Genomic DNA, 71,838 nt, shown 5'->3' on the forward strand with positions numbered 1-71,838 from the left:
TAACCCTGGCGCTCGCGTTTTTGACTCTCGTGTTTTTTGTCTCTCTCCTCGTCTTGCTGGCAGCTCGTCAGCCGGGCTGGCCGTGGGCCACCCCTCCCCCCTTTTCCCCTTTCTCTATTCGGCCACACGGCTCAGTAAGAGCGACACACGGACTTTAGTCCAATACACGATGTTATAGTTCCCTTTTCATGCGCCTATTTTCCTTCTTTTTAATCATTATTAGTGTTATTTTCTTTCGTTAGTTAGACCCCCTTTGTGTGTTTCCCTCGAGGTCCCTTGTAGATGTCATTAAATAGACTATAAAATTCCACTCGGTTGTATTTTGTGTGTTCTGAGTTGAAGTAAGCCTCTGTCATCGAGAACTCAGAATTTCATAAAGCGTAGCAACCTTCAGTTTACGAGATTGATAAAAGGTAATATCAAGATATTTAATGTTCAAACTGATAAACTGCATTGTTTTTAGCCAATAATCATGAACTTAGAATTTTATGGCTGCAACGCGTTCCAAAAAAGCTGGCACAGGGTCATGTTTACCACTGTGTTACATCACCTTTTCTTATAACAACATTCAATTCAATTCGATTTCCATTTGTTTGATGATCTTAAACATTGAAGTGGGGTAACAGGAGGGAGGCGAACATTTTTAAAAAATAGTTACGAGAAAGGGGTAATTACTTTTTCACAGCACTGTGTCCTTGGGTGATTTTTTTTTTTTTTTTTTTATTCATTCAAATTTGGCAGGCATGTTACCAACACTTTTGGGTTGTTACAAATCTAGAAGACATTTTCATTTTCAGTTTAGAGGGCCTTTAAAGACACACGTTGTAAGCAATGTAAACACAGGTTTTGGCACCAGCACGCCAGAGTAAAAGTCACAAGCCCTGTATTACTCAAGAGGAACACATGGGGGGGGGGGGGAAGCAAATCCCCACTTATAAACAGACACATGCATTTTTTTTTCACAACTTAAAAGCATTTTATTTTTTTGACAGGTGGGGAGGAACTCCAGAAACCCAATGATTTGTAAACAAGCAATTAATAAATATATAAAAAAATTTTCCCGATGTCTCCTTTAAAATCTCTCACCCAGATGTGAGTGGAAACCTAAACTGGACCCCCAGGCACCCTCTTGGTTGTATGTAATTAATTCTTACATATGGCAGAGATGATTACCCATCATATTGTGTGAAAAAAGGCAATAGAGTTCTTGTAACTCTTGGCTTAATGGCTTCAGTGCTCTATGTGTTATGAATTTTGTTGGGACTGAATGTGAAAGGCTTCCCGTCATTTACATAAATCACAATAGATAATGTCACAAAGCATGAGCAGATGATGACTTCTAAAATGGCTTTATTTTGAAAGCGATATGCAAAAATAAAACCCCCGTTGCTGAGTTGGAATGTCAATTAACATTACCATCTGGCTTTGCTCAGTGAGGAAAAACATGGCGCTGCGAGTGATCTCAGTTTTCTTTGCTACTCCTTCCAAATGTCTCCAAATGCTCACGGGCACAAAATTCAGCAGAGCCTCACGCAATCCTGGGCGGCAGCCTCCGTTTGTAGATTCCAGCCAATGCTTTGGCGGCATTATAGATCATCTGCCGTTGTGTCATCCCCGTCATAGCCTGAAGCCATTCTGTTCTATTGATGTTTGGCAGGCTGCGCTCCAGGACTTCCCCGACTGTAACCATAAGACCGGACCATCGGAGGCTGTAGTCCGGAGGGGTCAGGGACTGAGCCTGTATACAAATGACAAACCCATTTGACAGAAGTTTAAACATTGTGGGCCAAACTGCAGAATCATGTGATGTTGGTTATTGTTGAATTGGAAAAACTGCCTTGCTCAGAAAAATACCAGTAATCACACATTGACTTCGAGGAATTATATTAGACATGTATATTAGTTCACCACACACAAAGTGAAATATTTCAAGCCTTTATTTGTTTCAATTTGGATGATTATGGCAGAAAGAAGAAAAACAAAACAAATCCAGTGTATCACAAAATAAGAACATCATGACAAAGTGCAACATTGTGGGCTCCCTGTGTCCCAATGTTGTCAGCTAAATATCACAAAACCCCTGCAGAGGTTTTCCTCGGCCTTTAAATGATCTCAGCCTGGCTTAGTCAGCTTCAGAATCATGGCGAAGACTACGGACTCGTCCGTTGTGCAGAAAACCATGATTGACACCCTCACAAGGAAAAATTGACACCCTCAAAAGGAAAAATTGCAAAAGAAGAATTCCATGTGTCAAGGCACTCCTGAACCAAAAACAATGTCAGAAGCATCTGTGCTTGGGCTAAGGAGAAAAAGTACTGGTCTGTTGTCCAGTGGTCCCAAGAACTCTTTTCAGATGAAAGCACATTTTGCATTTCATTTGGAAATCAAGGTCACAACGAGTCTGGAGGAAAACTGGAGAAGCACAAAAGTCAAGCTGCTTAAAGTCCAGTGTGAAGTTTCCACAGTTAGTAATTATTTGGGGAGCCATGTCATTTGCAGGCGTGGGTCCATTGCCTTTTATCAAGTCCGCAGTCAACACAGCTGTCGACCATTTTAGAGCACTTCATGCTTCCCGCTGCTGGTGAGCTTTTTGGAGACTGATTTTATTTTCCAGCAGGATTTGGCAGCGGCCCGCAAAGCCAAAACTACCAATACCTGGTTTAATAGCCATGGAATAACAGTACTTGATTGGCCAGCGAACTCGCCTGACTTGAACCCCATTGAAAATGTACGGGGGATTGTCAAGAGAAAGATAAGGGAAGAGAAACCCCAAAATGCAGACGATCTGAAGGCCAATATCAAAGAAACTTGGGCTACAATAACACCTGAACTGTGCCAATGGCTGATCACCTCCATGCCACGTCGCCTTGATGCTGTCATGCAACAATCCAACAATGGACTGAGGGTATATTACTTTAATACACTTTTCAGAAGGACAGTATTTCTGTGTTGAAGATCCTTTTTTGTTGGTCACATTAAATATTCAAATTTTCTGAAATACTGGATTTGTTTATTTTTTGGTCTTTTCCCATAATCATTCAAACTTGAAACAAATAAATGCTTGAAATATTGCACTGTGTGTGTGGTGCAAAGAAAACAAGTTTTACTTTTAACCAAGTTATTGAAATAAATGGACTTTCCTTCAATATTCAAAATGTTTGCCACATACCATAGTCTGGGCGTCCCTGCTAACTACTGCCCCCGCAACCTGACCTCGGATAAGCGATAGAAAATGGATGGATGGATTTTATTTCTCTCTTTATGTTTTGGCCTGTTCGGCTGTTAGGCCAAGCAGAATGGAAAATCTGTATCCCTTTTATGCCAAAACAGTGTAACTGTGTCACAGTGGAGTTTTTAAGCTTCCGCTGTGGTATTATAATTGAGGTTCATAGAGAATCAGACTTGATCAGTCGAACAGAATAAGGTTTCTAGAAGGGAGAAAGAAACAAAGACAAAAGACAAAGCTACTAATTGTAAACAGGATGAGAGAAGTAAATCATGACATCATCTACAACAATGAAATGTAAATATGAGTGCTGTGCTATAGTGCTACACCCTGTGAGGGAAGGACAGGACAAGATAGAACAGGACAAGGACAGGAGAAGAAGCATGCAGGACCAGGGTCGTGAACCCGGCTGTACAACGCAAGTGTGGTGGCATTAATTATGTAAATTATAAAAGTGTACAGGAAGAGAGTATAAGTGAGGGGATACACAAGCGATTTGAATATTCATGAGTTATTTGTTGCAGTAAGTGCGTGACCCCAGACCCAGTGAAAGAGTCCTAGGGGTGTGTGCCTGCGGATACATGCAAGTGAATTGATGTGAATTTTACATGCACAAAGACTGACAGAAGTGTCCTGCAACTGCTTCGGCCGCACCGCAGCGGCTGAGGACCCCACCCAATCAATCGAGGGGCAGGATCAGGCCCAGGGGTCCACCCAAGAGCAGCCCGGCGGACGGGACACGTCCCACACCGAGGTACCCAGGGAGGTCCGCCAGCCCCACCGAGGCGCCCCGACAACCGGCCACCCAGCGGGGGCCGCAGGGACCCAACGCCACCCCCCCAGCTAACCAACCGCCCCACACAGAGTGTTCCTTGTTTGTTGGAAAGGAGGCGGATAGGGTAACCCGACAAGGGAACGATAAGAGGGGGGGGGGGGGGGGGGGCAAGGAGCAGCTCCGGGCCATGAGAGGTCAGTCCCAACACCAAGCAGAGATCCAGCCCGGGGGGCCCAGCCTCTGGAGCACCGCCATGCAAATAAGTGAGACCCGCCTCCCCCCCTGTTACTATGACTGCCCGACAAGCAGTCATTGGCCATACCCCGTGTATCAGTGCCCCCCCCCCCACCACCATTAATGCTGAAAGCCAATGACCGGGGTTCAATCCCCGGCTCCACCTGTGTGGAGTTTGCATGTTCTCCCCGTGCCTGCGTGGGTTTTCTCCGGGCACTCCGGTTTCCTCCCACATCCCAAAAAACATGCATTAATTGACAACTCTAAATTGCCCGTAGGTTTGAATGTGAGTGCGAATGGTTGTTTGTTTGTATGTGCCCTGCGATTGACTGGCAACCAGTTGAGGGTGTACCCCGCCTCCTGCCCGATGATAGCTGGGATAGGCTCCAGCACGCCCGCGACCCTAGTAGGGGAAGCGGCTCAGAAAATGGATGGATGAAGTTACTTGTTCAAATATGAAGACTGTCTCCCTATTGTTCTGCTGTGGTTTTAACCACTAGTCCCTCTGTCCCTCTGTTTGTCCCCTCCTAAAATCCTTTTCTGTCCGGCTGCATTTTCAGTAAACATCAGAATAATAAAACATTTAAAAATAAACAGAGGGAGTGTTTCAAACTCCCCTGTTGCACAGCAAAACTGTTCCAGCACAAAGACATACAGATACACCATTCTGTAAGGCCATGCAGCTGAACAGGACAAGTTGATTAAAAAAATAAACAAAGTCCACTAGCTTAATGCCAACAAACAACGACCAAATTAACGGAAAATGTCATTAACATGCTAACAGATTGCATCGACAGTTGCGGCTTCAGAACCCTTTAAGAAACACATATTTGAACACATAAGGTGGAAAAACACATTTTAGACAGATAATATAACATTGGTCACAAGCATATATTCTTCATCCTTGACAAAAAGTGACAAGTGGTAGAACAGCAGAAGAAGAAGTCTATTCTTTGTTTGTCTGCTTGACTGCACTGTACAATAGTGCCTCCCGGTGGCAAAGGCAGGCACAACAAAAGGCGCAGCACACAGATGAATGAAACATTAGATCATGAGGCATAAATTGTTTAATGCTTCACATTCTATTTATTTTATTATTCTGTTTTTATAAAGTACAAAGACAAAATTTCAAAACACTGTTTGTGGAAAACCTACATCCAAACACCAGCCACCAGCTAGGCGTGGCAGCGTGCCCGCGTGCCCACGTACACTGTCCAGTGAACTTGCCGCAAAAGGTTTAGCTAAACAAAAACACCCTCCTTCCAAAGCACAAGACTGGGGCGTCTTTTTCACAAACGAACCACCGCAGACGGAATTAGAGGGAGCTACGTGCGACTGACAGACAAAGTTCTAAAGAACCTAAGAAGTCGTTTAATCCAAACAACCAATCTCGGCCCATGTATATTAATGGTCCTCGTAACCAACCACGCCAATCCGATGATAAATCAAAATCCTGGAATAACCGTAAGTAATTTGCGCCAAAACACCGTGTCGAAACAGGGTACACGCAATGACCAGCCTGAATTTGAGCTGTCTAACAGAGACCCGAAAACAACTAGTGATGACCGGCAAAAGGGCTCCCAAACTAACAGCTCCCTAGAATTACTTGAGGTGCTCTGCAGCCAGTCCAAAGACAAATGGGACCCATCATTATGACTAGGCCTGACTGGGTCGGACTGAGCACAGAGGACGCAGCAGTCAATCGGGGAACCTCCTTTGTTCTCTTAACGAACTGTCCAATCCCTCTGTGACCCTGGAGGACCCCAAAATGATGTCACTTCGCCATAACCTTAGTGGACCACTTTGTGACGACCAATCCCTAGACCCCTCTCGTGCCGTCCTAATTGTCCGACTACACCCAGGCGAGGCCCCTGACTCGCATGACGTTACGCAACTGAATAACGTTCTGTCATTCAGTCAGCTTTTGGGCAAACTAACCGCTAGAGGTACTTCTCGGAAATTCTATTTAAACGTTACACTCAAGTATGAACTTGCCCGCGAAGCTCTGACTGACTCCGCGGCAGACATCTCTGTTATGTCCCGCGCTGTATTCAATCAGCTTCTGACATTGCTACAAGCCAGTGGCCGTGACCTCCAACGGCAACGCTGCACACTAACTATCCGCGCATTTTCAGTGATTTACACCGAAGTAAACATCTTAAATATGCTCCACTGGACAATTGGCCCCATGATGATAGACTAACTATCTGGGCTACGTGTCTCCAATTGAATCTCCAAATATACTCTTGGACCCTGCACATCCTGGTCACCAGCTCTTCCAGCTCCTTCCCTCAATGCAAACGACAAACCCAATTCCAATGTAGTTGGGACGTTGTGTTAAACATAAATAAAAACAGAATACAATGATTTGCAAATCATGTTCAACCTATATTTAATTGAATAAACTACAAAGACAAGATATTTCATGTTCAAACTGATAAACTTTATTATTTTTAGCAAATAATCATTAAATAAAAATTTATGGCAGCAAGGCGTTGCAAAAAAGCTGGGACAGGTGGCAAAAAAAGACTAAGAAAGTTGAGGAATGCTCATCAAACACCTGTTTGGAACATCCCACAGGTGAACAGGCTAATTGGGAACAGGTGGGGGCCATGATTGGGTAGAAAAGGAGCTTCCCTGATTTGCTCAGTCATTCACAAGCAAAGATGGGGCGAGGTTCACCTCTTTGTGAACAAGTGCGTGAGAAATAGTCAAACGGTTTAAGGACAATGTTCCTCAACATACAAATGCAAGGAATTTAGGGATTTCATCATCGATTGTCCATAATATCATCAAAAGGTTCAGAGAATCTGGGGAAATCACTGAATGTAAGCGGCAAGGCTGAAAACCAACATTGAATGCCCGTGACCTTCCATCCCCACGAGGTGGGATCACACGAGATTGTAAACAAACTCTCGGCCGTCGCTTACCAAATTAAAATCAAACAAGGCCGCAAAGGCGCGCTTTGGAAGTGTGTTTATCGAAATCAAATAAAAAGACCCTCACCGGAGCCCCGACCGGAGGTCGGTCCCAACGATAAGGGACCAGCGGAATCCCACAGGAATTATAGTTTGACGCAACCTATGTTTACAACACCAAACCTAATCAAGGGCTGGACTCTGGGTCGGACTCAGTGCTGGTGCTCCTCGGACGTTTTCAACCCCAAGGGCATGAAAATTCTGAGCCACGCCATTAAATTGACCCCAAGCTCGTAAAGTCACCTGCCTGTTCTCATTTCAGTACCAGGAAAATGATCCGGCTGCTTAGCCTCGCGCTGTACCTCCTTACCGTTACTGCACGACCTGAAATTATTTGTCCTGGCCCCGTCTCAACTAGGGCTGCTTATCACCAACTGTCAAACCCACACCCAAAAAGTGTTTGTCTGCCTCGAACCGCGAGAAGTGTACTTGAAACATCGGGATGTCCACCGAAACCAGCTTCACCGGAGCCACTTGGTCCAACAACGCTGTCAGCCATGCCCCCTCCGATACTACACATGCTCCAACAATTAGAGAACGTTGTCGTCACTGAGGCCCACCTCAGCGGGATCCACAGATGATCAAAACGTTTCGTAGGGGGCCTGCTCATGGCTGCTGCATCCCTCGGCACCTTGTTCAGCACAGGAACCTCCACGGTCAAAGCAATTATCTTAAACACTGTTAAGAAACAGATTGGGAAACTTCAAGCCGAAATTCCCAACACCCAACGCAGCATGAATAAACAAGCTGATAACCTCCAGTCCTTAGCGGAAACACTCAAAGGCACGATTTTAGTCCTCACAGTGTCATCCTGAACCAAACTAGACAGAGCATAAGTAAACTGATGTCAGTGGTCCAAACGGCTTACGCTCACACACTGATTGTTACCACATTGATGAATGACATGCTCCGTGAAATCTTTTCATCCATAGACAATTTAGCAATGGGTAGAATCCCTCCATACGTGGTACCCCTTACCCTAGTCGAAAGTATCCTCGCTAAAGCTCTAGCTCTATCAGTCCTGTCCAAAACCACTTGACTTTTTCTCTCGGGAGTTCCACTATCTTGTATGTCAACCAGGAGTTCAGAGAAATAGCCTTTCTCGTTACTCTCCCAGTAACCCGCGAAACATATATCGCTTAAAAGACGTAATTATTGTTAGCACCTGGCAGGGCGACACTCACGTCCGAGTCAATACTCCCACGGTGGTCGCTTATTATGATCGTAATCCTTATTTGTATCTGGCGCCAAATTTGGAGGTGCATCCTCACAAAAGACATCCATTACTTGTGTCTCAGTAAGCCGTTCATCCGAGATGAAGTGAATGGGATTTGTGGCCTGAAGCCCTTGAAGGATGGGTCATGGTGTAGAGCAGAAGCTATACCTCGCTACCAGGTTACTACTACTCACGCAGAAATTGTTGGTACCAAATGGCTAGTGAAGACACCAGCCCTAAGTGAGCACTATGTCACGACCACCACGAAACCATAACAAGACTCGCCCTGCCAAGTCAAACCATGTGGCTCAACGTCCCAAAAGATGCCATTTTCCATATTGAGGACGTCCATCTTTACCATCTGCCAGCTGACAATTATGACCGTAAAATCGACATTTCCAACTTTTTCGGACAATACAAACTTGAAGTTGATCCTGAAACGCTCAACTAAATTCAATTTGAAGGCACTCAAACGATTGACATCATCCACATAGACAACACTCTACACGCCATTAGCACAGACTCTAAAATACCCGAGCTCCCACTCATGCACTACTGGTCTGCAGCAGATAACATCTTGATCGCCTTGGTCGGTCTCGGTTACTGGATGACTTTCGTTATCACCTACCTGCTCTATTGAAAGACTCAGAACTTGCAGGGTCTTCTGCGTCAGAGCTCAAGTGTGTGGCCCAAAATCTTCTGTCGGAAAAGAACAACTGAACCCGAACCGGACGTCTCTACTCTCTTTTTAAATCTAGACTAGGATTCCATTCTGTCATCAAGATTAGAACCTCTAATTAGCACCGTCCCTCTCCTAGATTGATGAATTTGGTTTTACACCTGACTGTTATGTCCCCTGTGTGCTAAGTTGAAGCGAACTTCCTCTTCTTTCTCTTCTGTAGAGCCATGTTGAGTTTCTCCTTTTGTTTTTTTATTTTTACTGAGAACTCTACACCTAGTTAATGTTTACCCTGAGTGGTAGCTTCTCCCCTGCCCCGAATTACTGTTCTCACTGCCATCCCAATACGCACACAGACACACGCACGCACACACACACACACACACACACACACACACACACACACAAATGTTGTACTTTGGTAACTGCATTGTTGTGTATTCCTGCCAACCTGTGCCATCTTCCTAAGAGATGTCACCGAAGTGGGGTTATGTAGCGAGTATGCCTTGCCAGAACAAATGGTACCCAGGATCCCCCAATCTCTGACTGCCCTGCATACCTGCCTCAGCCGCCACGCCATGACAGACAGCCACAAGGATGCCTAATTTATCTCACCCGGACGCTAAATTAATTACCAGCCAGTCTGAAGAATTCTATCAAATGAGAGACACAGGATACCTGGTTTATCACTCGGACGCAAACTTAATTAACACTCACCCCCCAGCGAGTCTGAAGGGTTTCACCAACAAAGACCTTTTTCTGCACACTGACTGAGGACCAAGACGATGAGCAACCTGCTGTGCAAAGTGGTTCCAGATGATGAACCAAAGACGATTTGGCTTTTCTGGTCTGGGATTATTGATGGAGCCCAGCGACACACGCAGGCAGTGTAGAGTTACTGCACTATATGACTGAGCGATACTGCAACATGTTCTCACAGAATGTTTCTGCTTTAATATTTTAAGAACCTTGCATGACTGCTCCCAGTGTCTACCACCACATCAATGTCATTAGTGATTGTATTTCTTCAAATTTGAATGCCTGATGTCAAATCTGTTTGTCCACTGAACCGGATGAGACGTTTCACCCCACACAACACAAATGCCACATTGCAAATACTAAATGCTCTCAGCACCCACATGAAATTGAAACACTCATTACATGGTTTAAACAGGGTGTGGGTGACAATGCAAAGCTGGAAACCGGTTTCCTTATCTTAGATCCAATAATTAATCTTTTATTCCCATGGGATTAAAACCACAAATAGTACTACTTCTTTCATAACTATGATTAAGAGGCACGGTCTATCTCCCTTTTGGTCGTGGGGGTGGAGGAGGTTTGTGGGCACTCCCTTTCTCTCCTTTGTGCATAAAAGGCTGAAGCTTCTTCGTCCTTTGCTCCTTTCCATCAAACCACCTGTCCTCGACCGGACCGGCCAAGCATCCGGGAGATCGACGAGCCTGCCTAAATTGCGTTCCACGCAATGGAAGTCCAACGTGCGGTCTACTAAAGTCCAGATTGGTGCATATTTGGGTTTAAATTAACAGTAACAGGAATTCCCAGCTCTATGCCTTGTCATCACGAATGCTCATTCCACCCTCACATCACAAATTCAGCCTCCTTTGCCAATGTTTGTCTGTCCTTTGTTCTGTAGTTAGACCCATCTGTATTGTTTCCCCTGTTAGATTTCATAAACTTTTCTATAAAAATCCACTACCTGTATCATTTGTGTGTTTGGATTCGACAAAAACCTCGGTGATCGAGAACTAGTATTTCATTACTGTAGCAACCTTCAGATTATGAGACTGATAAAAGGTTTTTTGTCACTTTTCCCCAAATTCTACACGCACAAAAAAAGAGACGTGGTGCCCTTTACAAGACAGATAGTTTGATTGTGACGTTAAAAACTTAAATCGGACCAATCCGGAAGTGAACACAGGCGTTCACCTTCGACGAATGTATTTCTTAAATAAATTACATTTTATCCAAACGCCAATACACTCTACAACTGTATTAAACCACTCCGTGTAAGGTTTATGCCACAGCTGGCTGAAAGTAACAGCTTTAGTAATTACCTAAAATATATATTTTTTGTTTCTCTCATGGTTAATTATTTTCATACATGCATTTTCAAATGCACTGTTTTACAAAAAAAAATGAAGGATAATATATTAAAGGACATTTCTTAAAACAACAACAACAGCATTGCTTGCATTCTTGAACAAAAAAAGGTTTCATGTTGAATATAATGCTTGATTAATTCCTAAATGAGGAGATGGTTCAAATTGTGGCTAACAAAAGTTGAAATTCCTCATTCCTGTTCAGAATGGTAAAGCAAGAGCTCAATGAATTTGAAAGCGTCTACAGTAAAAACGCGTACACATTCAAAGATCTACATGTAGATGCCACAATCTGAAATACAAGGGAGTTCAATCTTGAACAGTCAATCCTAACTAACTATCCACTCATTCACTTTCTGTAGCACTTATCCTCTTTTCCTAAATAATGACATTCGTCATTCACTTTGGATCGTTGCGGTTCGGCCTTGAGATAATTACTCGTGTACCTGCTGGACATGTTCGAGAGCCAGTGGGGTTGCCTGGGTGAAGACCTCCACTCGGGCATTAAGACCAGGGTCCTCCAAGATCAAACAGCCTATGTCAAACCACCTGAAGACAAAACCAATATTTTCAGGTTATGAAATTTGTGTACATCAAAATAAACTGTAGTGTTCTTCGTATTTAGAGGACTGCTAAAATAAATTATCAATAAATCATTTTATTAGGAGACATTCTCTAAAAAACATTACTCATATCAGAGATATGAGCGACATGATATTGATATAAATTTGGTCACAATCCAGCTCGTTTTACTTGTGCTCAATTTTTTTTCCATTCACCTCTCCACCGCGCACCTCATTAGCCACTGCACTCACAGCGGCGCTAAGGTGCTTCAGATCAGAATTCAGCCACTATTTTAGTCTCTCTTGCTTACTTTGTGTGACTTCTATGGTTTCTCTCTCTCTTTCTTGGGGTACATTGTGGCACAGTGAAGCATGCAGATGGCCGCCGGCAAAGTATCAGCAGTCACCTCCTGGCTGTTCCGGACTCCCACAAGCAGCTGCAACAGTTCCTAGGGTTTGGCCAACTTCTACCGCCGCTTCATTCACGGCGACAGCTTCATCGCCGGCCCTGTCAACTCCTCCAAGGTGCCTTTCAGTTGGACTCAGGTGGCCAAAGAGGCCTTGGACTACGATGGGCGTGAGGAGGAGCCAACCTGGGACAATGTTGATTCCACCCCCTGTCACTGAAGATGAGGAGGCCACTATGGTTTGGAAACTTTGACATGACACTGGTCTTTGGAACCATCGTTTGTGGTATAGCTACAGTTTAAATTATTGATAAAAGCAATTTATAAACACTTTTAGGGGGCGTAAATTATTTGCTGTGGATTACTGCACCAATAAAAAGATAAAGTAAATCCAATGAGGTTCCACCAGGATATCAGTTCCTCATATGTATTTCATCAGGGAGCATCATTAATGAGTGGCTTGACTGAAAGTCAACATTCAACAAAGCTATTAGAAGCAGGCCTGACAAAGTGTATCCTGCTTAGAAATGTTCCACTTGGAAAAAAAACCAGATGGAAATTTAATAATAATAACAGTAACAAGGAGGTGGCCTTGAACTCTTTCTGGCCGAGGTTTATGGTGTTAAAATGCTAACTGAACCCCTTTCGTGAAAATGTCGAGTGTCAACACAATTGGGCAGAGAGTGTGACTGGTTGTCAACAAATATCTTCAGAGAAGAGAGACTTACTTGTCTGGGAAAAGCTCAGCGATAAATTTTTCCATTGAGACCACTGGCTGCTTCTCGTGAATCACACCCGCTCTTCTCAAACTATCAATGCGCTCCTGAGCCCCCTGCACAACACGAGAAACACAGGAAGATCATTGACATGGTCCCAGATTTGGAACCTTCTTGCTATTAGGCAACAGTGCTAACCATGTCTGGATTTCCACTCCTCTCAAAGTATTGGGACAGTGTGGTCAATTCCTTTACAGTGCCATGAGAAAGTATTGGCCCCCTTGTCAAATTCTTACATTTTTGCAGTTTGCCCACTTTGTTTATCAAACAAATGCAAATCGACAAACATAACCCAAATGACCTAAAAATGCTGTTTTAAAATGACTTCATTAAGAAAAAAAAAAAATTCAGTTACCTGACCCTGTGTCAAAAAGTAATTACCCCCTTGTTAAATTATGAATTAATTGTGACTAACCACAATTTTCATCATTTTCACTGATCACACCCAAGCCTGATTACCTCCAGACCTGTTCAATCAAGAAATCACTAAAACAGAATCTGTGCCGACAAAATCAAGTCAGAAAAAAGATCTAAAAAAGATGCAACAAAATGACACAATCCAAAGAAATTCCAGAACATTTGAGAAATAAAGTAATTCACATCTATCAGTCTGGAAAGGGTTACAAAAGCCATTTCTAAAGCTTGAGGAGTCCAGCGAACCATAGGGAGAGCCGTTTTCCTCACAAGAACACAGAACAGTGGTGAACCTTCCCTGGAGTGGCCGGCCTACAGAGATTACCCCAAGAGAACAGCAACGACTCATCCAGGAGCTCACAAAGGAACTCAGGACAATTTCTCAAGAACTGCAAGCCTCCATTTCCTCACTTAATGGTCAGTGCTCGACACAACAATAAGGAAGACACTAGGCAAAAATGGCATCCAAGGCAGAGTTCCAAGGCGAAAACCACTGTTGATCAAAAAGAACAAAGGCTGGTCTCACTTTTGCAAAAAAACATCTGAATGATTCCCAAGACTTTTGGGAGAATATGATATGGACTGACGAGATAAAAGTTCAGCTTTTTGGAAGGTGTGTGTCTCGTTACATCTGGTGTAAATGTAACACAGCATTTAAGTAAAAGAACATCATACCAACAGTCAAACATGGTGGTGGTAGTGTGATGGTCTTGGGTTGGGTTGATGGTCTTTAGGACTTGGATAACTTGCTGTGACTGGAGGGAACCATGAATTCTGCTCTTTAACAGAAAATCCTGAAGGAGAATGTTCAGCCATCACTTTGTGACCTCAAGCCGAAGCAAACTTGGGTTCTGCAGCAAGATAACGATCCAAAACACACCAGCAAGTCAACTTCTAAATGGCTTTAAAAAAAAATAAAAATGAAAGTTTTGGAGTGGCCTTGTCAAACTCCAAGTTGAAGCCAATTGAAATGCAGTGGCATGACTTGATAAAGGTCGTTCATGTTCGAAAACCCTCAATTTTTGCTGAATTCAAACATTCTGCAAGGAAGAGTGCGCCAACATTTCTCCACAGTGATGTAAACGACTCATTTTGCAGTGAGAGAAAAATGCTTGATTTCAGTTGTTGCTGCAGAGGATGGCCCAGCCAGTTATGAGGGTTAGGCGGCCATTCCAATTTCACACAGGGTCAGGTAACTTTGAATAGTTTTTTCCCCCCTTAATAAATTAAATCCATGAAAACAGCATTTTAATTTCACTTGGGTTATATTTGTCTGATCGTTACATTTACTTGATGATCCTAAAAATTAAATCGGGGAAACTATAAAAATTGTTTTATGATGATTCTGATTCTAATTGTGTGTATCACAGTGCCCCTCAGAGGTCAAGACGTGCACAGCAGTTACTTTATTTCACCCATTGGTTAATAATAAATGTGTCAGTTTTTCCTCATACCTACTGTTGCTGATTATTGTTCTCTGTTTGAACGTCGAGACCTTCTAGTTTCTGGAAATTAGTCTCTCAGGACCTGAAGTGGGAGACCAACATCAATTCCATCCTCAAAAAGGCCCAGCAGAGGATATACTTCTTTCGGCTCCTGAGGAAGCGTCACGGCCTGACACAGGAGCCGTTGAGGCATTTCTACACAGCAGCCATCGAATCAGTCCTGTGTTCATAATCACAGTCTGCTTTGGTGCTGCCACAAAAAACGACAAACTCCCACTGCAACGGACAATCAAAACTGCAGAAAAGATTGTCGGTAGCCCCCTCTCTACCGTTGAGGACTTGCACGCTGTCAGAACTAAGACAAGTGCATGCAAAATCCTCTTGGACCCTCCACATCCTGGTCTCTACCTCTTCCAGCTCCTTCCCTCCCAGGTAGGCGCTATTGAACAATGCAACTAGAACGAGCAGACATTCCAACAGCTTCTTCCCTCTTGCCATTAATAGTTAACTTACAATTCCATTGTAACATGCTACCAATTTTGTCTTGAGATTGTGGTCACGGCAGCACGGTGGCCGACTGGTTAGAGCGTCTGCCTCACAGTTCTGAGGAGCGGGGTTCAATCTCCGGACCCGCCTGTGTGGAGTTTGCATGTTCTTCCCGTGCCTGCGTGGGTTTTCTCCGGGCACTCCGGTTTCCTCCCACATCCCAAAAACATGCTTGGTAGGTTAATTGACAACTCTCAATTGCCCGTAGGTGTGACTGTGAGTGCGAATGGTTGTTTGTTTGTATGTGACCTGCGATTGGCTGGCAACCAGTTCAGGGTGTACCCCGCCTCCTGCCCGATGATAGCTGGGATAGGCTCCAGCACGCCCGCGACCCTAGTGGGGAGAAGCGGCTCAGAAAATGGATGGATGGATTGTGGTCGCATGTCTGTCGGGCCGATTGCACATTATTTGTGCACTCACTGTAGTGATCTCGCCACTTTGCACTACTTGCATATCTGTTGGTATACTGGCCACTCGTGCATGAGAAGAATCTGCACCATTTGCACAATTGACGTTGTTCCAGATTATTGCACGAGTTACTTTGAACTGCATAAATTTCTTGTAGTCTCTGTGCCACTTGCACAATGGTCACTGCACCAGACTATTGTTCTATTATTCATTTCCAACTGCTCTAAATTGGTAGAGCACAATTTGCACAATTGTCAAAAAATATATATATATATATCGACATTGCCACATTACTGGTAACCTTTTATTGCTCAGTAAGATGATTCTGATTCTGGTTTGAGTAATATCACTTGATGAAGCCTTTTCTCATATTCCATATTCGAAAATAAGTCAATGATGTATGATTATTGCTGTAATCAGATTGGACCACAGTGCATCAATATATGACTTTTGTCATGAACGGAATAGAGGACAGGACCCAAAAATGCACGACTCCAAAACGAATATATAACAATCATATTAATATACGGGCAGAGGTCACTACACAGGCAGCCAATCCAAAAAAGGCAACAGTCTCCAAAAACGCGAGGCAAAAAGGCGAGGTCGATCATCGGAACAGGGTCTATTATTACTGTGAGTCTGTGACGTGGAAACAATGAATGCCGGAACGCGACGGCAAGGTACAACGAACTGGCCGACGAGAAAGAATGAGACACGAGGGTAAATGCAAGGGGGTAATTAGGGTGAACCATTTTGCCCAAGTCATGTCAACAAAACATGACTTGGGCAAAATGGTTTTAGGGTCGGACAAAGAATTCTCTGTGCAGAAAATGCTCGATAAAGCATTTGGCTTACCATTTTTAGAACTAGGTCGGTAGGATAACGTGAAATTGAATTGAGTGAAAAATAGAGCACATCTGACCTGCCTCGCATTTAATCTCTTAGCAGATTTAAGATATTCCAAGTTCTTGTGATCTGTCCATACTAAAAACTGAGTATGTGCCCCATCTAGCCAGTGCGTCCACTCCACCAAACATTTCTGGGAGAGCACTGCTATAGCGGCATCAGACGCATCAACTTCTACCACAAACTACTGTTTGAGATCTGGCAAAGTGAGGATGGGAGCGGAGGTAAAGCTCGATTTAAGTTTCTGAAAAGCTGCCTGACAAAGCGGGTTCCATACGAAAGGTCTGTGTGGCAAGGTAAGAACTGAAATTTCTAATGAACTCTCTGTAGAAATTAGCGAACCTCAAGAACCTTTGTACGTCTTTGCGTGACGTGGGAGTGGGCCAATTAGTCACGGCATCAACTTTGCAAGGGTCCATTTTGATTTCACCTGGAGCCAGCACGAACCCCGGAAAAGAAACGGACGCCTTGTGGAACTCACATTTCTCAGCCTTGACATAAAGTTCATTCTGCAGTAACTGCTGCAACACAGAGTGGACATGAATGATGTGAGTCTCCTCATCTGGGGAGAATATCAAAATATCATCCAAATATACAAAAACGTTCACATTCAACATGTAATGCAGCCCTATGGGGGGCACAAGTCAGTGAAAACTGTAGGCCGGTCCCAAGCCTGGATAAATGCAGAGGGTTGCGTCAGGAAGGGCATCCGGCTTAAAACCTTGCCAAACAAATATGAGCGTTCATCCAAAGAATTCCATACCGGATCGGTCGTGGCCTGGATTAACAACGTCCGCCACCGGCGCCGTCAACCTGCGGGGTGCCAGTTGGAAATTCAGCTACTGTGGGTCAAAGTCAAAGAAGAAGAAGAGGTGGAAAGCGGGTTCTTCGGCAGAAAGAGAAGAGGAAAACACAGAGCCTAGAGCTGAATGTGGGGACTTTGAAGGTTGGGACGATGACAGGAAAATCTCGGGAGTTGGTTGACATGATGATTAGGAGAAAGGTTGATATACTCTGTGTCCAGGAGACCAGGTGGAAAGGCAGTAAGGCTAGAAGTTTAGGGGCAGGGTTTAAATTATTTTACCATGGTGTAGATGGGAAGAGAAATGGAGTCGGGGTTATTTTAAAAGAAGAATTGGCTAAGAATGTCTTGGAGGTGAAAAGAGTATCAGATCGAGTGATGAGGCTGAAATTTGAAATTAATGGTGTTATGTATAATGTGATTAGTGGCTGTGCCCCACAGGTCGGATGTGACCTAGAGGTGAAAGAGAAATTCTGGAAGGAGCTAGATGTTCTGGAGGGAGCTAGAAATTCTGGAAGGAGCTAGATGATGTAGTTCTGAGCATCCCAGACAGAGAGAGAGTCGTAATTGGTGCAGATTGTAATGGACATGTCAACGGCAACAGGGGATCTGCCTAGGTTTGGTTGGTCACCGAGGCTCGTCCTCCTAGTGCGGGGTGACGCAGCCCTCCGCCGAACTCCGTCCAGCTCGTGATGCAAAAGCCTCATGTCGATTTTTACGGCGAAAGCGATGAGTGTCCAAGTCGGTCCGCAGGTCTAGCGGGACCAAATGATCCTTGACGGCGGGGGATAGCACTTGAAAAAAATGCATCGAGCAGTGCCCTATTAGTCCACTGACTCTCAGCTGCTAGAATGCGAAACTCAATTGCGTAATCTGACACCCTGCGCTTGCCTTGTTGTAAGGTGACAACGGAGCGAGCTGCCTCACGATCTGGTGCGGAAAACTGAAAAATTTGTTCCATAGTCTTTACGAAAAAAGCCCACGAATGACACACGGCGGAAATTGCGGCTCCATTCGGCAGTTGCCCACGCGTCCGCACGACCAGTCAGGTGGGAAATGACAAAAGCGATTTTGCCTGCTCGGTGGGGAAGGCAGCTGCCTGCAGCTCAAAGTGGAGTTTGCACTGAGTGATGAACGGCTTAATATTCACAGAATCTCGAGAGAGCCTCTCCGGTCGAGAGAGCTGTGGGCAGACAGCAGCGCAGGTGGCAGGTGGCTGCATGGTGACTGCTTCACCTGGAAACGGTGGTACAGTGGCGGCATCGGGTGCTGTGCCAGCTGGTTCCTTCTTCTGAAGCATATTCATTAGCAAATCAAACTGTGAAGGCCACCAGTGTCATCCTACTGCCCTGATGCTCTGACAGTCCCTCTAGATGAACGTGGAGGGCAGCAAGCGGCTCATCCTGCTTCGAGAGGCGTTGACCCTGCGCTTGAAGGGCTTTGCGCACTGGGTCTGAGTCTGCTGGGTCCATGTTATGGCCAGTTCGTTCTGTCATGAACGGAACAGAGGATAGGACCCAAAAATGGACGACTCCAAAACAAATGGACAGTTTCAAAAAGAGAGGTTTAATATACGGGCAGAGGTCGGTAACACAGGCAGACAATCCAAAAAAGGCAACAGTCTCCAAAAACGTGTGGCAAATAGGCGAGGAAACAAGAACGCGATGACAAGGTACAACGAACTGGCGGCTAGAAAGAATGAGACACATGGTTAAATGCAAGGGGTAATTAGGGTGAACGAGGCACATGTGGTGAAGATGTTCTCAGGAGCAGGTGTGTACGAGACAGGGGGAAAACAACAACCGGAACACACACCCATGACAACTTTATGCGGAACCCGTCTGTGGGTTCCACATCTGATGAAGGCACCATTAATGCTGAAAGGTACATACAGGTTTTGGAGAAACATATGCTGCCATCCAAACAACGTCTTTTTCATGGACGCCCCTGCGTATTTCAGCAAGACCATGCCAAACCACATTCTGCACGTGTTACAACAGCGTGGCTTCGTCGTAAAAGAGTGCGGGTGCTAGACTGGCCTGCCTGCAGTCCAGTCCTACAAAGCTTCAACAATTAGTGTCCTCAGTTCCCAAACGTTTATTGAATGTTGTTAAAAGAAAAGGTGATGTCACACAGTGGTAAACATGACCCTGTTCCAGCTTTTTGGGAACGTGTTGCAGCCATAAAATTCTAAGTTAATGATTATTTGCTAAAAACAATAAAGTTTATCAGTTTGAACATTAAATATCTTGTCTTTGTAGTGTATTCAATTAAATATAGGTTGAACATGATTTGCAAATCATTGTATTCTCTTTTTATTTATGTTTAACACAACGTCCCAACTTCATTGGAATTGGGGTTGTCCATGTTGTTTAATTTAAATGTAAGATTCAAATTAAATTTGCCTCATTTCTTTGCTTTTATGTTCTGGCCTCCAACTTGAGCCACGCCCATCTCCACCTGCACCTGATGTCTGCTTCAAGCTGTGCCACATGAATAGCTTCCCCCTCTCTCAGCACTCTCATTCTGGAAAAGAATTGACTAAAATCATTGTCTGTTTCACTTCATTTTTCACGATTACCAACTTCAAAGGCTAATCCCAAATGCATTCTCCAGGAAAATATTAAGTACAGTATGTAACTCAATGCAAAAATACAAAAGACCACTGCAATAAATACGACACTGGCTGATCTGATGAGCAAAAATGTTGCTTACACGTAAGAGTAGCAATAGAGGATGTCCGCTCCAGAGGTGGGTAGAGTAGCCAAATATTGTACTCAAGTAAAAGTACTGTTACTTGACAATAATGTGACTCAACTAAAAATAAAAATTAGTCCTCCAAAAAAATTCTCGAGTAAAAAGTACACAGTGAAATAATGACTCAACCACTGAGTAATTAGCACAAAAAACTAAAAACAATAAAAATAAACAAAAACATTTGCAATTTACGGCACGGTGTTTTCTCAAGCTATGAGTGAGCTGAAATATCCATGTTTGGGCAGACAGCGCCAGACAAATACTACAATACATGAAAGTTGTAGTTTTTGTTCGTCTAATGTCAACGTTGCCTTCAAGGTAACGCCGACCTTCCCGAATTGGTGGCCACTTAGGCACGACGATCAGCCGGGCTGGCTTATCTAGTGTGAATACCTATGCCCGGGAAGACGTTGTGTGAGGTCATGTGACTTTCTTGTGTCGTCTGATAGGTGACTTAAACGTCACTCGCACTTAAATTAGAAACAGCACCCAATATGGAACTCGAAATCTCGCGCATGAAATGAAATGTGAAAGTGTTTTGCATTTTCCACTATACCTATGTATAATGCGCACGATTGACGTTTGACAATTTTTTGGGGAAAAGAAAGGTGCATTATACACGAGAAATTATGGTAATTTTGTTTGGCTAATCACTCTTGGAAAGCTTCACTCCTGTTCGCAGTTTTGTCCTTTGGTGGATAATGGCTTTGACTGTGGTTTCCTGAATTTGGAAAGACTTGGAAATGGCTTTATAACTTTTTTTCGATTAAAATCGGCATGATGAGCCGAAACATTTAAGTGTGATAAATCCCCCCACCTAAAATTAATAAATAAAATACAAAAAAAATCTGAAATCATTAAAGGGGCAAATACTTTTTCATGCCACTGTACGTATGTATACAAATACACATGCTGTACACAAAATAATGTTTTTGAAAAACTGAGTGACCAGACCTTGAGCCCAGCTGCATAGCCCACAGGCTGCGGGGCAATGTTGGATGGACCGATTTCCCCTGTAACCATGGCCATCCCAAACACCTCCTGAAAAGCATCTCGGACCGCGTCAACGTTCATCTCTTTATCTGATGTCACCACAATGTCAATGTCCCCTCCGGACTCTACAGAAAAAGAACACATCCTTTCATGTAATTGTTTTCATTATCATATTATCTCAAATCCATCTTTATCCGCACATAATCAAGGCTGAGATTCTTAAACGTCGTATCAGTTTTACGTAATGATGACGATAGATGCTTACTGATATATGGAGCCATGCCAGGATCTAGAGTGGTAATCATAGACTCTACGGAGTGTTTGGTCTTATCCAGGACTGTTTTAACAACAGGGTTCCCAGCAACGCCCTAAAGGGAAAACGAAGAACACTATTGTCACATTTGCAGGGCAAAGAATGTGCAACATTCAGCATCATTTAAAATACAATGGATTTTTATGAGGGTGTGAACCTGGGATGATTTATTACCATTATTTCCCACAGGGACATTTTTTTTTATTTCCAAAATATATATCACAAGTTGACACGGCACGGTGAACGACTGGTTAGCACATCTGCCTCACAGTTCTGAGGACCGGGGTTCGAATCCCGGCCCCGCCTGTGTGGAGTTTGCGTGTTCTCGCCGTGCCTGCGTGGGTTTTCTCTTTCCTCCCACATCCCAAAAACATGTATGGTAGGTTAACTGAAAACTCTAAATTGCCCATTGGTGTGAATGTGAGTGCAAATGGTTGTTTGTTGATATGTGCCCTGTGATTGGCTGGCGACCAGTTCAGGGTGTACCCCGCCTCTCGCCCGAAGATAGCTGGGATAGGCTCCAGCAGGCCCGCCACCCTAGTGCGGAGAAGCGGAACGGAAGAGGAATGAAACACGGCCGTGTTTTGAACTTTATACATTTTCTGAAAAGGCATTAAAAATGCTTTACACTTATGCATATATTGGGGTAATTGGTTATGTTTCGGTGAACCTATCTCTGTTTAAATATCGAAAGTGGAGTCTCAGCATTAGCCTAGCAACAAGGATGTTTTGTTTACACCACGGGGGACCGTATTACGGCCTCTGGTTGGTTGAATCGTGTAATGACGTACGTACAATCCGTGGCTGCAGATAACACGAAGCGTCCTGATGATACCTGACATGATGTGGTTTCCTTGGTTTTTGTGCGTGGCAGCACAAATGTTCGTAAACAGAGTCGTTTGTAACCCGGGTTTCCACTGTACAGTATATGATTGCGTTACAAAGTAGTGTACATGTACGTATGTGTCATAACAACATCTTATTTCAGTTGTTTTATTTTGGCGGCAAAACCAAAACGGCAAATTTGGACCATTATCAGCCGAAACATTTTGGTGGCCGAAATTTCAGTTTGTCACTAATTTCCAGGGTACTAAGGGGCTGAATAAATAAGCCAAAACAATTTACCTTGAAAAAGCCCCATAATCCTCCACCAGCATTGTTGTCTGCAAGTACTCTGGGATCTTCCTGCTCCTCAGGGAACGTGATCGGGGATCTGGCATCGAAACCCCCAGCCATGGCAGGCTGCTGTACCATAGGGTTAGACACTACACCTGGAGATGAAGGGAAAGACATGACACCATCCATTGTTTCAACAGAATACAATATTGAATCCGCACTGGGCGACTGGTTTTGTTTCTTTTGATTCTTAATACATATTAACTCATATTTGATTTAAGTGTTTCATTTGGGGGTTTTCAGCAGTGGATTTTAAGAGAACCAACAAATCACCAATGGGCAAGCACTCCCTGAAGCACTTGATTAATGTGTTCTGCTAACGTAAGTTGGATTCAAGCATTAAACTTACAATTAAAAAAGAAGAAGTAAGCTGTTGCACCAATGTTACCTGGAACAGAGGGTGGGCTCGAAAAAGTTGGCATCAGCGGTGTCTGTGGAGTTCGACCAGCATGACCCCGTGTTATGTCATATCCTGCACTCATTGAAAAATTGGAAATAGGAGGCCCAACAGGAGGTGCACCAGAAGAAAAGGGAGGTGGTCCAGTAGAAGAGGCAAGGGGAGAGCCGGAGACGGAGGTATTGGTGCTGAAAGGGGCGCCAAGTGAAGACGGAGGAGGAAAGATGGAATGTGGCGTCATGGGACTGCTAAAAGCAGGATGGGGAGGAGCACTGACTGAGGGGGAACAAATAGACACTGAGCTGTTGCCTTCAGCGTGGCTTGATGGACCTGAAACACACATTTTAATCCAGAAATATACTTTTTCAAAAGCTGGACATGCATTTTAGACACAATATTTATATTGGGCATGCAAATTTCACAAATAATTATTATGGGCCTCAAGGTCTCACAGCCAGTCGGAACTTGTACAACTCTTGCAACAATCCACCCATCGCAACTGTAGGCTTGCTCTAATACATTATTGTGCCGCATGCGATCCTGTGCTGTTTTGTTTCGCTTTGTAATAATTGTATTGGTATTATATACTAAACTGAATCAAAATAATAAACGGAGTTTGCTTAAACTAGCACCACCAAAGCAATACTGTTGAAATAACGTAAACATTCACAGGACAGGGAGGAAAAAGTAAGTTAATACCTGGTTGACCCTCCTTTTGCAGATCAAATGTGCACAACCGTTAAGATGAATTTTGGACTCGTCTTCTTTACAAAACTGTAAAAATTCCAGATGATTAAATCTGGTGTAATTTTTTTTTTTTAATGAAGATTTGTAACTTCACCTCAACTTAGTTAGATATGTCCTGTGCCATGTACTCAACACTAGCTGAATTGAAATATCTTCAAAATATCCGCGGGAATTTTTTTACCGCATGCGGCCAGTGGCTAACGTCCTTCAAAACGGTGCGGTGCCTGTTGCATTGTTGTAAAATAACATAAACCAATTGCACCATTTTTTAATGTATAATAACGTTTTTATGCTGTATGCACTATAGGGAAATCCTAATAATACCACTTATTTAAAATGTGAATTTCACATAGAGGTTCCATGATGTTATTTATGTAAACGTGTTGTTGTTTACACGACAGTTCATACACAAATGTTGAAATGAGACATATTTTGCAATTGGCATGAAGGTTTGGTGGGTGATTAGCATTCCAGACAAGTTTCATCATGTATGACTAGTGTTGATCAGGCAGGCATTTTCTTAACAATTCTGTCATATACTCACTAATACTCACTTATACTCTCGTCCTGTAGACTTTTATAATGTACATAATTAATGCCACCACACTTCAGTTGTACTGCTGGGGTCACGACCTTGTCCTGCATGCTTCTTCTCCTGTCCTTGTCCTGTGCTAGCTTGTCCTGTCCTTCCCTCACAGGGTGTAGCACTACAGCCCCATGCAACACTCATATTTAATGTTTCATTGCTGTCGATAAAGTAATGATTTACTTCTCTCATCCTGTTCACAATTAGTGCTTTGTCTTTTTTTTTTTTTGTCCTTTGTTTCTCTCCCCCCTCTAGAAACCTTGTTCTGTTCGACTGATCAAGTCTGATTCTCAATAAGCCGAGAGGTTCTCTTATTTTTTTCCTCCCTGTCCTGTGAACGTTTACGTTATTTTCAATAAAAATACAAACTCATAACTGTGAGTGGTACCAGTTTCAGCAGACTACTTGTTTATTCTTGTGATTTAGATGAAGATCAGACTCACATTTAATGACCCATTTCTGCAGAAATTCGAAAGGGTTCACAAACTTTGTCCTCCCACTATATGTCCAATGTGACACGATTTCTGTCAATAACTGTATGTAATACAGTCAATTCTAAGAAGAGCTATTTTATTTGTGAAAAATGGTAAAAATCCTCAGGAATAGAATCCGTGCAGATGTCCTACCTTTGCTCATCGGTACAGGGCTGACTGCAGTAGCTGCACTCGGTGGTGGTGTAGGGCTGGTTGGAGGTGTAGTCTCAATCCCACTCTCTTCCATCATCTCCTCGGCCTTCAAAGTCCACGTAAAGAGAGCAGAATCTAACTGTAATAAATATATATGCATGTTGTTTCACATATTGTCATGTATGACCATTCTTTAGAATTAGCTTTATTGCAGTGTAGCGTATTTGAGTCAAATAAAAACACAATTCGTTGAGGAGAAAAGAATAAGCCCGAAGCGACGCCTGCGTTACTTCCGGTTTAGCGTAATAAATCAAGCTATTTTATCTCGTAAAGGGGCTCCACGGCACTTTTTAGATGTATAAAACTTCAGGACAAAGTGACGACAAAAACTGTCAAGAGCGGCACGGTGTGCGACTGCCTCACAGTTCAGAGGACCTGGGTTCAATCCCCGGCCCCGCCTGTGTGGAGTTTGCATGTTCTCCCCGTGCCTGCGTGGGTTTTCTCCGGGCCCTCCGGTTTCCTCCCACATCTCAAAAACATGCATGGTAGGTTAATTGACAACTCTAAATTGCCCGGAGGTGTGAATGTGAGTGTGAATGGTTGTTTGTTTGTATGTGCCCTGCTATTGGCTGGCAACCAGTTTAGGGTGAACCCCGCCTCTTGCCCGATGATTGCTGGGATAGGCTCCAAGCACGCCCGCGACCCTAGTGAGGGTAAGCTGTAAAGAAAATGGATGGATGGATGGACTCCTGCAATAAAATATTGTACTCCGATACCGGATACACTCGTTACCGTGGCAACGACAACAAGAGTGGATCGCGCCGACTGTATTATAAAAACAAAATGGGGAAAAACGTGTGTTGGTGGTCACCGGTGCTTACGTTTTTTTAAGGCTTGCTTGCGGTATGGTCATGTACTGTTAATTCGATACGGCTCACAAGCAGGTAATAAAATGTTATGGAGCCTAGCAAGCTAGCGGTAGCACAAACGGTTGGACGTAAACATGCCGCCGTTCTGTCGAATCACGAGTGTGTTTATGGGAACTTTGACCATACTTCCAGAAGCGTGAGGTCACACACTGATGTTGGACGAGAAGGCCTGGCTCTCAGTCTCTGCTCTAATTTGTCTCTACGGTGTTCTATCGGGTTGAGGTCAGGACTCTGTGCAGGCCGGTCAAGTTCAGAATCATCTTTATTTGCCAAGGATGTCAAAAACACACAAGGAATTTGTCCCCGGTAATTTGAGCCACTCTAGTACGACAACAGACAGTCAATTGACAGACTACTTTTGAGACATAAAGACATAAAAAACACAGTAACGAGTAATGAAGTAACGAGTAATGTATAATTGGCCCGACAGAGATGTGACAACAAACTCAAGACAAAATTGGCAGCGTGTTGCAATGGACATTGTGTAAGTTAACCGTTTAAGAAGTTAATGGCAAGAGGGAAGAAGCTGTTGGAATGTCTGCTTGTTTTAGTTTTCATTGTTTGGTAGCGCCTACCTAAAGGAAGGAGCTGGAAGAGGTGGTGACCAGGATGTGGAGGTTCCAAGAGGATTTTGCATGCTCTTGTCTTAGTTCTGGTAGCGTGCAAGTCTTCAAGGGTGGGTAGGGGGGGTACCGACAATCTTTTCAGCAGTTTTTATTGTCCGTTGCAGTCTGAGTTTGTCCTTTTTTGTTGCAGCAGCAAACCAGACTGTGATGGAAGAACACATGACTGATTCGATGACTGCTGTGTAGAACTGCCTCAACCGCTCATGTGGCAGGCCGTGCTTCCTCAGAAGCCGCAGGAAGTACATCCTCTGCTGGGCCTTTTTGAGGATAGAGTTGATCTCCCACTTCAGGTCCTGAGAGACTATAATTCCCAGGAACCTGAAGGTCTTGACGGTTGACACAGGGCAGTTGGACAGCGTGAGGGGCAGCTGTGACGAAGGACGCCTCCTGAAGTCCACGATCATCTGTACAGTCTTGAGCGTGTTCAGCTCCAGGTTGTGTCGGCTGCACCACAGCTCCAACCGCTCCACTTCCTGTCGATACGCAGACTCCTCACAGTCTTCAATGAGGCCGATGACTGTTGTGTCGTCTGCAAACTTTAGGAGTTTCACAGCCGGGTGTGTTGAGGTGCTGTCGTTTGTGTAGAGAGAGAAGAGCAGCAGAGAGAGAACACCACCTTGGGGCGCCCCGGTGCTTGTGGTGCGCCTCACCTGCTGTGTCCTGCCTGTCAGGAAACTGTAAATCCACTGGAAGATGGCAGGTGAGACGCTGAGCTGGAGAAGCTTGGAGGAGAGGAGTTTGGAGATGATTGTGTTGAACACAGAGCTGAATTCCACGAAGAAGGATCCTTGCGTAGGTCCCTGCGTCGTTGAGTTGTTCTAGGATGAAGAAGAGTCCCCTGTTGACTGAGTCATCCGCAGGCCTGTTTGCTCGGTGGGCAAATAGCAGGGGGTCCAGCAGATGACCTGTGACGCTCTTGAGGTGGTCCAGCACGAGGCGTTCAAAGGACTTCATGACCACAGATGTCAGAGCGACAGACCTGTAGTCATTCAGACCTGAGATTGGAGGTTTTTTGGGGACTGGGATGATGGTGGAGCGTTTGAAACAGGATGGTACTTCACACAGTTCCAGAGATCTATTGAAGGTCTGTGTGAAGACTGGAGCAAGCTGGTCCGCGTAGACTTTGAAGCAGGATGGGGAGACAAGGGCTGGGCCTGCCCCTTTTTTGATGTTTTGTTGTTTGAAGATGCGTTTCACATCCTGTTCGTGGATGGTCAATGCAGAAGTCAGAGGTGTGATGGTGGTCGGTGGTGCGGCTGCGTGGGTGTGGGGTGGGGTGTGAAAGTGTCCTTTTCAAATCTGCAGTAGAAGGTGTTCAAGTCGTCGGCTAGTCTTTTATTGTTCTCAGCTTGGGGAGTTGGTCGCTTGTAATTCGTTAGCGATTGTAATGCATGCCAGACTGAATTAGAGTCGTTAGCGGTAAACGGTTTTTATAACTTTACTGCATAATTTCTCTTTGCAACGTTAATTTCTTTAGCGCGTTCATACAGGGCCCTATCCCCGCTTCGACATGCGTCCTCTTTAGCCTGGTGAAATTTCTCAAGTTTGGCAGTGAACCACGCCTTGTTGTTATTGAAGGTGCAAAATGAGTTTGTTGGTCCACACACCTCTTCACAGAAACTGATATAAGTTGTGACAGTGTCCGTATATTCATCCTGGCTGCCAGACCCTCCAGTCTGTGCAGTCTAAACCGTTTTAAAATTCTCTCTTTGCTTCATTGGTCCACTTTTTCACCATTTTCAGCGTAGGCTTCGCACATTTAAGTTCTTGCGTGTATGTTGGTCTTAAGTGAATTAAGCAGTGATCAGACGAGCCCAGGGGTGCACGAGGTATGGCACGGTATGCATTATTTAGCGTAGTCTAGCAGTGGTCTAAAATTTTATTTTTCCTGGTAGGACAGTCGATGTTCTGCTTGTATTTAGGGAGTTTGTGGTTGAGTTTAGCTTTGTTAAAGTCCCCGAGAATAATGAGGGGTGAGTCTGGGTGTTTTTTCCCCCCATTTTGTTGACTTGTTCAGCGAGCGTTAGCGTGCGGCGTTCGTGTTAGCTTGAGGAGGAATGTAAACACCGGCAAGAATGAAAGATGCGACCTCACAAGGAGAGTAGAATGGCTTACAGTTCAAAAACAGCGACTCCAAATCCGGGCTGCAGTGTGTGCGGAGCTCCGTGATGTCAGTACACCATATTTTGTTGATATGGAAGCATATCCCGCCACCTTTTGTTTTCCCCGATAACTCCGTGATGTGGTCAGTTGGAAGCCCGGAAGCATTACGGCGCCATCAGGGAGGCGTTCACAAAGCCATGCCTCCGTAAAGCACAGCACAGTGCCGGCCGGACCGATGTCATATTAAACAATATTGATTAAGAAGGGGATGTCACTACAGATTATTAGTGAGTCAAAAGCAGATGAAATACTTTGGCAATATAGTGTACGTCTGTAAAGAGACATCATACAGTACACGCAATGTCTGATTTTTTTTTTTCCCCCCAAAGATTTGTTAGTGTAACACAACACTGCGGTCAAGCCAGCCTCCACTCGTAAAGATGCCTTAATTTTGTTCATACTAGGTATTACGGTAATAAGTCCCCAACTAGCAGCGAAAGCCACCTTCAAAATAAAAGCCTCCCACTAATAGGCCTGCATGGAGGTCAATGCTTCGGATTGAAAATAATTGTATTAAATAAGATCTCTGTTATAATGCAACCAGGAATGCAACCAGCAAGATTAATCAGAATCTTGAAATGCATTAAAAAAAAATAAAGTCTATTTGATATCTGCATACATCACTGCAAGTACGGTTTGGCACAAAAAAAAGTCAGCCACCAATTGTGGAAGTTCTCCCACTTAAAAATATGAGAGAGGCCTGTAGTTTTCATCATCGGTATACCTCACCTGTGAGAGACAAAATGAGAGGGGGGGGGGGAAATCCAGAAAATCACATTGTCTGATTTTTAAAGAATTTATTAGAAAATTATGGTGGAAAATAAGTATTTGGCCACCGACAAAGAAGTGGCGCTCACAGACCTGTAACTTCTTCTTTAAGAGGCTCCTCTGTCCTCCACTCGTTACCTGTATTAATGGCACCTGTTTGAACTCGTAATCAGTATAAAAGACACCGGTCCACAACCTCAAACAGTCTCACTCCAAACTCTACTACGGCCGAGACCAAAGAGCTGTCAAAGGACACCGGAAACAAAATTGTAGACCTGCACCAGGCATGAAGACTGAATTGCGATACTGAATAGATTTGATTGTTTTGTTTTTTTACAGATGTTTTTAAATCAGGGTTAATGACAGCAAAATATACAGATTTCAGTGGGCTTTTATTTTGAAATACAATAGCAGATCTTTAGCAAACCTCTTTTAGTGGAGTCCTCGTTGGTCTAATGTCCCACAGATCTGGATTGGTCTGGTCTGGGATTCTTTTTTTTTTTTTTTATAATTTTTGGAAAAAAAGATATACTTGCAGTCATGTATGCAGATATCAAATAAACAGTTTTTTAAAATGCATCTCAAGATTCAAATTAACATTGATGGTTGCAATTCTGGCACAGTTTACTTTCTCTCAGAAATGGACTGGTTGCGTTGTAACAGAGATCTTATTTAACATAATTATTTGAAATCCGAAGCATTGACGTCCCCGTCGGCCTATTATTGGCAGGCTTTTATTTTGAAGGCGGTTTATTACCGTAATGCCTAGTATGAAGACAATCAGGGCGGCTGGTTTGACCGCACTTAACACAACGGTTTTGAATTACTTTACACTTAAAGCTTGTATATGAACATACTTTACTAGCCATTCCAATAGAATCACTACTGTTCGGCTCAGCTGTATAGTACAAGTGGACAATTGGGCTATTCATGACAAAGCCGAAGGAACATCCACTTCGTAATATGTTCGTACGGTTAAGGGGAACCGCAATCGTCAGATATTAAGTGCACACAAACCGATAACACGACCTAAACTCCCTTAGTTGTCAGGACTCACCTGCTAGCAGGGTCAGCTCGCTAGCCCACGAAGCGCAGATGCACATTGATGACGTCAGGCGTTGCCACGTCTGCTCACTCGCTGCGGATGCGACGTGACAAAATCTTGGCGCCTCCATCCAATGAGAAAACAACAACTTGCAAATGTTTGGCAACTTATTATAAGACCTCAAGAGTTTCATTATTCTGCTACATTTTCAGGACGACTCAGTGATTGTGATGAAGGCACCTTAAAACCTAACCTTGGGTTCCTCGGGGGGGGGGGTGTTAGTTTTCTCATTTTTTTCCCCCTGTTGTTATAAAATACTGTATATATTTCCAAAAAGTCAGAGAGTGTCAGCAGATGCAGAAGAAGTAGTGAACTGTTTCTGGGTGGTTTCCACAAAAACAGCAATTTATATTAAGGTCCCTGTTTAAATTTAGTCATGTGATGGTTGGTCGGATAGTGTTTATGTAATACTGGTGTGAGAAACAAAAGAAGACCGTTATTTTTAAAGAGCATTATTACTTATATGGTGGCACGGCGGGCCAAGTGGTTAGCACATCTGGCTCACAGTTCTGAGGACCGGGGTTCAAATCCCGGGCCCCGCCTGTGTGGGTTTTCTCCCACATCCTCAAAATATGCACGGTAGGTTAATTGAAGACTCTAAATTGCCCGCAGGTGTGAATGTGAGTGTGTTTGTTTATATGTGCCCTGCGATTGGCTGGCGACCAGTTCTGGGTGTACCCGGGCTTCTCGCCCGAAGATGGCTGGGCTAAGCTCCAGCATTTTCATCATATCGTGTGAAGTTGGATGCCGTCAAGCTCATCATGGACATTCTGCCATCGTGAAACGTCAGTTGGTATTAACTCACTCACTGCCAGTCCTCCATGTTAACGTGCATATCCGTCAATGGCAGTGATTTAAAAAAAAAAAAAAAAACTTTCATAAATTCATTTATTTTTCTGTTTTTATTGGCCATTTCTGAATTTGAAGTTAGTTTATTCTGCGTCGTGACGTCATCCCCAACATCGCTCCATCGCTTAATACATTTAACATTAACTTCCGTAAACTAATTAAAGCGGATCAGCTCTTGTCGCCGATGTTACGTGTGCTTGGGGGTTCCGCTGGGACCGCAACCAGGGCCACGACACGCAGCACCTCAACTCGAAAATAAAATACAATTAAAAAAAAACAAAAAACTGTGCAACAAACAAATACGACACTGGCTGATCTGATGAGCAAAAATGTTGCTTAAACAAAAGAGTAGCAATACAGGAGGTAGGTAGAGTAGCCAAATATTGTACTCAAGTAAGACGACTGTTACGTGACAATAATGTGACTCGAGTAAAAGTAAAAAGTAGTCCTCCAAAAAAATTACTTGAGTAAGAGTAAAAAGTACACAGTGAAATTATTACTCAAGTACTGAGTAAATAGCACAAACAATAAAACAACTAAATAAACAACAAAACATTTGCAATTTACTGCAAGGTGTTTTCTAAAGTTATAAGTGGGCTGAAATATCCACGTTTGGGCAGACAGCGCCAGACAAATACTGCAATGCATGAAAGCTGTTGTGTTTATTCGTCTAATGTAAACACGAGTAGCGCGCCGTTGTCTTTACGGTAACGACGACCTTCCCAAAATGGCCGCCACGGCATTTTGAGCATTGTAACAAGAATAAAAGCACCGTGACTTCTTAGCAGCAGAAGCGGCAGGAATTGTTTTTTTTTTCTGGTCTCTTCAACTCCTGTGACTTATCTACTCATTGGATCGATACGTTTCGCGTACATGGCCTATTTTCAGTTCAGAATCGTGTTGATGCCATGTGCTCATTAAACGCAAACATTTGCCAATTTAAGCCTGTCACCTATTTTCCCATTTGCATGTACACTGTCTGCTTGCAGACAATTTATGAGTGTGGGAGTGCCACAATATGAATTAAGATCTACTGTACTAAATACAATGATTACACTGGGGAACACAGTTTTTGTTGGTCTGACAGCTGTTTTTAACTAATTTTTGGGTGCGGAATCCAAAACTGATCGAAATCTTTCTCTGTCACTCCAGGTATTGAACTACAGGATCACCGTTTTCTTTAGAAATACGGAAAATGTATCTCTGTAAATAAAACACTAAGATGGAGTAGTTACAAGCTATGAAAACTAAAAAAAAAAAAAAAAAAAAAAACAGCATAAAACTAAATAGAACTTACAACGGTATGCCCATGGTTACACGGTTAAGAGAAAAGCCAGCACAAATCCTCTTAATTCCTACTATGCTAGCTTTCTGTATGCAGATATTTAGTACTGACCTATTGGGAGCTGTACACACCTCTCACCGCACCGTCTCAATTGTGCGTGCACAAACAAGTTGCCACGGAGCTGTAGATGTGTCCAATCGTAATCAACTGGCAAGTCTTACTACAGCTAATCAGTGGAATTTGCTTTAATTTGCTTATCTGGAGGGTAAGCTTGAAAAAAAAAAAAAAAAAGCTGACTGCAATTTTGGAATCAGCATGCCAATTTTAGTTTTAATCAGCATAAAAATCGAACTCAACAGAATCTTTTTTTTCAAATTGTTCGCCAGCGTTATGAAGGTCAGTAGTGAAATGGGGAAGTCTCAAAAGGCCCATTATTCACCCGTCAATTTTCCCGGCTGCTTATCCTCACTATAGGGTCACGGGTGAGCTGGAGCCGACATCAATATGTAAAGGATATCACCACATGGGCTCAGGAACACTTCAGAAAACCAATGTCAGTAAATACAGTTTGGCGCTACATCCGTAAGTGCAACTTGAAAATCTACTATGCAAAGCAAAAGCCATTTATCAACAACACCCAGAAACGCCGCCGGCTTCTCGGGGCCCGAGCTCATCTAAGATGGACTGATGCAAAGTGGAAAAGTGTTCTGTGGTCCGACGAGTCCACATTTCAAATTGTTTTTGGAAATTGTGGACGTCGTGTCCTCTGGGCCAAAGAGGAAAAAAACATTCGGAATGTTACGGACGCAAAGGTCAAAAGCAAGCATTTGTGATGGTATGGGGCTCTGTTAGTGCCAATGGCATGGGTAACTTACATATGTGTGAAGGCACCATTAATGCTGAAAGGTACTTACAGGTTTTGGAGAAACATATGCTGCCATCCAAGCAACGTCTTTTTCATGGACGCCCGTGCTTATTTCAGAAAGACAACGCAAACCACATTCTGCATGTGTTACAACAGCGTGGCTTCGTAGTAAAAGAGGGCGGGTACTAGACTGGCCTGCCTGCAGTCCCGACCTGTCTCCCATTGAAAATATGTGGCGCATTATGAAGCGTTAAATACGACAACGGAGACCCCGGACTGTTGAACGGCTGCAGCTGTACATGAAGCAAGAATGGGAAAGAATTCCACCTACGAAGCTTCAACAATTGGTGTCCTCAGTTCCCAAACGTTTATTGAATGTTGTTAAAAGAAAAGGTGATGTAAACCGAGCGACACGACTGAACTGGACAATAATAATGATGCATTACACATACGGCACTTTTCTCGGCGCTCAAAGACACTTTACAATTTCCCACATTACTCATTCACTCCTCAGTGACAGCTGGTGGTGGTAAGCTACTCGTGTAACCACAGCTGCCCCGGGGGAGTCTGACTGAAGTGTGGCTGTTTTTTTTTTTTTTTGTATTTCTGCACCTAAGGCCCCACCAGACATCCAACCACATTTATTCATCGGCAATGAAGGTTAAGCGTCACCGTCCGCATAAAAAAAACAGAAAAACTTCACACCTGGGGAACCTGATAGGGAACTGAGGCATAACATACTGTACTCTATATGTGTGTTTTTTTTTTTTGTTTTTTTTGTTTTTTTTTTTTTTAAATTGAACCACAAACAACATGGTGTGATTGTCACGGAAGAAGCGGATTGCCCTGTGCATGCAGGCACGTGGAGGCAACACGCACTTGCTGAGCCTCATTTGAAATCATCTTGAGGAATTTGCAAAAGTTGGAGCTGCTTTCAGATTTGTCCACTCTTATTTTTAGTATGATAACCAGACCTGCGTGGGTTAACGCTTTGGATGTCCATTGATCACTCTTATTTTGTTCTCAGTGCATTCCACTATTGAGTAAACACTTTCAATTCAAATATTTCATGAGAGATCTCGGATGTACTGAACAAGTTATCTTCATGTTGCTACATGTACCTGGCAAAGAATAACTGCTGGTATGCAGGGACTAATTAAAACTGGAATTATTCTCTAAAATGCATTATTGCCAAATATAATGCCTTGCTAATTACCTGTTCATAACTTATGAGTCATTATTACTCTAATGCAGCCCTTATTACTTGTCAGATAATTTTCTCAGATACTATAGTTTGATTTTTCCAAACACAATATCCTCATATAGAGATACATCGAGGAGAACGTAGTCCTTCTGAGTGATCGCTAAGAAATAGAGATGATCCTGTGTGCTCTCTGGGTTAAATCCTTCCTGGACCAGCTTCCCCTTCTGTTGCTTAAAAGTCTCTGTCACATCCAGAGAGGGCTGAAAACACAAGTTGAGCAGGTAAAAATCTGTGAAAATACAAACTGCGGTTGTGAAGGTGCCCATACCTGTATTCGGAGAAACCATGGCCAGGCATACGCGGGAAGGGTTTCAACCAAGTGGTCGTAGAGTTTTGCACCATTCAACGTGTGCTCCTGTTCTAAAACAATCGCAGCCATGCCTGCTCGACCTTCATGCCCTGCAATTGATACCCAAATCAAAACAACAACTGTCACGCTGCGAAAAGAATTCAATAAGTTAAAAAGTAAACCTTAATCCTAACACTAAGGATTCACACAACGGTTTATTCGTTAGATTAGGTAGGTACTGTTGGCGGATGGGATAGTTGCAATACTCCCACCCCCCCAAAAAAAATATATGATATGGGAAAAAATCATTAACAAGATCCTGCTCTATTTACGCAACATGCATCATGCAGTGTAGCAATTAACTGCAATGTTACATACCTGGTACATTGACTCCATAAACATTGGCCTCTTGAATAAAATCAAGAAGACATAAAACCTCGGACACTTCCATAGTGGATACATTTTCCCCTTTCCACCTGGAGAAGACATATCTTGAGAAGTCTTTTTTTTTTTTTTTTTAAGTCTCTGAGAACACACACCTGCATTGCATTGCCTCACACACTTCTTATTCATAAACAACTGAACAAGGTAACTAACTGCCTGAGAAATTTCAGATTAATGTTAAACTTTAATGTCCTGGCTTTGCTTGAATGAATTTCCCATTGAGGGATTATTAAAGTTAAAAAAAATAAAAATAAATAAAAAAAGTCAATGCAGTGGACCCCCGCAACTACTGTGACTGACGGCCATTACAATGGCCATGACACTTTTTTATTTTATTTTTTATTTTTTTTAAAGCATGGCGAAGCGGGAACAGCAACGCAAAATCTGCGAATCAGTGAATCCATGGATGTCGAACTGCGAATACTGTATACGATCCATTGGCACAAAGGACAGTCTAATATCACGCCCCATGTTTCATGAATCCATCCATTTTCAAAATCGCTTGTCCTCATTCGGATCAAGGGAGAGTTAAAGCCCATTAATTACAGCAGATTCTAGATGAGAGGCGGATTGGCCGTAAATTGCAGTGCACATCCAGTTCAAACAACCATTCACACATAATGATTTGGTGTGTAACTGATGCGTGGTTCCTTTTGTGCACAAATAAAATATATATCCGCAAAGGTTGAAACATGGCAACTGGACTGTTTGTGTTTGTTGAACGAACAATAAACAAGAACAGTCCAGTCGCCATGATTCAACCTTTGCGGATGACCATGACATGGTCGACTGAGAATCGACGCAGAAAATAAAATATACAGGATAGCTCTTTTGAATTTGAAATACACCATCTTTTATTTTTCTAATTAGGAAGGGTTCTGTGAATGTGCATATTGCGGTGTTCTTGTACCTCCAACAAGAATAAGAACCACTGTGTTAAACACTACACTAGCATGCCACCCATCTTCTTCTCCATTGGCTTGTCCCTTTAGGGGTCGCCACAGCGCGTCATCCTTTTCCATGGAAGCCTATCTCCTGCATCCTCCTCTCCAACACCAACTGCCCTCATCAGAATCAGAATCAGAATCATCTTTATTTGCCAAGTATGCCCAAAACACACAAGGAATTTGTCTATTTCTCCTCTGAACGTGTCCAAAACATCGCAGTCTGCTCTCTCTGTCTCTAATCCGTCCATCATGTCTGGCCTCCCCACTGTTTTATAAACTTTGCCCTTCATCCGAGCAGAGACTCTTCTGTCACATAACACACCTGACACCTTCCTCCACCCGTTCCAACCTGCTTGGACCCGTTTCTTCACTTCCTGACCACACTCACCATTGCTCTGGACGGTTGACCCCAAGTATTTAAAGTCCTCCACCCTTGCTATCTCTTCTCCCTGTAGCCTCACTCCCCACCCCTCTCATTCATGCACATATATTCTGTCTTACTTCGGCTAATCTTCATTCCTTTGCTTTCCAGTGCATGCCTCCACCTTTCTAACTGTTCCTCCACCTGCTCCCTGCTTTCACTGCAGATCACAATGTCATCTGCGAACATCATGGTCCACGGGGATTCCAGTCTAACCTCATCTGTCAGCCTATCCATCACCACTGCAAACAGAAAGGGGCTCAGGGCTGATCCCTGATGCACACCCACCTCTACCTTAAATTCATCTGTCACACCTACAGCACACCTCACCGCTGTTCTGCTGCCCTCATACATGTCCTGTATTATTCTAACATACTTCTCTGCCACTACAGACCTCCGCATGCAGTTCCACAGTTCCTCTCTGGGTACTCTGTCATAGGCTTTCTCTAGATCTATAAAGACACAATGTAGCTCCTTCTGACCTTCTCTGTACTTTTCCATCAACATCTTCAAGGCAAATAATGCATCTGTGGTACTCTTTCCAGGCATGAAACCATACTGTTGCTCGCAAATACTCACTTCTGTCCTGAGTCTCGCCTCCACAACACTTTCCCATAACTTCATTGTGTGGCTCATCCACTTTATTCCTCGATAGTTCCCACAGCTCTGCACATCACCCTTGTTCTTATAAAATGGGCACGAGCACACTTTTCCTCCATTTATCAGGCATCTTCTCACCCGCTAGAATTCTATTGAACAAGCTGGTCAAAAACTCCACAGCCACCTCTCGTAGATGCTTCCATACCTCCACAGGAATGTCATCAGGACCAACTGTCTTTCCATTTTTCCTCCTCTTTAATGTCTTTCTAACGTCCCCCTTACTAATCATTGCCACTTCCTGGTCCACCACACTTGCCTCTACTACTACTCCCTTCTCTCTCATTTTCCACATTCATCAACTCCTCGAAGTATTCTTTCCATCAAGCTAGCACACTGCTGGCACCAGTCAACATATTTCCATCTCTATCTTTAATCACCCTAACCTAACCGTGGTGTTCATGATTTTAAGAACAGGCTCAAAACCCAGCTTTTAACTAATATTTAATTTTCCTTTTAATGTACTTTAGAATTGTTTTATTTCCTTTTAACTTTATTGTATTTTAAATGCTTGATTATTATTTATCATATTTTATCTTTACTTTGCTTTTTTTTTTACAGTCTTATGTTTTCATTGAATGCTGGGTTTTATGCAAGTATGTTTTTTATCTATGTTTATGATTATTTTTAGTATCTTTAGTATCTTTTCCTCAGATGGTAACCTCTGCACTGGGAGCTTTGATTGACCGCGGCCATGGTCCTGCCTCATAGGGACCTCCGTCGTCATTTGTGGCTCTCCCTACAACACTACACTGGGGCTCCACGCCGGTACCCTGTGACCGCGATCTGCTATCTGCTCACGGTTTAGACGGCTCCCGGAGAGGGCGTTTCCCACTTGGTTTCTCTGTGCCCACCCATATATCATGACATGATTATTTTCTTACTTTTTTAACTGTGTGCGTGCGTGCATGTATCCGTGTGGATGAGTGATGGGAGGGAACTGATTTTATTGACGTAAAGCACTTTGAGATCTATAAATAAAGTTTGATTTGATAATTTGATTTGAGGTGTCACGGTCTATAACCGTAAGATATTGGACTGGACCCAAAAGCAGCCGGAGCGGAGGAAGTGAAAATGCTTTATTAAGGGATATCTCGGGGGTAGGTTATTCGAGGAGTGATGGTGGTTGGTTGGAGCAGGGAACATGCAGGAAGCGGGAGCTCGAGCAGGTGACACGGAAGGATCACTAGAGACGGAGAGGAACAAAATGCGGTAAGCACAATCGCGGGGAGTCGAAGTAACTTCCAAGAGTAGTCATGAGAGTAGGCCTGTGTACCACGAATGAACGTCAATACTCTGGCGTTGAATTCCTGGATCTCGCGGGCTTAAATGCAGGCAGTGATGAGTGCAGGTGCGTGGATGAGGAGTACTGATTGCAGGGGAGAGAGAGAGAGGGAGGGAAAGGCGAGGCACAAAGCGCCACCTAAGTTCCCAAAAACGAACTCCAGGGACAGACCATGACAGTACCCCCCTTCAACAGACGCCTCCTGGCATCCTCCCAGGCTTCTCAGGGTGCCTAGCATAAAGGTCCCTAATTAAGGAGTCATCCAAAATTAGCTTGCGAGAGATCCAGGAGCGTTCCTCCAGACCATACAGACTGGCTGCTGCGCCCACCGCCTTACAGAATTCCTTCCAAATCTGGGAGGAGAACTGAGGACCTCGGTCCGAGACGATGTCAATGTTATGTCGTAGATCTTCAATACATGCAGGACTAGGAAGTTAGCGGTCTCAAAGGCAGAGGGCAACTTGGGTAGGGGTATGTAATGGACACACTTGGAGAAACGATCGACAATGTTAAGCATGATGGTGTTACCTTCAGAGGGGGGTAGGCCGGAACGAAGTCCAAGGCGATGTGGGACCAGGGGTGGCTCGGGATGGGTAAGGGGCGCAGCAGACCAGCTGGGGACAGAGGTGAAGTTTTCCCTCAGGCACGGACGGAGCAGGAGCAGGCAAGGACGAATTCACGGGTGTCTTTAACCAGGCTGGGCCAAGAGAAGTGTTGTTGAATGAACTAGATGGTGCGGGTGAAATAGGGTGTAAGGAGAGGCTGAAGTTGCAACGGCTACGAAATAAGACCCAATGAGTTTCCTGGGGGTTAAGCCGCTTGGTGGAACGGAGCTATGCAAGGTTTTTGTGGTCGGTCCATATAATAAATGGAACGGCAGTCCCCTCCAGCCAATGCCTCCACTCTTCCAGGGCACAGACGATGGCAGGTAGCTCACCATTCCCCACATCGTAATTCCTCTTGAAAGAGGAAAGGCGCCGGGAGAAAAAAAAGCACAGGGAGGTAATTTCTGGGATTTGGGGTCCCGCTGGGAGAGGACGGTCCCAGCTCCAGTGTCAGAGGCATCAACCTCCACCACAAACTGGCGGGAGGGGTCGGGGTATCTCAGGATTGGGGCACGAGTGAATAGCTCCTTGAGGCGGTTGAATGCTTGGGATGCAGCGCGGGTCCAATGGAATGCCGACCTGGTGGAGGTGAGACTGGTGAGATGGACGGCAACTTTGCTATAATTACGGATGAGTCGACGGTAGAAGTTAGCGAAGCCTAGGAAATGTTGTAAGTTCTTTGCGGGTGGAGGGAATGGGCCAGTTGACGACTACTTGGATCTTTGCCGGGTCGGGTTGTAACTGTTCTTTGGCAATGATATAGCCCACGAAGTGTACGGAAGAGAGATGGAATTCACATTTTTCCGGTTTCACAAAGAGTCTGTTCTCGTGTAGGCGTTGGAGGACATGGCAGACATGTAGGTGATGTTCCTCGGGAGAGCGGGAGAAGATGTGGATATCGTCTAAATAGACAAAGACGAATCTGTTGAGCATATCACGGAGGACGTCTTTAATGAAGCTTTGAAAAACTGTGGGGGTTTTGGTTAAACCAAAGGGCATGACAAGGTATTCAAAGTGGCTGAGCGGGTTATTGAAAGTGGCTTTCCATTCGTCCCCTTCTCTAATGCAGATGAGATAGTATGCGTTGCACAGGTCCAATTTGGTGAATATCTGGGCGTTGCAGAGGGGTTCAAGTGAAGAGTCAATGAGGGGCAGTGGGGATTTATTTTTCACGGTGATGTCATTGAGTTCACGGAAATCGATGCATGGGCGGAGAGTGGTCTCTTTCTTTTCCACAAAGAAGCAGCCATCCCCCACAGGGGAAGAAGAGGGCCGGATGAGTCAGGAAGCAAGGGAGTCACGGATATAGTCCTCCATAGCCTTTTTCTCAGGGCGGGACAGGTTGAAGAGCGGAGAGGGGCTCCCGGCAGGGGGTCAACAGCGAAGTCATAAGGGCGGTGAGAGGGTAGTGAGATGGCAAGATCTTTACTGAAGATAGGAGAGAGCTCGTAGTATTCTTCCGGAATCCGGGAGAGGTCGACAGGTGTGGCAGGTGGCTGAGGTTTGCTGGAGGGCGGAACGGCTGAAAGATGACAATGGGAATGACAGAAAGGACTCCACCCAGTGATCGATAGTTGGGTCCAATCAATGGCGGGGATTGTGCTTCTCGAGCCAGGGAGTACCAAGAACTAACAGAGTTTCCGGGGAAGGAATGACAAAAAGTTGGATGGTTTCCCGGCGATTACCTGATATCAGTCATGTAAACGGGGCAGTTTGGTGAGTGACAGGGAAGATGAGTCGTCCGTCCAGGGCAGTCACTTTCTTAGGGACCTGAAGCGTTTCGAGGGGGAGCTGGAGTTGACGTGCTAAGCCCTCATTAATTAAATTATCGTCGGCGCTGGAGTCGATGAGGGTGGGAACCGGAGTTTTAACTTCAGAGGCAAGGACAAACGAAGAAACAGTCATGCGGGAGGGAGAGCTTTGCTAGGTGTTGGTTTGGCTCAGCACGGCGCTCTCGGGTCGTGGTGAGCCCGGTCTTTTGGCTTCAAGGAACATGTAGCAATGAAATGGCCTGGCTGTGCAAATAGATGCATAAATGCTGGCAAAAGCGGCGCTGACGTTCCCGAGGGTCTAATCTGGTGCCGCCGAGCCGCATGGGCTCAGGATGCAGCGTAGTGTCCGCGGAGGGTGCCAAACTGCGCGCTTGAACCTCTCTCTCTCTTGCCCTTTCCCGTAATCGATTGTCCAGTTTAATAGTTAAGGAGATTCATTCCTTAAGTGAGGAGGGCTCGTCCCCGGCTGCGAGCTCATCTTTGAGCTGCTCCGAAAGGCCCTAAAAAAAGATTCCTTTCAACGCACCGTCATCCCACCCACACTCACTCGCTAAAATTGTCTGCCAATGTGGGCACCTTGGAGGGTGACCACTTTCCTCAATGCTTCTGGGTTTGCTGAGTCACCTTTTGGGCCAGAATATTCTGTCACAGTCTATAACCGTAGGATATTGGACAAATACGAAACCAGCTGATCTGATGAGCAAACATGTTGGTTAAACGTAAGAGTAGCAATAGAGGATGTCCGCTCCAGAGGTGGGTAGAGGAGCCAAATATTGTACTCAAGTAAGAGTACTGTTACTTGACAATAATCTGACTCAAGTAAAAGTAAAAAAGTAGTCCCGAGACCGCAGGCGGAACCTCAGGCCGATGCGCTCGCATATTATTCCCCCGCGGAGTAATATTCAGAAATTACATCTGTGTGGATGGTGGATGAGTGGAATGGATCTAGCTGCCAGCGTTCAAGGAGTACGATGACGACGACGACAGCGACGGCGGCCATTTTGCTTTATCCACTAAAATGATTGAATGAAGAAGCTGTTTGCTAAGTCTGTTTCCAGACTTATTGATAGTATGTGCGTGTGCGTGTGTGTGAGAGAGAGAAAGAGAACAGCACGTACATCTACAACTTACTGCAAGGTGTATTCTCAAGTTAGAAGTGGGCTGAAATGTCAAACTTTGGGCATTGACAAAACTACTACTGTTGTTAAAGCCGTCACGAGTCACTTTGATTTGCCTGCGAAGCCCAACAGAAGACTCTGTGTGCAGACGTGACTTTCTCGTGTCGTTTGATTGGTGAACTTGAGTCCAACAGCACTGTGGTAATCGCGGTGGATTGGAGCAACGGCGCCCGCAGACAGAAGTGAAAATGGTCGTTATTTCGGAGATATTTATGAATATGTATGAATTGGTGAGAGCGTCGAACAATTGAAACATTTAAAAAAGATTTTTCTTCAGCCCTTTGTGTCTTTACAGTTCCGCATTTTTGTCTTTACTGTGATATTTCAATGGGCCACGACCATTTGTTCTGTCAATAAGGATCGCCTTTGCTATGAATGCCTCCAATTTTAAATCAGCAATAACTTTTTGAAAATAGGACTTCAAGTGTGGCTGTTTCAGCTTATGAGACATTTTCCCATATAAAACCCAGGAGGCATAGAAAAAAAAAAAGTGCTCATCTAGAATTAAAAAAAAAAAAAAAAAAAAAAGTTCCACAAGTGTCTTTACCGTTATTGATCAAATTATATGAAAATGATCCATATACAAGAATTCAAAGAAGCAACTTGGCAAAAAAATCTTTAACGTGAAAAATAATGGCGCCACACTAGCCCACATGACTAGCTAATGGGCCTGTTTTAAAAGTAGCTCATTCGTGATGGGATATATTTAGGGATGCCGTCGAAGTGATCATTTGACAATATAGAGACTTTCAGAGATGTATAAAAATTAAGTGTTGCATATTGGTAATGTTTTTGTCTCCTACCGTGTTAAATCAATGTTAATAATTGTGATTAGTGTCTTCACACAGATGCATATAATTCATTATTAACAATAACATTAATGAAAGATAATTTGAGCAAAATCTGTTCTTTCAGAAGTGTGCGTCAAACTGGTAGCCGTGCACGTTTATCAGTATCAGAAGTCGCTATCAGTTTTACAATTGGTTGGTGACTCCTGGGTTAGCACATCCGCCTCCCGGTTTTGAGCTTGGGGGTTCGAATCGGTGCTTTGGCCTTTCTTTGTGAACTTCACATACATGCATGTTAAGTTCATTGAAGACGATAAAATTGTCCACCGGTGTGAATGGTTCTTTATCTGCATGTGCCCTGCGATTGGCTGGCGACCAGTCCAGGGTGCCCCCGTGCTCACAGACAGCTCGAATAGGCTCCAGCTCACCTACGCCCCTCGTGAGGATAAGCGGTAGAGAAAACGGATGGATGGACAGATGAAAAATAATTGAACGTGAGAAAATGTGTTCCGACACAAGCAATGTTGATTGGTACCTGAAAGTGTCTCCAATACGGTCACGGAAGTAAATAAATTCTCTGTGGTCTTGGAGCAGGAGGTCTCCAGTGTTAAAATAGACATCACCCACCACAAACACATCCTTGATCAACTTCTTCTCAGACTGGACCTTATTTCCAGCGTAACCCAAGAACTGATTCATTGCTGTCATTGGAGCGACCAGGATACCAGCCTCACCTGCTCCAAAAAAAAAAAAAAAAAAAAAAAAAAAAAAAAAAAAAGTATGAGTAATGTATAAGTAAGAGTGAGGTGTGACTCATAAAGTGGCTTTCAAATTGAGAATTTATGGCATAACGGTGTACAGATCATGGAATTACCTATCTGTGCTTGTACACATCTTCCAGACTGCGTTCTGAATGGTTCATATGTTTGTGTGTCATATCTCAGGAGTTGAAATGGTACTGAAAGCTGCAGAAGCAGAAATATTTTAGCAGCAACCATCCAACCGATCGCAACCTCGGGCTGTCACATTACGGACGGACGGGAGATTGCAATGACTTAACATTCGAGACTTCCGAATGATTTGTGCATTTCCATTAGAACAGGTCTCTGGCCATCGCATCACTAATTTAATAAATCATATCAAGGTCCTGACCTTGTTGAAGTAGCTTGCTCTCCCAATGGGTCCGACCTCATCGGTGTAGTTGAGGAAGCCAATGCTGGCTTCAGTTAAACCATAACCTTCTCTGATCTTGATCGTACTAAACCGTTTGGCAAATGCCTTCCACACATCTGTCCGAAGCCCGCTTCCTGCTGCAAGCCAAACACAGTGACTCTTCTCTTCTGGAACCTACCGGTACATAGAGAGGAATATTCAAATTAGACTTCAAATAGTCAGCAGATTATATGAAACATTTAGGAGAACATGCTTGGCTTGTTTCATGCCATTTTCATATCCCTCTAATTGTTCATTGCGGAACCAGTCATAATTAAAATAAGAAGTAGAAGAAAACACTAAATCTACAGATTATAGAAAATTGCTGACTTGGACATTTATAGATTTAAAAAAATAAATAAACATCAGAGAAGGCAACAGTTGGTGATGATGGATAAGTCAGAATGCTTGGACCTCGTGAGTGGCATCCCTCAGAGGTCAGTGCTGGGATCTATGTTATTTAACATGTATATAAATTATATTTGCAATGTATAAAAAAAATTTAAATGTGTATTTTTTGCAGATGGCACTAACATCAGCATGTTTGTGGGAAAGTGAGTGTCCAGGGTGGGAGGGGTCCTTTATGATTCCACTTGTCCTGTGTTCCTTTGTGACCTCCTGGATGAGTCGTTGCTGTGCTCTTGGGAAACTTTTTGTAGGCCGGCCACTATTGGGAAGGTTCTCCACTGTCCCATGTTTCCTCCGTTTGTAGATAAAGGTTCTCACCGTGGTTTGCTGGAGTCCTAAAGTTTTAGAAATGGCTTTGTAATCCTTTCCAGACTGATAGATGTCAATTACCTTATTTCTAATCTTTTCTTGAATTTCTCTGGATCATGAAATGTTGATATCTTTTTGCCAACTTCATTTTGTCAGACATGTTCAAGTGATTTCTTGATTGAACAGGCCTGGAGGGAATCAGGCTTGGATGTGGTCCGTGAAAATGAACTCTACTTTCCAAAAAATGTGATTAGCCACAGTTAATTTATGATTTAACAAGGGCCGCAATTACTTTGTCACACAGGACCAGGTAATTTTGAATATTGTTTCTCCCTTTATGAATAAAATAAACATTTAGAAACTGCATTTTATGTTTACATGGGTTATCATTGATATTTACATTTGGGTGATGATCTTAAACATTAAAGTGGGGCAAAATAATTTTTCACGGCACTGTGAATTAGTAAATTCTTAGTTTGACAGAAATAAATTCACTAAATCAAAAATAATAAACCATAAATAAAACTAAAACCATGATATATGTAAACCGTACAAACAAAATCTGAATGCATCCAGTTACGGAATAGAGGGCATCAATTTAGAAAGGGTATATGAAAAGAAATTTCAAGGGATAATTATTGATGCCAGAACCTGGTGGATACCTCATATAAAACACATACAAACCAAACAATCTGGAAGAGTTTCAGTCCTGTCCAAATCCATGTACTCCCTGAATAATAAATCACTCCATATTCTTCTAACGCAGTAATATTTAAAAAAAAAAAAAAAAAAGGTCTTTGCAAACATTGTGCATTCTTCAAAAACGAGCCATTAGGATAATCCATAATTCAATTTATTGTGAACACACTAAGTAATACAACCCTGAAGAAATTCCTGATCTGATTGCGTTTAAAACTGACCGAACAATTTTCAAAGCTAGAAATATTATCCATTCCCAACACCGCTTATCCTCTTTAGGGTTGCGGGGTGCTGGAGCCTATCTAAAACCATTCGCACTCACACTGAGTGGGAACTGGACCCACGCTGCCCACATCAAAGTCAGGCGAGTGTACCACTACACCATCAGTGACTATTTGACAAGACAACATGTTCCCGAAGGACTGTTCGACCTGCTAACCAGACGTCCACCGTGCCGGGTAGAAAATAAGCTTCCCTGAATTTCTCAGTCATTCACAAGCAAAGGCGGGGCGAGGTTCACCTCGTTGTGAACAAGTGCGTGAGAAAATAGTCGAACAGTTTCAGGACAATGTTCCTCAACGTACAATTGCAAGGAATTTAGGGATTTCATCATCTACGGTCCATAATATCATCAAAGGATTCAGAGAATCTGGAGAAATAACTTCATGTAAGCGGCAAGGCCAAAAACCGACATTGAATGCCCGTGACCTTCGATCCCTGAGGCGGCACTGCATCAAAAACCGACATCCATGTCTAAAAGGATATCACCGCATGGGCTCAGGAACACTTCAGAAAACCAATGTCGGTAAATACAGTTCCGTGCTACATCAGTAAGTGCAACTAAAAACTCTACTAGGCAAAGCAAAAGCCATTTATCAACAACACCCAGAAACGCCACCAGCTTCTCTGGGCCCGAGCTCATCGAAGATGATAAGACTGATGCAAAGTGGAAAAGTGTTCTGTGGTCCGACAAGTCCACATTTCAAATTGTTTTTGGAAATTGTGGACGTCGTGTCCTCCGGGCCAGAGAGGAAAATGGGTGCAAAGTTCAAAAGCCAGAGCTTGTGATGGTATGGGGCTGTGTTAGTCCCAACGGCATGGGTAACTTACACATCTGTGAAGGCACCATTAATGCTGAACGGTACATACAGGTTTTGGAGAAACATATGCTGCCATCCAAGCAACATCTTTTTTATGGGCGCCCCTGCTTATTTCAGCAAGGCAATGCCAAACCACATTCTTCACGTGTTACAACAGCGTGCCTTCGTAGTAAACGAGTGCGGGTACGAGACTGGCCTGGCTGCAGTCCTGACCCGTCTCCCTTTGGAAATGTGTGGCTTATGAAACGTAAAATACGACAACGGAGACCCCGGACTGTTGAACAGCTGAAGCTGTGCATCAAGCAAGAATGGGAAAGAATTCCCCCTACAGAGCGTCAACAATTAGTGTCCTCAGTTCCCAAACGTTTATTGAATGTTGTTCAAAGAAAAGGTGATGTAACACAGTGGTAAACATGACCCTGTCCCAGCTTTTTTGGAAGCTTTTTTTATTTTTATTGCTTAAATCCGAGAATAACAGTGAGGAAATAATTCAGAATTTGGTCATACAGTCAATGCTCTCGTATTATTTTTTTTTGACCTGACACGAGTCCATAAAACATCAAAAGAAGTGTCATTTTCAACAAAATTATACTTCAAATAAATCAGTATTCCACGCCGTTCTCAAGCAACTGCTACATTGGAACAACGAGACAAAAATGAGGGTGAAAATGTGTTTTGAAATGTCATCTTACCACGGCATGGTTGACCAGATATCGACAGAGCTCTCCTATGTACTGCACCACTGTCACATTGTATTTCACACAGTCCTTCCAAAATTGACTGGCTGAAAACTTCTTCTTTAAGACACAAGTTGCACCTTTGATAGAAATGAAGAAACAAAGAAGGCAAACAAGCAGCATTAGTAATCGATAAACTCCATGTGGCATAGGTGATTATGAGGATCGTTCATTCATTCATTTTCTTCTGCTTATCTGAGGTCCGGTCGCGAGGGCAGTAGCTTTAGCGGGGAAGCCCAGACTTCCCTCTCCCCAGCCACTTCCTCCGGCTCTTCCGGGGGGATCCCGAGACGTTCCCAGGCAAGATGTAGTCTCTTCCAGCGTGTCCTGGGTCGTCCCCGGGGTCTCCTCCCGGTAGGATGTGCCCGGAACACCTCGCCAGGGAGAAGTCCGGGAGGCATCCTAAACAGATGCCCGAGCCAACTCATCTGGCTCCTCTCAATGCGGAGGAGCAGCGGCTCTACTCTGAGCCCTTCCCGGATGTCCGAGCTTCTCACGCTACCTCTGAGGGAGAGCCCGGACACCCTGCGGAGGAAACTCATTTCCGCCGCTTGTATCCGGGATCTTGTTCTTTCGGTCCTACAGCTCGTGACCATAGGTGAGGATAGGAACATAGATCGACCGGTAAATCGAGAGCTTCGCCTTTCGGCTTAGCTCCTTCTTTACCACAACGGATCGACGCAAAGTCAGCATCACTGCCGACGCCGCGCCGATCCGCCTGTCGATCTCCCGATCCGTTCTTCTCTCACTCGTGAACAAGACCCCAAGATACTTGAACTCCTCCACTTGGGGCAGGATCTCATCCCCGACCCGGAGAGGGCACTCCACCCTTTTCCGACTGAGAACCATGGTCCCATATTTGGTGGTGCTGATTCTCATCCCGGCCGCTTCACACTCGGCTGCGAACTGCTCCAATGAGAGTTGGAGCTCACGGCTTGATGAAGCCAACAGAACCACATCATCTGCAAAAAGCAGAGCTGCAATACTGAGGTCTAATAACAGAACACCACTTGGGTTCTGATCGGGCAGCCGTTCCTCCCAATCACACCCTTCCAGGTCTCCCTGTCATTGCTCACGTGAGCATTGAAGTCCCCCAGCAGAAGGATGAAGTCCCCAGCGGGAGCGCTCTCCAGCACTCCCTCCAAGGACTCCAAAAAGGGTGGGTACTCTGAACTGCTGTTTGGTGCATAGGCACAAACAACAGTCAGGACCCGTCCCCCCCACCCGAAGGCGGAGGGAGGCTACCCTCTCCATCAGGCTCAAACCCAACATACAGGCACTCAGCAGGGGGGCAATAAGAATACCCACACCTGCTCAGCGCCTCACACTGTGGGCAACTTCCCGACCTACGTACCCCTTTCGGGCTGCGCCCGGCCGAGCCCCATGGGTGCAGGCCCGGCCACCAGGCGCTCGCCTTCGAGCCCCACCTCCAGTCCTGGCTCCGGAGGGGGGCCCTGGTGACCAACAACATCATGAGGCTATCTCCAATGGCATTAACGGTAAAGACAGCTTGAGTGAGTGACACAGAAGGACCGTTTGTAAAAGAACCCAAAAAAAGGAACTTTGACGAAATTAACATGCATTTGTGTTATTTTCCATGGAAAATGAATATTAATCAATAGGAGAACAAGTCTATTCAGTAAAAAAAATGTAATGAGCATCTTCATAAAACATTTTGGATATCATGGAAACTTCATTTCGGACACCTAACGGTAAAGACATTTTGTCCTTAAAAGTTTGAAAAGAATTATTTCAGAATTTTTAAATTAAAAAAATAATATAATAATAATTTAAAAAAAATAATAATAATAATAATAATAAAAAATATAAAATAAAAAAATCATTTCAGAATTGTTTTCTTACAAACAATAATGACCTTTTGATGGATAATAACTACCAACAATTTAAATAGCTGCAGGCATGCAGCAAGCGATGTCATCGCGTGATTGCTCAGCTTTTGCGTTCTCTTCTCAGACGTTCTTACCAAGCTGTATGCATCCTCCAATGCCTAACAGGGAAGCGGACATGTGGTAAAGAGGAAGGGTGATGTATATGACGTCATCAGATGTCGCTCCGCACATGTGAAAGAACGCCATGCTCATGATGGCTTTCAGATGCCCCACACGTGCCGCCTTTGGGAAACCTGGCCGTGACGGGGACATACTGTCATTTAGCGCTGGCATTGACAGTTTCACTTGTCAGTATTCGGTTAGTTGGACTTTAGAGCATCATTTATAACATTTCGGAATTGGTTCCACACTCTTGAGTTGATGGAAGTTGAGGAGTCTACAATGCTAACAGACACAGACAGGAAAAGAAAAAAAAAAAAAAAAAAAAAAAAAAACAGGCAGATACTGGAGGACAGATGGATGCACGGAACGTTTCCGCATATTGTCACATGACAACACCCAAATGTAAATTTATTTCATTGGGATTTCATGTGATAGGCCGACACAAAGTGGTGCATAACTGTGAAGTGAAAGGAAAAGGATACCCGATTTACTTTTGTATTCTTTTGACAACATCTCTAAAGAAAACACTTGATACTTATTTCGGAGTGGATAAAATATTCATGCAATACCTGTGGTTCCTGATGTAAATATGAAGAGGAAGTTGGACATGACGTCAACTTTAAGCGGCCCGCTTCTGTTCTCTGTCGACATGTTTTCCACCTTATCAAGTAAACTGATGAAACCATCAGAAAGCGACGAGTGACGTACTAACCACACCGATATGTCGTCCTCCTGTAAGTCGGGCAGCACCACCTCCACCAAATGAGCTAGACCTGCATAAACAGACACGATGCGCCAAACCAGTGTTACGATACGGACAAATCAAATGCAGATGTGCTGTCGCTGTTGTTCTCAGCTCTAAAATCCCGACACATCTAAATAGCAAATGCAAAATGCGGAAGGGGGCTCGGGTTGTGCCATCAACGACGACACGTGATGTCGACTCTCCAATCTTCTCTGATCAGTGCCTCGACCCGAGCGCTATTCCCGGGATTAAACCGCTGAAGATGCGCCCGTGCTGGTCACGAAGGTCCCTCGGAGCAGGCTCTTGTTCTTCGCCTTTCGATCCTGGGAGCCTATCCCAGCCATCTTCTGGGCGAGGGGCGGGGTACACCCTGAACTGGTCGCGGGGCACATAGAAACAAACAACCATTCGCGCTCACATTCTCACCTACGGGCAATTTGGAGTCTTCAATTCATTGATGTTTTTGGGGATGTGGGAGGAAACCGGAGTACCCGGAGAAACCCCACACAGACACGGGGGAGGGGGGGGAGAACATGCAAACTCCACACAGGTCGAGGCCGGATTTGAACCCGGGTCCTCCGAACTGTGAGGCAGATGTGCTAAGTTGACAAGAGGAGCACATCGTGAGCGTAATTGTGCAATACCTTTGCCCACCACAAGGGTCTTGGCTGCACAACTCCGAATGCAGTGGAGCAGAGATTTGGCTTTAAGGTTGGTGTTGAGAAAGGCGACTTGACATCCCAGTTTGCACAGTCCCAGCCACACGCAAACAAAATCCGGTTCGTTGCACATCAACAGAGCGACAATGTGTCCTGGTTCCAAAGAGCTCTCGCCGAACGCGTTCGCAAACCGGTTGCTTCTCAAGTCCACATCCTGGTACGTCAACTTCTGGTTTTCGAAGATAATGAAAGGCTTCTTCGGGTTCCTCCTCGCCTGGAGGAGGAAGCAGTCCAGATACGTGATGACTCCTTGCCGCATGCGAGCTTGCAACGACTTGCTGTACATCCGCAGTTTCAAGTAATACTTGAAATCCGCCCATAAAAACGGAGAACATATTTTGTGATAGAGAACGAGAGCCACCGAAGCCGCTAAAATACTCGTAAACACAACAGTTAGCATCTCGCTGTTCAAATCCCACTCGAAAGGAAGGGGGGGGGGGGGGACGGTTGCAAAACATTTGACAAGCAGCGGCAATGAGTGGAAGAAGGCGGTCAGCTATTGGCGGTCACAGCAGCCAATCAGCTGCCGCGATGGAAAGACCGAGTCTTAAAGACGCCATCGCGATTCTAATAAAGTCAATAAAAAAAATAAAAAAAAAGGTCATGATTAGGATTGCAGTATATTGTGTATTACGTGAGCTAACGCAGCACACGAGCGCGGAATTCACAAACACCTCATTAATACGAACAAATTACTACACTGCTATGCAGAATTCATTCGTCTTCCGTTCCGCTTATCCTCACCCGGGTCTGGTCACCAGCCAATCGCAGGGCACATATAAACAAACAACCATTCAGAACACACCAAACACAAGGAATACGAACAGAAACCAGCAAACTAAATGCCAACTAATCAGGCAATGTGAAGAACTGAGACACAAATGGAGAATCAAAAATATGACTCTGAAGTAAAAAAAAAAAAAAAAAAAAAAAAAAAAAGCAAAAGTTAAAACCATCTTCACGTGTGACGTGACCATCTTGGGCTCATATTTTTTTTTTTTTTTTTTTTTTATAGCACAAAAAAAAATTGGCATTTGAACAGGGGTGTGCGCACTTTTTTTTTTTTTTTTTTACATCCACTGTATGTTCAATGTGACCCCGCTCAGATGAGCGAAACACAAGTTGTCACAAGAATACGAACAACATAATAGCAGATTGGGAAATAAAATGGCTACACAATTGAAACCCTATCAAAACCATAATCTGGTATGCAGAAACAAGACCGCGTTTTTATTTATTTTATTTTATTTTTTTACATCAGACCAGATCAAAGTATATACTGTACATTATTTACATCATTTCTAACATATTCCAAATTCCAGTGTCTTGAAATTGTTTTTCCATCCTCAGGTTAAGACAGGCAATAATACAAAAATCATCATGGAATAATCATTTTTAAAAAGTGACTTTATTGGATCCGAATTATTTCAAATCGTACAAGTTTGTACAAGAAATCTCATCCGGAAACTGAGCTCACGTCACAAACTGCAGTGATCCATTGTTGTGCCTTTATGTTTTCTTCTAACTCGTTAAACGTGGGTCATTAGGTCACAGTCAACCTCGGAGCGCATGGGAACTCCGGATTGCATCATATTCACGATTGGATTGCATCATATTATGTCAATTATATCGAGGCAATGACAGAAATTGGCCGCAATATGAAAACAAACAGAATAGCAATTTGCAGTCATCACATATAAAGAAAAAACAAAAACATTCTATGCAGAGCTACTGTAAATGGCAGCAAAATATTGCAGTCATAGTGGAGATTATTCTGTAAATACTGTATATACAAAAACGATACGTATGAATGATTAGTAAAGAAGAAAAATGGGGCTGACGATTTAGGATTTTTCTTTTGACAGGAAATTCACTGATATTTGTGATTATGATAAGTGAAGTAGTATTTCATTGTCTGAATGAAATGTTGCTTCAATGTGCAAAGGTGAAAAAAAAAAAAAAACAATGGCACGCATACCAATTGTTACCTTGACTCTTCCACACAAAACAGAAGAGAAAAAAAAAAATGTGGATTTTGATACTTACTGGCTACTCACAATATTGTTCATCAATATTTTTCAGCGCAAAGGTCTCAAAATGTTGGATTGTCCATCACTGTCAATCGCTGCAACGTGACAGTTTTACCAAGTAGCACATAAAATAATCATCTCGAAGCCTAGAGTAATCTGCCTTCATCCCCTGTCTGTTCTTGGGTCTTCCGTCCGCAGAATATAACTCCGATGGTAATAAGCAGTCGTCGGATAAAACTGAAAGGAAAAAAAAACACAAAAAAAAACGTACGAGGTAAAAAGTTCCAATTCTAGTTCCAAGCTAATGTGATTGAAGAAGGTATTTTATTGAGAAACGGTTATGCAAGGGTTTGAAATACTCCATCTGCTTATTTTTAAGTGTTTGAATGATTCTGATGTTTCTAGAAAATTCCGTAGGACATAAAAAGGTTTTAGGGGGAGGGACAGAGTGGAATAAGGATGGGCACTCACAGATGCTGGCTTTTGAACTTTGCGTTGATAACAATCCGCGTGGTCCTTTTGCTCTTCGGCCCGGAGGACACGACGTCCATGATTTCCAGAAACAATTTGCAATGTGGACTCGTCAGACCACAGAACACTTTTCCACTTTTGCGTCAGTTCATCTCAGATGAGCTCGAGCCCAGAGAAGCCTGCGGCGCTCCTGGGTGTTGTCGATGAATGGCTTTTGCTTTGCATAGTAGAGTTTTAAGTGCACTTACGGCTGTAGCGCCGAACTGTATTTACTGAGGGATCAAAGGTCACGGGCACGGGTTTTTGGCCTTTAACCTTTTGATGATATGATGGACCGTCGATGATGAAATCCCGAAATTCCTTGCAATTGTACGTTGAGGAACATTCTTCAACTGTTGGACGATTTGCTCACGCACTTGTTCACAAAGTGGTGAATCTCGCCCCATCCTTGCTTGTAAACAATTGAACTTTTCAGGGATGCTCTTTTCATACCCCATCATGACACACACCTGTTTCCAATTCACCCGTTCACCTGTGGAATGTTCCGAACAGATGTCCGTCCCCCCCCCCCACCCCCCCCCCCCCCCCCCCCCCCCGCATTCCTCAACTTTCCCAGTCTTTTGTTGCCTCTGTCCCAGCTTTTTTGGAACGTGTTGGGGGCATTCAATTCAAAACGAGAGAATATTTCCAATAAAACAATAACATCCATCGGTTTGATCTCAAATTGTTTTTAAATACGAGCCGTCGATGGGCTGAGTTTTTGCTGTGAGTTGCAAAACCCAAACTTGAGAAACGAGTGCTGTATGGCAGCAGGAGGCGCCACTCACTCGACAACAAGCAGAACTTTGGCTGCTATGATTAGTAAATATTCAACAAAAAAGAGGCTTCGCTTACCAGTTGGAGTTCACTTGAAAACTAACTATAAAACAAAGAGAATAGCAGAATATTTACAATATAATGCTGCTTTTTTTTTTTTAATGTTTAAAAAATGGTGGTGTTATTTTTGGGGGAAAGCAATTCATTCATTGCATTTCCGTTCATTTTAATGGGGAAATATGTTTTGACACAACGGCATGGTCACGGAATAAATTAAACTCGTACGTCAATTGGATCAATAACAACTTTTTTTTTTTTTTTTATAAATATTGTGATTGTTTTATGCCACCTTTGTTTTGTATGGGTAAATGTCTCCCGTGCTGAAACAGCCACGCTCTAGGTCCTATTTTCAAAAAGTTATTTGAAGCATTCATAGTAAAGGCAATCCTTATTGACAGAGCAAACGGTTGTGGCCCGTTGAAATACACTTATTTGCATAACGTGAAAGACAGCAGCGCATAACGGTAAAGACACAAACAACTTTATAAAAATCGTGTGAGTTTCACAAAATACATTTGTTGCCCTTCACACACTGCAGATACACGTGCATAAATGATCCAAACTACGCAATAAACCCATTCCACTCTTTTCTTTATACAATCGTAATAACGGTAAAGACATGCAATAGTTCCAACACTGCAACATTCGGACATATTCATTCTTATCTCAAATGTGAAATTGGATAGTTTTCTACATGCTCTCTCGCTGGACTCTAGTGTGCCATAGCATGCTGGTTAGGAATCACCGAATGAACCTTTTTGGAATGTTGGAGTAAGCCGGAACTTCTCGACTGTGAGGCAGAAGTGCGAACCAATGGCTCACTACTGCCTGCGAACATCCGAATTATTCCAAATATTCTCAGTTGCTACATATGATGTATTCTACGTTGAGTTTGAATCAGTTCAAAAAAATAAGTTGAAATTGAAAATACAAACTTTAAAAATGACGTTTTGTATACCCACTTTGTTTATAACTGTTATAAAAGTGAAGTATAAAAACACAAGATCACAAAAATGGAAGAGGGTATGCAAACTTTCGATGCTTCCAGTTGTGCAGGTGAAAAACTTATTTCTGCAGTGAGTCTCTCTTGTCAGTCACTATCCAGCTCCTTGTGCTCTGATGTTGGACTTTCTCGGGTTGGTAGCACATCGTAGTGACAGGGGATATGGCTGTTTTTGGGTAGATCGTATGGGTCCTGGCCTGGCAGCATGCAGTCATTACTTTCTCCAGTGCCGTTAATGGCGCTTGCGGTTGGGTCTGAATGAAAGAAACATGAGATTACATGACACAAATGTGTTGAATAACTACATTATTTATTATAGTGCGCCATAATGGCCAAGCGGAATACAGCTTTGGTGGTCGCTGAAGCAAAAACTCGGGCATGGGAGGAGTTCGGTGAGGCCATGGAGAAAGACTTACGGACGGCTTCGAGGAAATTCTGGTCCACCATCCGACGTATCAGGAGGGGAAAGCAGTGCACCATCAACTCTGTGTATAGTGGGGATGGGGCGCTGCTGACCTCGACTCGGGACGTTGTGAGTCGGCGGGGAGAATACTTCGAAGACGTCCTCAATTCCACCGACACGCCTTCCCATGAGGGAGCAGAGTCTGGGTTCTCTGAGGCGGGTTCTCCTATCTCTGGGGTTGAGGTCGCCGAGGTGGTTAAAAAGCTCCTCGGTGGCAAGGCCCTGGGGGTGGATGAGATTCGCCCGGAGTTCCTCAAGGCTCTGGAATGTTGTAGGGCTGTCCTGGTTGACACGCCTCTGCAACATCGCGTGGACATCGGGGACAGTGCCTCTGGATTGGCAGACTGTGGTGGTCGTCCCCCTTTTTAAGAAGGGGGACCGAAGGGTGTGTTCCAACTACAGGGGGATCACACTCCTCAGCCTCCCTGGTAAGGTCTATTCAGGGGTGCTGGAGAGGAGGGTCCGTCGGGAAGTCGAATCCCAGATTCAGGAGGAGCAGTGTGGTTTTTGTCCTGGCCGTGGAACAGTGGACCAGCTCAACACCCTTGGCAGGGTCCTCGAGGGTGCATGGGAGTTCGCCCAACCAGTCTACATGTGTTTTGTGGACTTGGAGAAGGCGTTCGACTGTGTCCCTCAGGTGGCCCTGTAGAGGGTGCTTCTGGAGTATGGGGTATCGAACCCCCTGATACAGGCTGTTCGGTACGACCGGAGTCAGAGTTTGGTCCGCATATCCGGCACTAAGTCAGACCCGTTTCCGGTGAGGGTTGGACTCCGCCAAGGCTGCCCTTTGTCACCGATTCTGTTCATAACTTTTATGGACAGAATTTCTAGGCGCAGCCGAGGCGTAGAGGGGGGCCGGTTTGGTGGCCTCAGTATTGCATCTCTACTTTTTGCAGATGATGTGGTTCTGTTGGCTTCATCAAGCCGTGACCTCCAACTCTCATTGGAGCAGTTCGCAGCCGAATGGGAAGCGGCTGGGATGAGAATCAGCACCTCCAAATCTGAGACCATGGTCCTTAGTCGGAAAAGGGTGGCATGTCCTCTGTAGGTCGAGGATGACATCCTGCCCCATGTGGAGGAGTTCAAGTATCTTGGGGTCTTGTTCACAAGTGAGGGAAGAATGGAACGGGAGATCGACAAGCGGATCGGTGCAGCGTCTGCAGTGGTGCGGACTTTGTATCGATCCATTGTGGTAAAGAAGGAGCTAAGCTCTCGATTTACCGGTCGATCTACGTTCCTACCCTCACCTATGGTCGCCAGCTGCGGGTCGTGACCGAAAGAACGAGATCCCGGATACAAGCGGCCGAAATGAGTTTCCTCCGCAGGGTGTCCGGGCTCTCCCTTAGAGATCGGGCGAGAAGCTCGGTCATCCGGGAGGATCTCAGAGTAGAGCCGTTGCTCCTTCACATCGAGAGGAGCCAGATGAGGTGGCTGGGGGATCTGATTCGGACGCCTCCCCGGTGAGGTGTTCCGGGCACGTCCCACCGGGAGGAGACCCCGGGGACGACCCAGGACACGCTGGAGAGACTACATCCTTCGGCTGGCCTGGGAACGCCTCGGGATCCCCCCGGAAGAGATGGATGAAGTGGCTGGGGAAAGGGAAGTCTGGGCATCCCTGCTAAAGCTACTGCCCCCGCGACCCGACCTCGGCTAAGCGGTAGAAGATGGATGGATGGATAATGGTCTCACACCAATGTATATTGCCTTTAATGTCTGCTGTTCAATTCGTCAATTGCTGCAAATACCTAGGAATCTGGCTTGAGAGCTCACTTATATGGAGAAACTGACATCAATACGTTTCTCTCGGAAGTTAAACGGGGAGTAGGCTCTCCGTACCAAAATAAACCCTCACTAACACGTTCTTCTAAATTGCTTCTTGTTAAAATCCTCCCAATCCTAGATCACGGAGCTGGCCTATATAGATGATCTTCAAAAACTCTCCTCCAAAACCTAGACACCGTATGGCACGCTGCCATCCGCTTTGTCAGCGGTGCTCCCTTAAACACTCACCACTGTGAATTGTATTCGCCAGATAATTGGCCCTCTCTTCACTCACACAGACAAATTTACGGGTCCAGGTTTATCGACAAAACACTCAGTGGCAAGACGTGACCATATCTTTGCTCTCTGCTCACCAAGCATTCCACCACAAGCACTGTCATTCCAGCGGTTTTATTGACACATTTGTTCCCAAAGGTTCGCACGGTCGATATTCTTTTACATTTTCAGCCCCGGAAGGACTGGAACACGCAACAACAAATACCATAATTTCTCTTATAAAATGCGAACCCCCAAAATGTACCTCAAAATCCTGGAAAACCCTTCTATCAAGGTTTTGATTTTACCCAATTGATCAAAACATGAAGTATCTGTATTTTGTTTTTCAAATAATTATTCTGAAGTTAAGCACTTTATTTGAACACGTAATCATTTTTTTTTTTTTTAACTTACTTGCTCTTATTTTGAAATTCACAGCCCTACTTTTGGCATGACAGAACAAACTGGCCATAACATGGACCCCGCAGACTCAGACCCGGTGCGCAAAGCCCTTCAAGTGCAGGATGAGCAGCTTGCTGCCCTTCACCTTCATCTAACGGGACTATCAGAACATCAGGACAATATGATGAGACAGGTGGCCTCACAGTTTGAAGTTCTTATGAAAATGATTCAAAAGAAGGAACCAGTTGGCACAACACCAGATACCGCCACGGTACCAAGGTTTTCATGTGAAGCAGTTACCACGCAACCACCTCCCACCTCCGCTGCTGTCTGCCCTTAGCTCTCTCGACCGGAGAGGTTCTCTGGAGATTCTGGGAACATTAAGCCGTTCATCACTCAGTGCGAACTCCACCACCGAGAGGGCAAAAATCGCTTTCGTCATTTCCCACCTGACTGGTCGTGCGGAGGCGTGGGCTACTGCTGAACGGAGCCGCAATTCTGCCGCGTGTCGTTCGTGGGCTTTTTTCGTAAAGACTATGGAGCAGATTTTTTCAGTTTTCCGCACCAGATCGTGAGGCAGCTCGCACCCTTGTCACCTTACACCAAGACTAGCGCAGGGTGTCAGATTACGCGATTGAGTTTCGCTTTCTAGCAGCTGACAGTCAGTGGAATAATAGAGCTCTACTCGATGCATTTTTTCAAGGACTATCCCCCGTCGTCAAGGACCATTTGGTCCCGCTAGACCTGCCGACCGACTTGGACACTCTCATCGCTCTCACCGTAATAATCGACAAGAGGCTTTTGGATCGCAAGCTGGACGAAGTTCGGCGTATGGCTACGTCGTCACGCAGCTCAGGCCCAATCAATAAAATTATTGTGTTAGTGCCACCTTGTGGCATCATGGTGTCAACAAACTATGATGAAATGAGTTGAGATACTTCATCCATCCATCCATCCATCCATCCATCCATTTTCCATACCGCTTATCCTCACGAGGGTTGCGGCTGCGCTGGAGCCTATCCCAGCTGACTGCGGGCGAGAGGCAGGGTACACCCTGAACTGGTCACCAGCCAATTAGGGCACACGTAGACAAACAACCCTTCGCACTCACATAAGAACTGTGAGGCAGATGTGCTAACCAGTCATTCACCGTGCTGCCTCGAGGAACTTCATTTCGACGAAAGTAGTGCTTTGCTGCCATCTTATGGCAACTTGGAGCCAAGAAACTATGTTGAAGTGAGTTAAGGGACTTCATTTTGACAAAAGTAGTGCTCATCTTGTGGCATCAATAGGCAATTATGAATATTTTGGGGGATTCAATTACTTATCCCTCACGAAGAGTTGGGGAACACTGTATTTTGAAAAATTGGTACTACGACCTACAAAACCAATCGATAAAAGAACAGCATGGCTGCCATTGACCAAAATATTTTCACAGAGTGAGGCGTGACAGCGAATTCCCCATAACTCATTGACCATTCATCCGGTCATCATGCTCACTAAAGCATTTTGAGTCCATACCATAGGGGACACCGCGTACAGTATTGTAAGTGTTTAGACAACAGACGTACTGTAAGTCCAAGAAATGCTCAAGACAAGACAGTAATTCTCAATTGAAAACAATTCTCTGGAATTTCCAAGTTGTTATTTGTAGCAACACCAGCAGTAATAGAGTCATAAACCCCCAACAGAAATTTGATTCACCTCCAAATGTAGAAACGTCTTTCCATGTGTATATTATTTCATATTTTTAAGTAGCTTTAAGGGTTTTCTCCGGGCACTCCGGTTTTCTCCCACATCCTCAAAACGTACGTGGTAAGTTGATTGAAGACTCTAAATTGCCCGCAGGTGTGAATGTGAGTGCGAATGGTTGTTTGTTTCTATGTGCCCTGCGATTGGCTGGCAACCAGTTCAGGGTGTACCCCGCCTCCTGCCCGCTGACAGCTGGGATAGGTTCCAGCACCCCCGCGACCCAAGTGAGGAGAAGCGGCTCAGAAAATGGATGGATCTATCAGTCTGGAAAGGGTTACAAAGCCATTTCTAAAGCGTTAGGATTCCAGCGAAACATAGGGAGAGCCATTAACCTTAAATGGAGAAATTATGGAACAGTGGTGAACCTTTCCAGGACTGGCCAACCGACAAAGATTACCCCAAAAGCACAGCAATGACTCATCCAGGAGGCTACAGAGGAACTCAGGACAACTTCTAAAGAACTGCAGACCTCCCTTGCCTCAATTAAGGTCAGTGTTCATGAAACAACAAAGGAAGACACTGGGTGAAAACTGCATCCATGGCGGAGTTCCAAGGCGAAAACCACTGCTGACCTAAAAGAACATAAATGTTCATCTTACTTTTGGAAAAAAAAAAAAAAAGACAAAAAAATGTGAATGATTCCCAAGACTTCTGGGGAAATATTATACAGACTGACGAGATGAAAGTTGATCTTTTTGGAAGTTGTTTGTCTCGTTACATCTGGCGTAAATGGAGGACAGCATTTGGAAAAAGAACATCATACCAACAGTCAAACATGGTGGTGGGAGTGTGATGGTTTTGGGCTGCTTTGTTCCTTCAGGACCTGGACAAGTTGCTGTGATTGATGGAACCATTAATTCTGCTCTTTAACAGAAAATCCTGAAGGAGAATGATCAACCATCAGTTCGTGACCTCAAAATGAAGCGGACTTGGGTTCTGCAGCAGAATAACAATGCAAAACATACCAGCAAGTCAACTTCTGTATGGCTTAAAAACACTAAAGGAAGGTTTTGGAGTGGCCTGATCAAAGTCTGGACTTGAATCCGATTGAAATGCAGTGGCATGACCTTAAAAAGGCAGTTCATGCTCGAAACCCCTCAATTTTTGCTGAATCAAAACAATTCTGTCAAGAAGAGTGGGCCAAAATATCTCCACAGAGATGTGAAAGACCCATGTCCAGGTTTAGAAAACGCTTGATTTCAGTTGTTGCTGCTGAGAATGGCCCAACCAGTTATTAGATTTTGCGGGCCATGACCTTTTCACACAAGGCCAGGTAACATTGAATACTTTTTTCCCCTAATAAATGATATTACCATTTAAAAATAGCATTTTAACTTCACTTGGGTTATGGGTTATTTGTCTGATGTTTACATTTGATTGATGAATCTTGAAGTGTGGAAACTACGCAAACATCTAAGAATCTGAGAAGGGGGCCAATACCTTTTCACGGCGCTGTATTTATGCCGAGAAATGTGACTGCGTATCAACTCTACGACATCACAAAAGAAGAATGCAAAAGTTTGAGTCACAGGGTTTGCAGTAATTGCGAGCAAATGTAATACCTGGAAATAAAAGATGAACTGCTAATCTCTTATCTTTTGATGTGTATAAAAATAAAAATAAAAACAAGTACGCGGCAGCAAAAATAAATTGCCCTCACTGTACCACTACTTTTGAAGGGGAGCGTTTTTTTGTAAAATGTAATTACAGTTTGTCCATTTTAGGACAAACTGACAAGTGCCCATTCAAGCAATTTGTGCTAACAATAAACCCTCGTTCATCATGGGGGCTACATTCCAAAAAAAAACAATAAATACAATAAATGAAATCTACAAAGTAGCAACCAATTATGTATTATATGAGATACATTTGTAAGTTTCATAACTGCAATTCAATGTCAATATGCAATAGTTAAGAGGTCCAGGTATTTTATTTGTCCACATCAGGTCACCATCCAGACAAGCACATGCCCATTAAAGCCGGGTGTACTCTGCTTGAATGACGTGAACAGCAGTCCACGTGGATATGGTGCGAACAGGCAATTTCATGCCTTGAGCATTGGCACCGTTTCTCACACTGAAGGTCCTGGCAATGTAGTCAGTGAAAAAACATGGGAACCCAGAATTTATTGCGGTGATGTTTTTAACTACAGTACTGTAGTTGTAGAAAATCAAGCTAAACGTTGCTCTTCACCTGCATTTGTTCCTGTCGATATTGTAATGAGTGTGTGCGTTAGATATTCGTCAGGGTAAGGTTTGCATTTCCATCCATCCGTCCATCCATCCATCCATTTTCTGTACGGCTTATTCTCACTAGGGTCGCGGGCGTGCTGGAGCCTATCCCAGCTGACTCCGGGCAAGAGGCTTTGTACACCCTGAACTGGTCGCCAGCCAATCACAGGGCACATATAAACAAACAACCATTCGCACTCACACACCTATGGGCAATTTAGAGTTTTCAATTCATCTACCATTCATGTTTCTGGGATGTGGGAGGAAACCGGACTACCCAGAAAAAAACCTTTGATTTATTTTTTTTAATTTAAAACTGTGAGTTATTGTTTTTCGTGCATAACGGAAACACGCCCTTTAAAAACGTTGGAGCAGCAAAGTTAGTGAAACAGAAAATTGCCAAAATATTTGGCCACAAATTCAAAAACGGAGTTTTGGATTGACAGTGCAAATAAAACGTGTCAGATTTCAATTTTATATGAAGACGGTTTCTTCTAGCTGCCCATTTATGCTTGCAGGCTGTGGCGCACGAGGAGAAACTCATTAACTGCAGTACACATGGCGACAGCACTAATGTAATCAAGTCAAGCAGTAAAGCATTTTTCTTTGTAACTTACTCTCGATCTAGTTTCCATGTGTCCATTCATTAGCTAATCTTACATTGGGTGAACGTTATTAACTGACATTATTTACATCAAGTAAAAATACAAGGGATTGGACTTCCAGGATGCTATTTTTATACACAGAAATCAAAAAGAATTTTTTTTCAACACTGGTTCCTCACCAATTTCATAGACATTCCTGTTATTGATCAGACTACTGCTGCTAGTGATTTCAGCGTAGGGTGAATCCCGTCTGGTGGGTGACTTCATTTCCACATAGCCACATTCAGGGTTTTTCGTTGTCAGTATTGGGGGGTCTTTGATAGTGGCATATGGGTTTTCAGAGCTGTTCAGGGAGCTGGAGCTTCCATGATACGGGATGCCTTTCACCAGGTCTGCACAATAAAACACAGAGGCCAGTGTGAAAAACAATCAGCATTAACCTGGCAAAAGTGGCTCATTTCAGCGTGTCTTATCTTCAGAATTTACCTCGCAGAGACTTTCCCATGCATCTTCTGTCTACTCCATAAGCTCCTGGTTTACAGGAAGAAATAAATGGAAACCAAAGTCAGTGATTGGAGGAAGTGAAATGAGTTCTGTCGCTACTGTGGTTAGCTAAGAGGGTGATAATGCATTTTGTGTTGCATGTCCTTGGAAGATTGGGACATGTGGGCTCATTATCATTCAAGGAATTTGTCATATCAACACACATTTACACGTGATGTGGCACAAAATACGATACCCGAGGTCCTAGATTAGTCCGATAAGTCCCAAGACTTGTGAAACATAAATAGAATAAGATGATAAAATAAAATAAGATAAACAAAGATAAAAAAATACTTATCTAAAGTTATGGGTGTGCGCAAAGATGTTTATAAACATAATTGTACATGGAAATTGGACTGTTCTCCATAAAATGAGTTAATGGAACATTTCAATGCTAAAAGTGTTGCTTTGAATACGAGCCAATAGCGTACGATACACTCATCTAAAATAATAAAGAGCTAAGTTTACAATTTTTTTTACCATCCATCCATTTCATACCGCTTATCCGGGTCGGGTCGCGGGGGCAGTAGCTTTAGCGGGGACGCCCAGACTTCCCTCTCCCCAGCCACTTCATCCGGCTCTTCCGGAGGGATCCCGAGGCGTTCCCGGGCCAGCCGAAGGACGTAGTCTCTCCGGCGTGTCCTGGGTCGTCCCCGGGGTCTCCTCCCGGTGGGCCGTGTCCGGAACACCTCACCGGGGAGGCGTCCGGGAGGCATCCGAATCAGATGCCCCAGCCACCTCGTCTGGCTCCTCTCAATGCGGAGGAGCAGCGGCTCTACTCTGAGATCCTCCCGGATGACCGAGCTTCTCACCCTATCTCTAAGGGAGAGCCCGGACACCCTGCGGAGGAAACTCATTTCGGCCGCTTGTATCCGGGATCTCGTTCTTTCGGTCACGACCCACAGCTCATGACCATAGGTGAGGGTAGGAACGAAGATTTGAGAGCTTCGCCTTTCGGCTTAGCTCCTTCTTTATCACAACGGACCGATACAAAGTCCGCATCACTACAGACGCTGCACCGATCCGCCTGTCGATCTCCCGTTCCATTCTTCCCTCACTCGTGAACAAGACCCCAAGATACTTGAACTCCTCCACTTGGGGCAGGATCTCATCCCCGACCTGGAGAGGGCATGCTACCCTTTTCCGACTGAGGACCATGGCCTCAGATTTTGAGGTGCTGATTCTCATCCCAGCCGCTTCACACTCGGCTGCGAACTGCTCCAGTGAGAGTTGGAGCTCAGGTTTGATGAAGCCAACAGAACCACATCATCAGCAAAAAGCAGAGATGCAATACTGAGGCCACCAAACCGGACCCCCTCTACGCCTTGGCTGCGCCTAGAAATTCTGTCCATAAAAGTTATGAACAGAATCGGCGACAAAGGGCAGCCTTGGCGGAGTCCAACCCTCACCGGGAACGAGTCCAACTTACTGCCGGATATGCGGACCAAACTCTGACTCCGGTCGTACAGGGACCGAACAGCCCGTATCAGGGGGTTCGGTACCCCATACTCCCGAAGCACCCTCCACAGGACTCCCCGAGGGACACGGTCGAACGCCTTCTCCAAGTCCACAAAACACATGTAGACTGGTTGGGCGAACTCCCATGCACCCTCGATGACCCTGCCGAGGGTGTAGAGCTGGTCCACTGTTCCACGGCCAGGACGAAAACCACACTGCTCCTCCTGAATCTGAGATTCGACTTCCCGACGCACCCTCCTCTCCAGCACCCCTGAATAGACCTTACCAGGGAGGCTGAGCAGTGTGATCCCCCTGTAGTTGGAACACACCCTCCGGTCCCTCTTCTTAAAAAGGGGGACCACCACCCCAGTCTGCCAATCCAGAGGCACTGTCCCCGATGTCCACGCGATGTTGCAGAGGCGTGTCAACCAGGACAGCCCCACAACATCCAGAGCCTTGAGGAACTCCGGGCGAATCTCATCCACCCCCAGGGCCTTGCCACAGAGGAGCTTTTTAACCACCTCGGCGACCTCAACCCCAGAGATAGGAGAACCCGCCTCAGAGAACCCAGACTCTGCTCCCTCATGGGAAGGCGTGTCGGTGGAATTGAGGAGGTCTTCGAAGTATTCTCCATCACCGACTCACAACGTCCCGAGTCGAGGTCGGCAGCGCCCCATCCCCACTATACATAGTGTTGGTGGTGCACTGCTTTCCTCTCCTGAGACGTCGGATGGTGGACCAGAATTTCCTCGAAGCCGTCCGGAAGTCTTTCTCAATGGCCTCACTGAACTGCTCCCATACCCGAGTTTTTGCTTCAGCGACCACCAGAGCTGCATTCCGCTTGGCCAGCCGGTACCCATCAGCTGCCTCAGGAGTCCCACAGGCCAAAAAGGCCCAATAGGACTCCTTCTTCAGCTTGACGGCATCCCTCACCGTTGGTGTCCACCAACGGGTTCGGGGATTGCCGCCACGACAGGCACCGACCACCTTACGGCCACAGTTCCGGTCGGCAGCCTCAGCAATGGAGGCGTGGAACATGGTCCACTCGGACTCGATGTCCCCAGCCTCCCCCGGGACATGAGCAAAGTTCTGTCGGAGGTGAGAGTTGAAACTCCTTCTGACAGGGGATTTTGCCAGACGTTCCCAGCAGATCCTCACAATACGTTTGGCCCTGCCACGTCGGACCGGCATCTTCCCTCACCATCGGAGCCAACTCACCACCAGGTGGTGATCAGTTGACAGCTCCGCCCCTCTCTTCACCCGAGTGTCCAAGACATGCGGCCACAAGTCCGATGACACGACCATAAAGTCGATCATCGAACTGCGACCTAGGGTGTCCTGGTGCCAAGTGCACGTGTGGACACCCTTATGCTTGAACATGGTGTTCGTTATGGACAATCCATGACGAGCACAGAAGTCCAATAACAGAATACCGCTCGGATTCTGATCGGGGGGGCCGTTCCTCCCAATCACGCCCTTCCAGGTCTCACTGTCATTGCCCACGTGAGCATTGAAGTCCCCCAACAGAACTCTCCAGCACCCCCTCCAAGGACTCCAAAAAGGGTGTGTACTCTGAACTGCTGTTTGGTGCATAGGCACAAACAACAGTCAGGACCCGTCCCCCCACCCGAAGGCGGAGGGAGGCTACCCTCTCGTCCACCGGGGTGAACCCCAACGTAAAGGCGCCGAGCCGGGGGGCAATAAGTATACCCACACCTGCTCGGCGCCTCTCACCGTGGGCAACTCCAGAGTGGAAGAGAGTCCAACCCCTCTCGAGAGGACTGGTACCAGAGCCCAAACTGTGTGTGGAGGCGAGTCCGACTATATCTAGTCGGAACTTCTCGACCTCACACACCAGCTCGGGCTCCTTCCCTGCCAGAGAGGTGACATTCCACGTCCCTAGACCCAGCTTCTGTAGCCGGGGATCGGATCGCCAAGGTCCCCGCCTTCGGCCACCGCCCAGCTCACACTGCACCCGACCCCTATGGCCCCTCCCACAGGTGGTGAGCCCGTGGGAAGGGGGACCCACGTTACCCTTTCGGGCTGTGCCCGGCCGGGCCCCATGGGTGGGGCCCGGCCACCAGTTGCTCGCCTTCGAGCCCCACCACCAGGCCTGGCTCCAGTGGGGGGCCCCGGTGACCCGCGTCCGGGCAAGGGAAAACGAAGTCCATTGTTTGTCGTCATCATTAGGGGTCTTTGAGCCGTGCTTTGTTTGGTCCCTCACCTAGGACCTGTTTGTCATGGGTGACCCTGCCAGGGGCATAAAGCCCCAGACAACTTAGCTCCTAGGATCACTGGGACACACAAACCCCTCCACCACGACAAGGTGACTGCTCAAGGAGGGGAAATTTTTTTTACCTTCTGTAGCAAATGCTTTGATCTCAAAATACTATTTAAAGGTGGGGAGGGTTATGACACTGAATGCAGTGTTCCGTATTGTTCCGTTGTGTCTCATCATTCCTTTTTTGGGGGCCAGACCTCAAGACTGCAAAGGCCAATCATCTGCTCCATCCATCCATCCATCCATCCATCCATCCTCCACTTATCCAAGGTCAGGTTGTGGAGGTAATAGTTTAAGCAGGGAATCCCAGACTCTTCTGCTTGTCCTGAGTCATCCCACGGGGGCCTCATCCCAATGGGACAAGCTTGGAAATCTTCACCAGAGTGGCATCCAAGTGGCATCCTAACCAGATGCCCAAGCCACCTCATCTGGTTCCTCTCGCAGCGGCTCAACTCTGAGACCCCCGAATGACTGAGCTCCTCACCCTATCTCCCAGGGAGAGCCCAGACACCCAGCAGAGGAAACTCATTTTGGTTTGCTTGTATTCGTGATCTTGTTCTTTAGGTCACGACACACAACTTGTGACCATATGTGAGGGTGGAACGCAGATCGACCGGTAAATGGAGAGCTTCCTCACCACGACAGATGCAGATGTCCAAATCACTGCAGACACTGCAACAAAGTGCTCCGTGCTTCCCTCAGTCATGAACCAGACTTAATGATCCTTGACGAGGGCACTCCACCCTTTTCTGATTGATGACCATGGCCTTAGATGTGGAGGTGCTGATTGTCATCCCAACTGCTTCAGACTCGAGAGTTGAAGATTGCGGCCAACAGAACCACATAATCTACAAAAAGCAGGGACATAATACTGAGGACACAAACTGTACATCCTCAGCGCCTCAGCCGCGCATAGAAATTCTGTCCCTAAAGGTTATGAACAGGATCAGTGACAAAGGGCAGCCTTGGCGGAGTCAATTCCTCGCTGGAAACGACCCCTACTTACTGCTGACAATGCAGACCAAACTGACACCGGTGATACAGGGACCGAACAGCCAGTACCAGGGGGTCCGGTGCTCCACACTCCTGAACCTCCCCCCATACAACTCCCATAGGGACATGGTAGAATGACTTTTCCAAGACCACAAAACACTGGTTCGGCGAACTCCCTTGCACCCTCTAGAACCCTGCTGAGGGTGTTGACTTTGTCCACTGTTCCACGGCCAGGATGAAAAACACACTGCTCCTCCTAAAGCTGAGATTCGACTTCTTGACAGACCTGCGACTTCTTGACAGAGACGGACCTTCCTGAAGTGTGTGATCCTACAGCCTACTTCTTAAAAAAGGTGGACGACCACCCCGGGCAGCCAATTCAGAGGAACTGTCACCAATGTCCACGCGATGTTGCAGAGGTCTATCCAACATGACGGTTGGGCAACACCCAGAGCCCTTAGGAACTCTGGGCGGCTCTCATACACCACTGGGTCCCTGCCACTGAAGAGCTTTTTTATCTCAATCCCAGAGATAGCAGAGCCCAATTTAAGAGTCCCCAGATGCTGCTATTGAGGAGGTTTAAGTAGTATTCTCCCTTACCGAGTCACAATGTCCTGAATCGAGGTAGGCAGCGCCGCATCCCCACTATACACAATGTGAATGGTGCACTTCTTTATCCTCCTGAGACGCTGGATGGTGGACCAGAACTACCTCAAAGCAGTCCAGATGTTGCTCTCCATGGCCTCACTGAGCTCCTCCCATGCCTCAGCAACCCAAAAGTCCCGATATGACTTTTTCTTCAGCTTGATGACATCCCTCACAGCTGGTGTCCAGTAAGAGGTTTGGGGATTGCAGCCACCGGTTGACCGCCTCAACAATGAAGGCACGGAACACAGCTCACTTGGAATCAATGTCCCAGGCCTCCTACAGGACACATGGTCGAAGTCGTGTCAGGGGTGGGAGTTAAACTCCTTTTGACAGGGGACTCTGCCAGGCGTTCCCAGCATACCCTCACAATACATTTGGGTCTGGATCTTTCCCCACCATCGGGGCCAATACACCTCCCGGTGGTGATCAGTTTACAGCTCTGCCCCTCTCTTGGAAACACCTTCCAATGTTAGTGTGCATTATAGTTTTTTTTTTTTTAGCCATGCTTTGTATGGTCCCTCACCTCGGAGCTGTTTGGCATGGGTGACCCTAACGTGGGCATAAAGCCCCATACAACTGACCTCACAGGATCATTGGGAAACACAAACCGCTCTACTACAATATGGTGACACCTCAGGGAGGAGTAAATTATTAGAATACTGTTACAAGTACACTCATTTATGGGATCCAAACTATGAGCTGTGTTATATGTACAAAAAATACTGACAGCTGAAGTGGGATACAATATTCAATTATCCATATGGGTGCAGTGGAGTGAACAATTCAACTAAAGCCAACGTACAGTTTATTGCTCACCCAGTTCATTGAAGCAGTCCCTATGTTTCCAGCCTGCCGGCAATGTGCCAGTGGCATCAGCAAGAGGATATCTCTTTCTTTCTTCTACATTCTTTAAGTTCACAAACATTTTATTCTTGGCCTATAAAGTACAAAAATACAATTAAAATGACCTATACAGAACAGTCATCCGATATATATTTATGTATAAAAAAAATACAGTACTTTTCCGTATGGAGAGTTATTATGTTGCGGGCTGGTGCACTGGGTCAGCGTATGGTAGCTGGGGTTGGAGAAGTAGTTACTGGGGTGAACGTCACTTGGTAGATGAGCATCTGAAAAGTGAACAATGTTGAAATAATGATTACAGCATGCACGGCATGAGTCCCATCAATCTCGAGGTGCCTTAGCATGAGTCCACAAAAATCTAATGGATCTCTGTAACATGATCCATGTTTTGATTTTTGGTTTAGCATGACATAAAGATTATTAGTTTCCTTATGTTGTGATTTAGGTTTGGTTAATTTTTCTATGTATCCTGTTCTTGTCATCCCTGCTACCCTTGTGTATTAGCTATTTACAGTAGCTCTCTCCATCCATTTCTGTCTTGTTCAGGTGTGCCTTGTTGTCTCGTCAGTCTGTATTTAGTTGCCCGTTTTTCTTTCATTTGGTCTCATGTGTCCTATTGCCTGTCTATAGCGGTGAGCTCCCCCTGCTAATCTATTCAGTTTGTATCCTACCTTTTGGACTTTAGTCATTTTAGTATTTTTTGCTCCTGCTATCCCGTACCTTTGTATAGTGTTTGTGGAGAAAAATATCCATCCATCCATCCATCTTCTACCGCTTATCCGAGATCGGGTCGCGGGGGCAGTAGCTTTAGCAGGGACGCCCAGACTTCCCTTTCCCCAGCCACTTCATCCATCTCTTCCGGGAGGATCCCGAGGCTTTCCCAGGCCAGCCGAAGGATGTAGTCTCTCCAGCATGTCCTGGGTCGTCCCCGGGATCTCCTCCCATGTATTCCGCTTGGCCAGCCGGTACCCATCAGTTGCCTCAGGAGTCCCACAGGCCAAAAAGGCCCGATAGGACTCCTTCCTCAGCTTGATGGCATCCCTCATCATTGGTGTCCACCAACGGGTACGGGGATTGCCGACATGACAGGCGCTGACCACCTTATGGCCACAGCTCCGGTCGGCCGCCTCAGCAATGGAGGCGCGGAACGTGGTCCACTCCGACTCAATGTCCCCCGCCTCACCCGGAACATGAGCAAAGTTCTGTCGGAGGTGGGAGTTGAAACTCCTTCTGACAGGGGATTCCGCCAGACGTTCCCAGCAGACCCTCACAATACGTTTGGGCCTGCCACGTCAGACCGGCATCTTCCCCCACCATCGGAGCCAACTCACCACCAGGTGGTGATCAGTTGACAGCTCCGCCCTTCTCTTTACCCGAGTGTCCAAGACATGCGGCCGCAAGTCCGATGACACGACCACAAAGTCAATGATTGAACTGCGACCTAGGGTGTCCTGGTCCCAAGTGCACGTGTGGACATCCTTATGCTTGAAAATGGTGTTTGTTATGGACAATCCGTGACGAGCACAGAAGTCCAATAACAGAACACCGCTCGGGTTCTGATCGGGCCCTGATCGGGCCCTTCCTCCCAATCACGCTCTTCCATGTCTCACTGTCATTGCCCACGTGACCATTGAAGTCACCCAGCGGGAGCGCTCTCCAGCACCCCCTCAAAGGACTCCAAAAAGGGTGGGTACTCTGAACTGGTGTTTGGTGCATAGGCACAAACAACAGTCAGGACCCGTCCCACGACCCGAAGGCGGAGGGAGGCTTCCCTCTCGTCTACCGGGGTGAACCCCAACGTACAGGCGCCGAGCCGGGGAGCAATAAGTATACCCACACCTGCTCGGCGCCTCTAACTGTGGGCAACTCCAGAGTGGAAGAGAGTCCAACCTCTCTCGAGAGGACTTCTA

General features: G+C 45.0%; 3 protein-coding genes across 6 annotated transcripts in view; all 3 read right to left on the reverse strand.

The window, feature by feature from the left end:
• Nucleotides 1-905: 905 nt before the first annotated feature.
• On the reverse strand, nt 906-30,723 carry prrc1 (proline-rich coiled-coil 1). Of its 2 annotated transcripts, none has more exons than XM_061699345.1 (9): nt 30,634-30,723; nt 25,091-25,196; nt 23,123-23,461; nt 22,684-22,829; nt 21,511-21,613; nt 21,207-21,370; nt 12,927-13,030; nt 11,675-11,777; nt 906-1,738 (listed from the first exon to the last, which is right to left on the reverse strand). In XM_061699345.1, exons 2-9 carry the CDS (start codon nt 25,185-25,187, stop codon nt 1,529-1,531), a joined length of 1,266 nt encoding a protein of 421 aa, XP_061555329.1. In that variant the 5' UTR covers nt 25,188-25,196; nt 30,634-30,723; the 3' UTR covers nt 906-1,528. The 2 variants fall into 2 exon arrangements, with proteins under 2 accessions (XP_061555329.1, XP_061555328.1); XM_061699344.1 differs by having other exon boundaries at nt 25,091-25,229; nt 30,634-30,715.
• A 3,532-nt stretch (nt 30,724-34,255) lies between these two features.
• LOC133413644 (long-chain fatty acid transport protein 6) lies at nt 34,256-51,706 on the reverse strand. The gene is made up of 10 exons (XM_061698265.1): nt 51,197-51,706; nt 50,377-50,580; nt 49,780-49,938; nt 47,751-47,875; nt 44,483-44,677; nt 44,205-44,295; nt 43,866-44,064; nt 35,612-35,709; nt 35,213-35,343; nt 34,256-35,144 (listed from the first exon to the last, which is right to left on the reverse strand). Exons 1-10 carry the CDS (start codon nt 51,669-51,671, stop codon nt 34,968-34,970), a joined length of 1,854 nt encoding a protein of 617 aa, XP_061554249.1. The 5' UTR covers nt 51,672-51,706; the 3' UTR covers nt 34,256-34,967.
• Nucleotides 51,707-55,107: 3,401 nt separating this feature from the next.
• megf10 (multiple EGF-like-domains 10) overlaps nt 55,108-71,838 on the reverse strand; it is a 111,430-nt gene continuing 94,699 nt past the window's right edge. For 2 of the 3 annotated variants that reach the window (XM_061699537.1, XM_061699536.1), the window contains exons 22-26: nt 70,085-70,194; nt 69,881-70,001; nt 63,628-63,672; nt 63,321-63,533; nt 55,108-55,905 (exon numbers count right to left, since the gene is read on the reverse strand). In XM_061699537.1, coding sequence (XP_061555521.1) covers nt 55,739-55,905; nt 63,321-63,533; nt 63,628-63,672; nt 69,881-70,001; nt 70,085-70,194 — 656 coding nt within the window. In that variant the 3' untranslated portion in view covers nt 55,108-55,738. Of the gene's footprint in view, nt 55,906-63,320; nt 63,534-63,627; nt 63,673-69,866; nt 70,002-70,084; nt 70,195-71,838 lie in introns of those variants that run through there. The other variant, XM_061699538.1, reaches the window with a different exon arrangement.

This window comes from Phycodurus eques, chromosome 15 (genome assembly GCF_024500275.1).
Source record: "Phycodurus eques isolate BA_2022a chromosome 15, UOR_Pequ_1.1, whole genome shotgun sequence".
In the NCBI taxonomy this organism is placed as follows: domain Eukaryota; kingdom Metazoa; phylum Chordata; class Actinopteri; order Syngnathiformes; family Syngnathidae; genus Phycodurus; species Phycodurus eques.

Coding starts and splice junctions, on each gene's coding strand:
- LOC133413644 (XM_061698265.1), bottom strand. CDS start 51,671: ATGCTAACTGTTGTGTTTACGAGTATTTTAGCGGCTTCGGTGGCTCTC. Junction 49,939..50,376: donor ATTTACATCAGGAACCACAG/GTATTGCATGAA, acceptor CGTCACGGCCAG/GTTTCCCAAAGGCGGCACGT. Junction 35,710..43,865: donor CGTATTGGAGACACTTTCAG/GTACCAATCAAC, acceptor TGTCTTCTCCAG/GTGGAAAGGGGAAAATGTAT.
- prrc1 (XM_061699345.1), bottom strand. CDS start 25,187: ATGATGGAAGAGAGTGGGATTGAGACTACACCTCCAACCAGCCCTACA. Junction 22,830..23,122: donor GAGCCCACCCTCTGTTCCAG/GTAACATTGGTG, acceptor CTTCATCTCCAG/GTGTAGTGTCTAACCCTATG. Junction 13,031..21,206: donor GCTATGCAGCTGGGCTCAAG/GTCTGGTCACTC, acceptor CGTGTTGTGCAG/GGGGCTCAGGAGCGCATTGA.